This window comes from Impatiens glandulifera, chromosome 8, assembly GCF_907164915.1.
Source record: "Impatiens glandulifera chromosome 8, dImpGla2.1, whole genome shotgun sequence".
Classification (NCBI taxonomy): Eukaryota; Viridiplantae; Streptophyta; class Magnoliopsida; order Ericales; family Balsaminaceae; genus Impatiens; species Impatiens glandulifera.
The window spans coordinates 43,241,636-43,313,724 of record NC_061869.1 but is presented as its reverse complement, the minus strand read 5'-3'; the positions used below and the strand labels follow the sequence as shown (position 1 = coordinate 43,313,724).

At 34.6% G+C, this 72,089-nt stretch overlaps 5 protein-coding genes across 5 annotated transcripts; 1 reads left to right on the top strand and 4 right to left on the bottom strand.

The window, feature by feature from the left end:
• Positions 1 to 23,204: 23,204 nt before the first annotated feature.
• Positions 23,205 to 23,537, top strand: LOC124913364. The gene has a single exon (XM_047453953.1). The coding sequence runs from the start codon at positions 23,205 to 23,207 to the stop codon at positions 23,535 to 23,537; it is 333 nt and encodes a 110-aa protein (XP_047309909.1).
• Positions 23,538 to 40,519: 16,982 nt separating this feature from the next.
• On the bottom strand, positions 40,520 to 41,002 carry LOC124913363 (uncharacterized mitochondrial protein AtMg00240-like). The gene has a single exon (XM_047453952.1). The coding sequence runs from the start codon at positions 41,000 to 41,002 to the stop codon at positions 40,520 to 40,522; it is 483 nt and encodes a 160-aa protein (XP_047309908.1).
• A 2,005-nt stretch (positions 41,003 to 43,007) lies between these two features.
• LOC124913362 (uncharacterized mitochondrial protein AtMg00240-like) lies at positions 43,008 to 43,490 on the bottom strand. The gene has a single exon (XM_047453951.1). It carries the CDS (start codon positions 43,488 to 43,490, stop codon positions 43,008 to 43,010), a length of 483 nt encoding a protein of 160 aa, XP_047309907.1.
• Positions 43,491 to 45,495: 2,005 nt separating this feature from the next.
• Positions 45,496 to 45,978, bottom strand: LOC124913361 (uncharacterized mitochondrial protein AtMg00240-like). Its single transcript, XM_047453950.1, has one exon. It carries the CDS (start codon positions 45,976 to 45,978, stop codon positions 45,496 to 45,498), a length of 483 nt encoding a protein of 160 aa, XP_047309906.1.
• Positions 45,979 to 47,984: 2,006 nt separating this feature from the next.
• On the bottom strand, positions 47,985 to 48,467 carry LOC124913359 (uncharacterized mitochondrial protein AtMg00240-like). Its single transcript, XM_047453949.1, has one exon. It carries the CDS (start codon positions 48,465 to 48,467, stop codon positions 47,985 to 47,987), a length of 483 nt encoding a protein of 160 aa, XP_047309905.1.
• Positions 48,468 to 72,089: the final 23,622 nt, after the last annotated feature.

The following is a 72,089-nucleotide window of genomic DNA, read 5'->3' as shown; positions in this document are numbered from 1 at the left end:
CCCAATCATTGATGACAGACATTTCTACCTTGTTTGCTATAACTTCATACAACGGCAATTTCAAGTAATTGATAACCGGGAGTCACCTATGCAATCGCCCTTCGAAAGAAGATATAAGAATGCCCAAATCTTGGTATGACACTACAATTAACATTTAAAACAGTTCAATTTTGGAATTCTAGTAGCACTAAAATACATTACATAATGTTGTTTGTAATGATGTATCAGGATGACTACATTCAACAATATATGAACGACGTAGACCCCGTTCTTGCTAAAAAGTATGGCGGTTTGGAAAAGATATGTCTGAAATTGCCATGGCAGGATTCAAAGAATTACACTGACTGCGGCATTTTTTGCATGAGACACATGGAGACGTATGAAGGTGAGGTGAAGGGGTGGAAAACTGGCTTTGGAGTTAAAAGAAATGCAAGGAACCAAATAAAGACATTGAGGATGGAATACTGTTGGCGTGTCATTGGCTCGGAGCTAAACAAGGCCAGGAGCGAGGTCTACAATTCCTGCCGTAAATGGATAAGTCAATGAATTAGGAACTGTATACATATTGTGGAATTAAATTTTACGAAGAATTTTAGTTGACATGAGTACAATAATGTCCTCATAGACAGATGGGGTAATTAAACTATTCCTATAATTGTAATGATTTATTGTTACAATAAAGAATATGTTGTGTAATTTCAATTCTCAAAAATTGTTACTTCACATCCTCACACTAATGAACGTGTATACATGAAGTGTGTTTTTTTATGAAAGTTGATTTTCAAATACTTGTTCAATTATGTGTTAAATGAATAAATTAAGTGAAATAAACATGAGCCGCATAAATATTCGCTTCAAAGACCTTCTCTTCATAAAATATATATGTGAAGCCTCGAATTTCATGAAAGAAATATGAAGAGAATAAATATTCGCCTCTAAGACATATTTTCGATGAAGCGAATACATATTCGTCTCAAATTATTGATAATGTAAAACCACCATCTCATCCATGAGAAGCGGGATGACTTGTCATGTCACTGCAATTACCCCGACATGTACATACCAGTTTCAACATAAAGATCAATTTCATCAGACAAATATGAGGAGAATAAATATTCGACCGAGATACATGGTGAGGTTCAAGCGAACACATATTCGCCTCAGTATTATGTTTCATTTTCTCAATTTGCATCTAAAAGGATACTTAATATTAGTTGACTTGGGGCGAATAAATATTCGATTGATTTAGGTGTTTGTAATTTTTTAGAAATGAATTAGTGTGGTCATTCATTTGGTATTTCATAAAACTTCGCATGCATACATTCGACCTTATTCTTTGTTTCAAATCCAACGTACATACAATACTATATACATATCAGATTTCACATGAAACTGGAATTCGATAGTTGAGATGACAAAAGAACAGTGAACGGAGTATTGGCGTCCATGCTGAAACTTTCGTCCCATTGTTGAGGAGTTGAGAACTGAGGAGTTGTCGTTGGCATTGCACTTGATGGCTGGAAAGGAATATCAAATTTATTTAAAAGTATGTTATTATATGAATATTAATAACACAATTATTAGTAAAGAAGGGTAAGTCAGCAATTTCATACCGGAATATGTGATTCACTAGTTATTCTTGTTGATTTTCGTTTTCTTGAGTTCTTCTCCAGTCCACCTTTCCTTCTCTTACCCGACTTTGTTGGCTTCTTAGTTTTCATTCCTTTTGCTTGAACAGGGGCACCCTCGGCAGAACGTGATAAACCAGTTGGTGGAGTTTGCATATTTATACTCTCCTGCAATTTTTTATCCACAAACGTGCACTGGCTCAGCATGATTTCTTTGACATGATTGTAAGTGTCATCTCTTTCGGCTGCCTTGTTAAATAAATGCATGGACAACCCACACAAATCTTTGTATCTTATGTTATGAAGCTCACTCGGATCAACATTAGTACTGTCCACGATTGGATCAGTTCCAAATATTCCATCTTTGGCTGTTCTTGTCCACCTCTTCAATATCAACGCCGGAGGAATCTTCAACACGTCAATCGTTGTGAAAATCTTTAGGATGTGAGCACACAAAATCCCTCCAAATTCAAATTTACAGCAGCTACACTCGATATTCTTATCGTCATTCTTATGAACTGTAACTGTATGAGAGCATCTCCTAGTGTGGGGTGTTACCTTGTATTTTCTGTGTGTGTCGACATCCTCTAACATTTCAACACCACAATCATGCGACATAAACCATTGTTGTTCAAAGCACTTAAAGACCTCTGGGGTGTAAACTTTGCAGGCATCCTTTAAGATCAAAACTGGATAGTTAAGACTAGGTTGGCTGGTAATTGATTTGAAATCAGCCTTCAACACATCATATCTTCTTTCATCGAGTAGTCTTTCAAAGTGTTTGAAAAATTCTAAAAACTTGTGTTTGTAGGAGCAGTACCTTTTCAACATACTGTTCATACTCTCACTTCTCTGTGTTGTCGTCATATCAGCACAAAACATTTGTCGTCCATACACTAATGCCCACTTTCGCCTAATGCTAAACATGCGTTTCAACCAATCGTTGTTTTCAAGCCCGTAGTTTGTCAACATTTGATTCCAAGCTTCAACAAACTCTATCTCTTCTTCAAAATCATATATACACGAAGAAAAATCCTTAGAAAAATCTCTGAAATTATGGAACACCGAGCTAAGATGTATGGCTGCATTTTGAAATATGTGCCAAATACAGAGACGATGATTTGTTTCGGGCCATTGAGACGCCAAGGCCTTAGCCATGGCCGCGTCTTGATCTGTAAGAATGGTTTTTGGTTTTTTCCCATGCATAGCTTTGGTGAAAGTCTCAAACAACCAATCAAAAGTCATCGCAGTTTCATCGTATAATAGAGCTGCTCCAAAAAGAATTGATTGTTTGTGATGATTGACACCTACAAAAAGCGCAACTGGACGACCTTCATTATTCTTCTTGTATGTGGTGTCAAAACTGACCACGTCTCCGAAGTATGAATAATCGGACCGCATGTTGGAATCACACCAAAAAATATTCGTTATCAAATCGTCCGCATCAAGTTGAAAAGCATTATAAAAACCAGGATCATTGGATTGTTTGTTCTGCAAATACTCTAATACACCCCCTGTTTCCCCAAAATTACACTCTCTGGTTCTTTTCGTGCGCAGGTAATTTTTGTAATCCTCAGGAAGAAAACCTAGATTCTCCCTTCCACCGATTTGTTTAGACATTAGAGCATGTGATGACTTAGGAGGAATTCCCACGTTAGTGGCCATCTCGATATGTAAGCCTGCAACTGCAGAAATATTCCTATGGCATCTATACAGGTGAGTTTTCTTTGGACTTGCAAGAGGATGACTATGATCACTAATAAAATTTACCACTTGGAACTTTCCATTGTCTGCACGCTTTATCCTCAATTTCGCTTCACAACAGAACCGAGTCACAGAACGTCTACGTTTCACATAGACATCACGTTTGTCCTTTCCCCGTTCACCCTGTGCACTACAACAAAAAACTCTATCCAGTATTTTACCCTCCTTGTCTACATGTTTTGAACTGCGCCTTATACCAAATCCTATTAGTTTAGCGTATGCTAAGTAGAATACGTAGCCTTCTTCTTCACTCTCAAATTCTCTACCTAAAAGTGGAATTAAGTTGGATTCGATGTCCTCCAAAGGTTGGCCGTTTCCATCGAAATTCAATTGACGACGACAAGTAGCAGATTCGCTGTTCAGTTTGAACAAGTGGAAAATAAAGGTTTGTAGATTATTGGAAAATGAAAACAATATAAGCGAAGAAAGCTTCACTTCAACAGTATGAAGAGTGTAATATTAGGCGAATATAGTTTCGCTTCATAAGATATTATCTCATAATATAGTAGTGAAGAGATCTTCGCTTACATGTGCACTACAAAAATTGGAGAAGTTAAACAATGTTACCTTAAATCAATAATATCATTCTCGTCCATATCATTCTCGCTGATACGTATTCCTTCCTGATAATCAAAAAGAACAGAACATTTCATGTCGAGTATTCAAAAAACATAGAAAATGTTGGGAAGAAAAGTAGAGGTATAGATGACATTCAAAAACATACCATTTTATAATTTAGGAAGATGGATTGATATTATAATGAAGTCTCCGGCGAAGGAGAGGTCGATGGTAGACAATGTAGTATAACTCCGGCGAAGAAATGGTCGTACGGTAGAGAGAGAGAAGAGTACAAAGTTGTCTAGCTTAGCAGCATGGCTTGCTGCATGCAGCATTTAATGAAAAGGTGGCAGGTGTTAGGTGGCGGTGAGGTGACTTGTTAAAAAAATTATTTCATTTTAATAATTAAATGACAAAAATTATTATGAAATTAAATTAATAAATCAATCAATCAATCAGTAAGCGAAGATTTCTTCACATTATTATTTTGACAATTGTTTTACAAATATTATTTTGACAGTAGTTTTAAAAAATATAAATTATTTATCAAATTTATACTTCAAGTTATACAGTATTTCTTAATGTTTCAAGATTTAGTTAAATATAAGGCTGATGTTTAAAAAAAAAACAATTCGAAGAACAAAAAACATAATTCTGAAATCAAATATGACATTGAATTTTCAAGAATGCAAAATATTCAAATATTAAGTAACAAATTAAACCAACACATGTCTATTACAAAAACAAAGGCTGCAAATCACAAGCAGCAATGGATTCTAGCAAGCTTGTGTGAGGAACACCAAACACATCCAAATATGTCTTCAGAGGATTCTCTGCCTCAAATACCCAAACAAGTTCATTAACATCGTGCCGAGACTTGTCGTATACAACTATAGTTTTGTCGTCCTCGGGCTCGACAAATGGATTCTCCATTTCTTTAGTTATACCTCCTCCAGCAATTACAAATCCCATAAGATCAAGTTTGTAAGCCGGGATGAATTCCCCTGCAAATATGAAGGTGTAACTGTCGAAGAGTTTGGGCAGCTGAAAGAAAATACAATACATTATTAGTAATCATGGACAATTGAATATCATATGGAGGAGTAGGAATAAGACAAAACTTACATTGTTCAAATAACGCATTCTGCCAGCTCTTGGACCGCCCACAGTCCCATGATTATCTCGCTGCACCTCGTATGGTTCCTCGTCCACGTAACAGTTAAATCTAATTGATGATTTTATCCCTGTATAAAAGCAATAGGTGTTTTTAGTTTCATATATGTGAAAATGAATATTGAGTTAACAGTAAAGGGTTAAGAATAACAGAGTCTAACAATCAATGGTAAGGACCCAACTCCCGTTCAATATGCCCTTCAATACTTTGATGGTGCGACCGCATCCACCATTAGAATCGGTGGATGCTATGACGTGGGTAACATCGTCTCGCCACCTCATTGACACCGTGGCACCACATGTGTTAGCATATTGTTGCATCAAGTGCTGTTTAAGAACAATCATAAATATTTCAGTTAAACAGGATGAAAACTTATACAATATGGAAAAAAAAGGGAGAAATGTAACGAAGAGTACTATCTCTTCACTTGTTAATTGATTTGGGCATAAAATCCAGTCTTTGCCAAAGTTTTGGACGGATGCTGAGGCAGTTGCCTGCACGTGGATGAAAAAAAAACGGTCTTTGTGAGTATGTACTAGGGTTTCATGGAAATAATATCACAAAACACAACACTAGGTAAGTTTTCATAAATAACATTGATTTACAGTCAAGGTGACATTTTGAGAGTAGGATTTCCTAAAGATTAAAGAGACAACAACATCACATAACAGAATCTAGTGTAGTAGTTCCATAATCCTAAATAATAAAAGTTACTAGTCAGGAATACGTACCATTGTGGAGTCGTGAAGATGTGGATTCAGGTTCGGTCGACGGGGAGCCGGTTACGAATCGCCGTGAAAAGGAGGCAGGAAGAGAGAGAGATGAATCGGGCGGCAATGATAATAAAATAATCATATTAGGGGGTATATATATTCATGTAACCGGGGCGAACATGTCTTCTTTCGAAAAGCGACTATTCATTCCATGTAACATGACACAGGGACCAAGGGCGAATAAGTGTTCTCTCGAGAAGCGACTATTCAATCCATTTTACATGGAACATGGTCTAGGCGAACAAATGTTCTTTTCCAGCGAAAAAATTTAAATAAATAAAAAAAAGTAATGAATTAATTGAAGCAAATATATCTTCGCTCATGAAGGACTCCAGCCAAAAAAAATGAAATAAAAAAAAAATTGGAAAAAAAATCTAGCCGTAATTGAGGCGAAGATTTGTTCGGTTGCTGCATGTCATCTTCAATTAATTGAATTAATATTTAATAAACGGAAATATAAAATCCATGTCATTCGGGTCTTTACATAAACGGGTAAGTGTCTTTACATGGTAGGCAAGAGGTCTTTACATGGGTGGGTAGGGGGTTTTACATGAGGTTTTTATTAAAATTAATGGAAGCAAATATATCTTCGCTCCAGAGAGTCTCGGGGCAAAAAAAATGAAATAAAAAAAAAATTGGAAAAAAAAACAAGCCGGTAATTGAGGCGAAGATTTGTTCGGTCGCTGCATGTCATCTTCAATTAATTGAATTAATATTTAATAAACGGAAATATAAAATCCATGTCATTTTGGTCTTCACATAAACGGGTAAGTGTCTTTACATGGTAGGCAAGCGGTCTTCACATGGGTGGGTAGGGGGGTTTTACATGAGGTTTTTATTAAAATTAATTGAAGCATATATATCTTCGCTCCAGAGAGTCTCGAGGTAAAAAAAAAATTAAATAAAAAAAAAAATATAAAATCCTAGAAAATAAAAGATTGAATTAATTGAAGCGAATATTATATCGCTGCCTGTGTTATTTAATAAATTAAACTAATATTTAAAAAACGTAAATATAATATGACTGTCAATTCGGTCTTTACATGGACGTGTAAGTGTATTTTCATGAACGGCAGGCGTTCTTCTCATGGGTGGGTATGCGGGGTTTACATGAGGGTCATGGCAACGGGCGTGTAGATCAGAGCGAAGATATCTTATCTGGGTATTATCTGAATATTATATTATTTCCTGGCGTTAACGGGCGCTTCCGTTAACGGCGTCTTGTGTGAACCCGGGCCTAAACCCGGATTCCGGATTCTCCCTCCCTCCGTCTCCTGCCCAGATTGATTTATTATTAAATTATTAATGCTGCAATCTGATTGGTCCGCCACAGGGGAACACGGCAATCGGTAGCAGAAGATCTGAACTGGAATTCACGAGGGTCATCGTATCGCTTACTTCGTCTCGGACTGTGGCTTCTGCTTTTGCTTTGCCTCGGGCTGTGGATTCTTCTTCTGTGCCTTCCCATTTCTCTCTCTCTATCAAACACTTTCTTAGGACAAATAATCGATGCATAAGGTTTGGTAATAATAATAGAAAGATGATCATAAATATAAATAGTGTTTGTGATGTAACTTTCGACGACGGAAACTAACGTCACCAATTTGGTAGATATATTTGTCAAAAAATTTGAAACAAATCAAGAATAAAAATAGAATAAAAATCCGTCGGAAAGTATATAAAATGGCACTAGGAAAAGTTCCGTATATTTTGTGACATAAGTTTACTTTCTATATTAGCTATGAAAATGGAACATGCTAAATTTGCTTAATTTTTTTCTTTGTTTTTTCTTTGTTTTATTAATTATTTTTGACGTTTTTTAATTCCGTCTAAAACTTTATGGGTAAAATCGTCGGGAAAATTCTGACATCAAGTAAGTATCGGTAAACTTTCGTCAGAAACACCTTCTTTTTTTGTAGTGGATATATATACAGATTTAATTATGTGAGAAAATTATATCGGTGTAGATATAAATGCAGATTTAATTATGTGAGAAAATTATATAGTGTAGATATATATATGCAGATTTATATGCATGCAATTGATAATAAAAACATGTTATTAGGAATATATATATATATATATATATATATATATATATATATATATATATATATATATATATATATATATATATATATATATATATATATATATTAGTTTGTGATAGTTTCAAATAAATTTGGTGCAAAATATAAAGATTTTTTATTAAAATATTTTAGGATAGACGAATTTTTTGTATTTGATTGATAAAATTTAGGGATATTTAAATATTCTCTCCTAAGTCTCGTTAAAAAAGAATTATCTATTTGAATGTTATTATTAAAGATTCATAGATTTAAGGAGATTTAGATTCTCGTTAATGATTGATATAATATATATTATATATTTAAGAGAGAATTGAGAAGTATATGTTTATATAGAATTTATTTTGTATAATTTTATTTTATTTCACAATAAAATTAAATTAAATTAAACTAAATGTCATTTATCAAAACAAAATTACACGTTTATTCATATATATATATTATTGATTTGGGTTATATACAATAATATGACATTTAAATTCAAAATTAATGATATTATAATTCTTTAATTGAATTATATTTATTGATACAAATAATCACCAAAGTGACAATGTTTATTAAAATTGATTCAATAAAATATTGAATGTTAGTATTGTGTAATTCATGTGATTATATTATTTGATCCAAAGATTGATAATTAATTAACTAAATTACATAAATACTTGTGACGGTAAACATGTAATAATTATAAAGTCATATTTATGTGAATAATTAATCTATCCGAAGATAGATTTAATTATTTGACATGTCTTATTATTAATGTTTGATCAGTACACAAAATACTAATTAGTATTACTATCAAAAAATTTGATATTAATGTTGTGTTAAGTATTTTGAGATGAGATAAATCATAATTTGAATTTAATTGTGTTAGGATCGGGGACGCCCTTGGAGGACCGGGGTGTTTTTCCGGTTTAAGGAAGGGTGACCACTTACACAACACACAACTCTTTTGGTGATAGTCCGGTTAGAGACTAAAACCTTTCTCAGCACTGCACAACCTGTCACAGACTTTTGAACCGGGTTCAAGGGCGGAAATGTCTGTTTCAGGTTAAAGCAACAAATGCGACTTTAGATGATGTTTAAGAAGGAGTCGGTTTAATGAAGGTGAGTGACCGGTTTTAGGAGTATGATTGTTTTTGAGGTTAAGGTTAAGTAGGCGAGAAATGAAAGCAAAAGAAAGAACACGAGACAAGAAATTTGTTTATGCATGTTCGGAGCAAACCCTCCTACGTCACCCCTTCTTCTCAGGTTATGAGAAGGATCTCCACTAACTCTTTAGAGTTACAATTACACTTCCGGTCGAGCCCAACTTCGCTACTCGCCGGTTACACCAAACTCACACTTTGATGTAATACGACAACTCAACACAAACACACACAGAAAGCTTCCGGTTTTAAGCACACCGGTTTTAGAATACAGGACTTTATCTCTATATAATTTAATGCTTTATGACTTTCAGAATTTATGATGCTCACAACTACAAGTACCGAACTGCATTGAATGAAGACGATCCGTCTTCCTTTTATAGCTGAAAGTAGCCAACGGTTACTTTCTTCTCTCTCTTGCGGATTGGTTGATCATTAGCACGCCTGTTTGCAGAAAGGTTGCTTGCACGCTTCAACTTCCTCAACACCTGGCATTCATGCAGGTGACTCTGAGCATATGATGACATAGCCGGTTTTCAGATTGATACACGTGTTGAGCATCCGCTTCCGGCTGTCAGCATCGGATCAGCAAAGCATCATTGCTTTCCTCGCATGCTTCTGATCGGATCTGATCTTCTTTTATTCTTTCAAGACACGTTTCTTCTGTCATGGTACGTCACTCTTGAGATTTGAATCTTCTGGCTTTTGATCTGTACTGTCCGGTTTCTGTGTCTTGTGCATTATGATCCGGTTGGAATGTAATCTTTTGTTCTTTGTTAACCGGTCACTTTGAGAAAGTGAAACCGGTTCCTGTGATCTTTTAACTCGATCACTTGAGGCTGGTTTCTTTGAAGTAGTAGCAACCGGTTTTTGATGCCTCAACCGGTTCCGGTTTGTTAAGTACCTGCACGTGAAGATTAGTCTCTGTTTAGTTTATTTGGCCGGTTCAAAAATTAATCTACTTAATTTTTCTATCAATTTCTCCCTTTTTGATTATTTAGAATAAATATTCAAAAATTGTAATGTGTGGCCGGTTTTAAGAAAATGAACTTACTTAATTTTCCATCAATTTCTCCCTTTTTGATTATTTAGAATAAATATTCAAAAAGTGTAATGTGTGGCCGGTTAACAGTATAAGTTCAATTGCTTTGAGAGAAACGTGTTTGAAAAACATGAATTTGATTTTTTTGATAAATGTATGTTTTGAAGAAGAATAAGTAGGATTTTTAAGAAAAATATGTTTGAAAACCATGAAAAACATATGAGATAGCAAAGTAACTAAGTTCTGAAACACAGTAAAACATAATTGTTCAAAAATAATTATAGAAATAGAGTTTAGGGCTTGGATGGTCCCCCCTTGTGTTGCTCTTTTTCCAGCTCTTTTTCCAACCGTCTTCTTTCTTCTTCTTGCCTTGCTCTGTGTTCTCTAGCACGTCTGTCGGCATCGATCAGCACACCGGCCCATACACTTGAATGACCGGTGCCCTTATTCTTAAGGTTGAAGTTGGCGCAAACTGGCTTTGGCGGTGGAGGAGGTGGAACAGTCGAAGGTCTGAAGCTTGGAGTTGCTGTGGATTCTCCGGTTGTCCTTCTCTTCCGTCTGTTAAGTTCCTCCGGATCTTCTTCTTCTTCCTCATCAAGCGGTTCCGCATTTATCGCAACTGGTGCGGATGTTTTCTGTTCTGCCCGCTTCATCACGTTTTTAACGGCACTTCGTTTCTTCTTGTTCTTGTTCCTTGTACTCATGGAGTGGGACGATTGACCCAGTATCGGTTCCTGGACGTTAGCCTGCTCCTCTTCATTGCATTGTTGGGCAAGCTCATGGTCTTTATCTTCAAGTTCCTTCTGTAGCCGTTCTCTTTCAATCTCTTCTTCTTGCAATTTCTGTGCGGTTTCAGCATCCTTTTCGATTTGTGTTTGGGTTGAGCTGATTTGAACCTTGGACATTTCCCCGATTTGAATTGCCATTGCTTGCAACATGTCCAAAAGTGGAGCGGTTGCGGCTTTGACGGACTCGGTAATCATGGCTTTAACTGTTGTTTGCATGGTCGTGTCCATCATGGTTTGTAGAGAGTTTGACATTTTATCTTCAGCCACTGAAATTCTTTCGTCGGTTACTGCTTTAAAGTTCCCAAGGCATGAATCAGCTGTTTCCACCATTGCTTGCTTGATTTGATCTATGTCCAGAGCTTTGACCGGTTGAGAGGCTTCTTGTTCCAGGTTTTCAGAGGTGCCGGATGTTTCACCACTTATAAAGAAAGGCTTACTTTGATATAACTCAGGATTGTTGAATTGACGTTGGCAACTTTTCCACCATTGCATGTCAAGACGATCGAAATTTCGCACAAGCTGTTCTCGTACCCCAAGAAATCGTTCGGCCATCTTCATTTCAATCGGTTCTAGTGTCTTTCCTTTCATTTCTTGAAAGGCATTCTCAACTGCCTGTAACCGAACGTTTTCAAGGATTACCGGAGCTTTGTTAAACGCCGGTTGGATTAGATTGGTGTTAGCTAGCTCAAGTGCCCTTTCTTCTAGCTTGACGAGCTTGTCCCACTGTCTGTTTCCACTAAAACCTGGAAGCATGTCGGATAATTTGGTTTCGCATCGGAGCTTCACCCACCGGATGTATGGAGCTAGCGCATCACTTGCACCTTTGTTCATGTCTTGAATAAATTCCTCAAATAGCTCATTTTCTTGCTCTATGGTGTATGGAAACTCGTCTCCGGTTGTGGCTTCAGTTTGAGGGTCGATTTGCAACGTGCCCGTTCCGGTTTCCGTTGTTTCTTCAAAAAGAATGCCTTTGCCTTTGTTTATCGGAGTAGGTCCTTCTAGAGCTGTCTTGCCTCCTGCGGAAACGGAGGGTTCCTGTTCTTCAATATTTCCCTCCTGAGCCGGAGATGCAATTTCTGTTGATTAGGTCGTCTCATCGATCGGTTGAACTTCTGTTTGATCAGGTATTTCAACCTGATTGTCTGGCTTCCGACGACTTGAGACATCGTCCTCTTCGGTTTCTCTTGTGATCTCCTGGACCACATTCTGAATTGCTTCTGAGGTATTCAAGCCCACATCGGCTAATACCTCTTCGGCTTGCTTACTAGGTGACTTGGAGGTTGCAGAGTGAACATTTCCCTCTGCCTCCTCCTTTGACTTGTTCTCCTTGCTCCCCGAAGATTCGGTTTGCCTTGGAGAATTGGATGGGATGGGAGTTGGGATAACGGTGTTGATTGGGATGGGCTGAAATATATCTGCGGTTCTTTCCGGTGGATTGTCCGAGGAAAGCGTTTTCTCGGAGTCCGCCGGTTTCTTTGAGCTTTTCTTTGCTGATACCTTCTTCCTCCTTTTCGGTTCTGGTAGAGCTTCTGCCTCAACCGCTTTTCTTGACGGTTTCTTCTGTCTTGTTTCTTCTTCAACTGGAACCGATGAGCTAGCTCCCTTAGATGATTTAGTCTTTGAGGATTTAGGTTTGATCGTCTTCTCCGGTTTTTCTATCATTGACTCAGAGTCAAGAATGTTGGAGATCGGAAGCGGTACGCCTTCACCTAGTTCCACATTAAGGAACTCAAGAATTTTGACGATTTGCATAGCGTAGGCCTGCACCCGGCCATCTTTCTTTATCACCATTTGACAAAACTCTTCGTATATAACGTATCCCCAGTCCACCTTGTCGCCGCGGACAATGGCTAACAACATTCTGAGCTTAAGTTTTGTGAGGTTATCGAAATTACCTCCCCTTCCTTGAAGCGATTTGGCGATGACGGTCACTAACCATCTGTATTCCGGTTTTAGCTTGATCTTCCGGCTGGAATGGATCACCAGATCCTGACCTGAGAAAGATACAACCAACCGGGCAGCATTTGATTCTGCTTCGGTTAAGTCGAACTTTAGGTCTGAACCTGTGTTGGGCAGACCAAGTGCTTCCGCAAAAATTTCTTCGGTGATGAGGACGGCCTTCCCGTTGACAGTCGCCGAGATCTTCCTCTTCGACAGCGTCGCCGTTGCCAAGAACTCCGTCACCGTCGCCGGATGAATGGTGAACGGACCAGAAAGAAACTTCTCCAACCCAGATTCTCGTAAAAGTTGAAGAACAGCCTTGTTCTTGTCGTCAGCATGCTCGTCAATATCTGCGAAATCTACCTGCAACATCCATTGAAATGGAGCTTTGCCTAGATCCATGATAGTGTTTGAGAAAGGAAAATGAAGAGTGATGATGATTGGAGAGAAGAAAGCTTTGAAGTTCTGGAAAATTTTTTAGAGAGAGAAAGCACATGTGTTGAATGGGCTGATTTGAGTTTATATAGATGGCGGTTCCAAGCGGTTTTGAAGATGAACCGTCAATTTGATGTTTTGGCGCCAACTTTTCCCTCCAAAAAGTTACTGCCGTAACTTTCGGCGGTAAAAGCGGGAATTCGATGGGCGGTAAATTTTGAGATGTAAAACCATAAGCGGTTAAGATTTTTCAATTTTTTTTTTTTTTTTATCTTTGCTCGAAGTTCCGGTTTTTCTTGAAGTCTTGTTAACCGGAGATAGTTAAGTTAATTTTAAGTTTTTGTATAAGTTTGAAGAACCGGAAGGGAATAATGAAAATGAAAAGCCGGAGACTTTTTAAGAGTTGAAATATTTCATTAATAAGAGAAAGAACATGATTAACATTGGAGCGGTTCTGGTCGTACAGCGAAATGACCAGAAACCGGAAAGAAAACGAAGAGAAAAAGATTTATTCAGTAAACCATCCTCCTTCCAACCTCCTTTCATACCACTTCTCCATGGTGTTTTGAGGAGATCGTTCCTGAATTCTTAACACACATTTATAGACCATATCTATAGTGATGGTGTTGAAGAATCCAACCGGAACACCTTTTCCAAGGTTGCGACGCTTGGACATCAGAAACCGGGTGATCTGAGGAGCGTAGCTGATCCTTCCTCTTTTACCGGTCATAAGCTGCTTCAGCTTATTGAAGAGATAGGACGCCCAGTTGATGGCGGTTTCGCGGATGATGGCTATCATAATATCGAATGCCTCCCGGCTGTAGTTCTGATTGGGCATTCGGCCTATGATAGACCTTTGGACCAAATCGTGAAAGACTTGGTAGTGAGGAGCGAGATCTTCTTTCTTCCCAAAGTCCTTAACAGGAGTGTATGAGGAAGAGAAGATCTTGAAAAAGGTTTCCTTAGCCGGTAAATACGGCGTTGGAAAATCAGAGAAACCTTCCGTTGGAAGGTGAAAGAAGGTGGCAAATTCCTCCTCAGAAAACTGGAGGAACTGACCGTCGATGATGGTGCGAATGCTGCCATCATCCAAAACATGACCGTTGTTGAAGAATTCGCATACCTCCTCCACGAGGATGAGGTCCGAACCCTTGAGAAAGCCTTTCAGGCCAGACTCTATGACATGCTGATAAATGCATTCATAGTCGTAGCTATGCTTGATGTCTTCAAAATCAATGATCAGAGTGTTTCTTATCTCGGCAGACATGATGATGAAGAATGAAGAAGGTTTGAGAGAGTTCTTGAGCTTTCGAGTTTTTAGAGAGAAGGAAGCTTTGAAGGCGTGTTTTGAAAAAATGGAACTTGAGCCCCTTTTATAGCCTGGAGTGAATGAGAGCATTTAATGCGAGGATTTGAAAATCTAGCCGTTTATACTCAGTCATTAATGTTTTTGTGATTTTCCAAGAGAATAAAGGTAAGTCTTGTCAAATCAAGTCAGGCATGCTCTTTGATAATGAAAGTTTATGTTCCCAAGAGTGAAATGATTTATTCTTGATACGATGCATTGAATATTGTAGATTTTGACTTGAAAGGAAATAAATCTGATTTGATTCATTGATTGAAGTACGAAACCGGTAGTACAGCAAAAGTACCGGTTTTGTAAAGAGAAGATAAAAGAAAAGAGGAAAGACAGGTTTAGACATTTGATGACTCAGCCGCTTGAGTATTTGAAGCCTCAGCCGCTTGAATTCTTCTGGTTTTAACCGCTTCCCATCGGTCGATCATCTCTTGTACTCGTTCTTTGGTGAGCACGTGCCTTGGGTGAAGAGTGACAAAGGGTCTGGAGTGGATGTCCAGACTTGCACAGAAACCGCTCAGCTGAGGAGCGTAGCCGGTTTTGTTGGAGAGAATCATCTTCTTCAGGTTACTGAAGATGATCCAGGACCAGTTGACCGGTGTCCCAACCGTTACGGCGATCATCATCTCGAATACCCTTTGAGTGTAATAGTAACTTTTCTCTCTGCACAAGACAGATTTTCCCAGAATCTCGCAGAGAATCTGGTACTTGTGAGAAAGTTGACTCTTAGCACCCCAGAGTTTAACCGGGACGTCAGATCCTGAGAACCGGCGACATATTTCTTCCATTGTCACCGGAGAGTATGTTAGGTCGGTTACCCCTTCATTGGGTAGACCGCAGTATACAGCGAAATCCGTCTCGCTGAATAGGAATTTTTGACCGTAAACCTGTGTAACGAGTATATCTCGATGCACCTCTTTCACGGTTACAAACAGTTCTTCGTCTACAAGGTAGTCGATGATGAACCTGTTTTCAAGAAAACTTCTTAGCCCACTCCTTTCTATGGCTAAGAACATTTCCTTTACTTCATGATCCTCATATTGGTAGATTGATTCAAAATCTGCCAATAGGATCTTCTTGACTAGGGAGTTGGTATTCATGTTTTTGAGAGAGAGAGGATTTTATCTCAAGAATGATACTTGTGAATAGTGAACTTGTGATGTTTTGAAAAGGATTAAGGATGGTTTATATAGCCCGGGGATTCGGCTTGGTCTTTAATGAGGCTAAGCATGCCTGATGATGTCATCAGCTATTTAATAGACTTAACTTGTTGAAGTAACTAATGGTTATTTCCAAGGTAAATCTAATAATTACTAAGATAGCAATGATGAAAAATATCTATTGACAAGATGTAAGTCTCCCTCTCTTTGATGATGGACACATGTCGTCATCTCGATTGTGGTAGACTTGTTTTTAATTAATCACAGGCTTCATTTTTCAAAATATGCATGAAAACTAGGTCGGTCATTTCAGGTTAACCGGAAAAATTCATTTCATCAGACCAGAGTGCATATGTACTAAGCGGTTTTCCATAGCCGGTTTTAGTAGGATATTTCCGTTTATGAAGAAGAGTTGATTAATATCAACAGTTGTTCAACTTTGGATTTGTTTTATCCATTTCAACCTGGTTATTTCAACCGTATAGTAAACATACATTTGATTTGAAATAATGAGGTAATCGGGCATAACCGGAGACTTCCTCCCAGTTAGCATATTTGATTTATTAATGGCTTATTTGAATATGGTTTGAAAAGTTTTAGCTTCTCCTTGAACGCATATCCCGGTTTTATGTACACGCATGCATTATGATTATATCAATTGATTAAGATTAGTAAGACCCAAGATATTTCGAAAATGTGAAAACTTAGCTTCCTGTAGCGGTTTCGTGAAGATGTCCGCTACTTGTTGCTCGGTCGACACATATTCCAGCCGGATGTGTTTCTCCTGAACATGCTCCCGGATGAAATGATGTCGGATGTCGATATGCTTTGTTCTTGAGTGCAGCACCGGATTATATGTGATCGCTATGGCGCTGGTGTTGTCACAGAATATTGGAGACTCCTTTGCTTCTATTCCGAAGTCCCTGAGTTGCTGTTGAATCCAGAGGAGTTGTGCACAGCAGCTTCCAGCCGCTAAGTACTCCGCCTCTGCGGTTGACGTTGCAACGGATGTTTGTTTCTTGCTGCTCCAAGTGACTAACCGGTCACCCAGAAACTGACAGGTTCCACTTGTACTCTTTCTGTCGATTTTGCATCCCGCGTAATCGGCATCTGAGTAGCTTATTAGATTGAAGCTCGAGTCTTTTGGATACCAGAGTCCCACTTCTTGAGTTCCCTTCAGATATTTCAAGATTCTTTTAGCCGCCGTATAATGAGTTTGCTTTGGGTTTGCTTGGAACCTTCCGCACACTCCAACCGCAAATAGGATATCGGGTCGACTAGCTGTGAGATACAGCAGCGATCCGATCATTCCTCGATATGCTGTGATGTCAACGGCTTGACCATCTTCATCTTTGTCCAGCTTCACGGAAGGACTCATTGGCGTAGCCGCTTCGGCACATGTATCCATCCCAAATCTCTTCAGCAGTTCGGCTGTATACTTCGGTTGGCTTATAAAGATTCCGGCTTCCATCTGCTTAACCTGAAGTCCTAGAAAGAAACTCATTTCCCCCGTCATACTCATTTGAAATCTGTCAGTCATCATTTTCGAAAATTTGTCACATAACTTTGGATCGGTTGACCCGAATATGATATCATCAACATAAATTTGAACAAGTAAAATTTGCTCCTTTCTTTCAAATTTAAAGAGGGTTTTGTCTACTGAACCTATTGTAAATTTGTGATCAAATAGAAATTGAGTCAAAGTATCATACCAAGCTCTTGGAGCTTGTTTCAAACCGTAAAGAGCTTTATTCAGCCGGTAAACGTGATTTTCATGTTCTGGATTTTTAAAACCTGGAGGTTGATTAACATACACCTCTTCGTTTACTTTACCGTTTAGAAAAGCGCTTTTAACATCCATTTGATAAACTTTGAACTTTTTGAAAGCTGCATATGCTAAAAATATTCTAATGGCCTCAAGTCTAGCTACAGGGGCGAATGATTCTTCAAAATCAATGCCTTCTTCCTGCTTATAGCCTTGAGCCACTAACCGGGCTTTATTCCTCGTAACTAAACCGTCTTCATTGAGTTTATTTCTGAATACCCATCGTGTGCCTATGACCGGTTTGTTTTTCGGTCTAGGAACTAGGTACCAGACTTTATTTCTCTCAAACTCGTTTAATTTCTCTTGCATTGCCAAGATCCAATCTGGATCTGACAGTGCTTCATCCACCTTTTTCGGCTCAATTTGTGATATGAAAGCAGAGTTTCCATAGTGATCCAAATTTTGTTGCCTAGTTCGGACAGGTGAGGATATGTTACCTATTACTAGTTCAAGAGGATGATTTTTGTTCCTTCTGAGGTTAATCCGAGACGTGTCTACCAAGCTTTCGGCTGGCTGATCAAGGTTAGACTGATCGGTAGGTTGAACAGAGTTAGACCGACCGATTTCTTCAGTAGAAACTGAAGCGTCAACTTTCTGCGGTAAGGCAGCTTGATCAGGCTGAATTTCAACATCAACCGCTTGGTCCTTGACAAAGCGTCTAAAAACCGGAACCTCGTCTTCATCATCAGAATAGATATTGAAATTTTCCATTCTGTTGTGAAGGTCGAAGGGTAATGCAGTGTTTCGCTCAACCGATTCATCGAAAACAACGTGTGCGGTTTCTTCAACTGTTAAAGTCCTAGTATTGTATACTCTGTAGGCTTTACTCACAATTGAATATCCCAACATTATTCCCTTATCGGATTTAGCATCAAAGACGGTCAAGTACTTCTTGCCGTTATTGTGAACAAAGCATTTACTGCCAAAAATTCGAAAATACCGTACACTTGGAATTTGATCAAAATAAATTTCAAAAGGAGTTTTCGAAAACCGTTTAGTCACTAGAGATCGATTTTGTGTATAGCAAGCGGTGTTGATAGCTTCAGCCCAAAACTTTTGAGCGATACCCGAATCGGCTATCATTGACCTTGCGGCTTCCTTGAGAGTTCGGTTTCTTCTCTCAGCCATGCCATTTTGTTGAGGAGTTCTGGCACTAGACAACTCGTGCCTAATACCGGAATCATCAAGAAAAGTAGTTAAATTACTGTTAATAAACTCAGTTCCTCTATCACTTCTAATTTTGTTTACTCGGATAGATTTTTCATTTTGTATTCTCAAAATCAGTTTAATCAAGTTTGAAGTTGCTTGATTCTTAGAAGCTAGGAAAGTAACCCAAGTAAATTTGGAGTAATCATCAACAACTACCATAGTATAATGCATGCCTCCTAAACTAGTTACTTTAACCGGACCGAACAAGTCCATATGCAACAGTTCTAAACATCTTTCAGATTGATAATTTCCTTTACTTTTAAAGGATGATTTCACTTGTTTTCCCATTTGACATGCAGCACATACTTTATCTTTTGAAAATTTAACATTTGGAAAGCCGTGAACCAGTTCCTTGGAACAAATAAAGTTAATCGTTTTGAAATTCAAGTGATTTAACCGTTTGTGCCAAAGCCAATTTGGATCATTTCCGGCTATCATACACACAGGTTTTTCGAAATCAGTTTTCCAGTTTACTTTGTAAATGTTTCCTATCCGGTTACCGGTTAACAAAGTGTCATCATTTTGATTTTTGACTAAACATGAGTTTTTATGAAATTCAACTTTGTAGCCCACATCACACATTTGGCTTATGCTTAGTAAATTAAAGCTTAGTTTTTCTACTAATAGCACATTATTTATAAATAATTCACCATGGACAATCTTACCCTTGCCCACGGTTTTACCTTTTGAATTATCCCCGAATGTGATGAATGCTCCGGTTTCGTACTTGATGTCGGTCAGTAGCTCCTTGTTTCCGGTCATGTGCCTTGAGCATCCACTGTCCAAGTACCATTCAGAATTCTTCAACCGGTTGCTCCTCCTAACCTGCAACAAACAATTATTTACACCTTTTTGGTACCCACATTTAGTTGGGTCCATGGTTGATTAGTCCCTTTGGGATCCAGACTTGAATAAGTCGGATCACTTTCCCGGTTATTGTTTTGATAATATTTGGCTTAACTTCTTGGCCGTTGCTCAAGAATGCCTTATGTGGTGATGGGCTTCTTTGATGTCGGTTTTTATTATTTTTATTTGGTTTCCGGTTGGCTTTCCTTCTCTCAGGATGAAGCCATTTTTCAGATTCGTTAGGACCTACATACTTAAGCGTTTCTTCCGGTTTTAGGTCATTTTCGGTTTGTGAACTTTTGACAAATTTTATAAATGGAAGATTGTTTTTCGTTAGTTTCATCCCGTTAGATTGTTTCGTTTCATTTTGTTTACTTGGATCATAACCGATACCATATCTACACTTAGGATGTCGTTTATAGTTACACATTTGTTTCACTACTTGACGTGATCTCTCCCACGCAACCGTGACGTACATTGCTCGTTCATCGGTTTCGGTTGCCGGTTGAGCTGTCTTCTCATTATCGGAGAATAGTTCGTCCGGTTCATACGTTTCAATTTCACATGTTTTGTCGTTTTCATAATTTATTTGTTCGGTTTTAGGTTCTACAGGTGTTGGTATATACGCCGACATATTTCTGAACTCAGCAACCATTTGGTTGAGTGCAGAAACTAGATCTTCTTTAGTAAACTCATCAGAAGAGAAATCAAATACCTCTTCGTCGTTTGCCATGAAGCAGGTTACTTTCTCTTCACCGTCTTCATTGTCGGAATATGCCCACTCGCTTCCACCGTCGGATGCAATGAGAGCTTTTTGAATCTCCTTTCCTTCATCAGTATGTTGATTATCATTTCTTCGGTAGTCGTTTCGTTGGTTGTTGTTGTTTCCCCGATAATTATTTCCTTGATAATTATTTCCCTGATACCGGTTGCCTTGATAATTATTCCCTTGATAATTATTTCCTTGATAATTTCCTTCCGGTTTTCTATCGTCTCTTCTTGGTTTTCTACATTCTGACCTGAAATGTCCAAAACCATCACAGTTATAACATCTCTTGTTTGATTTATCTACATAGTTATAATTAAAATCATTATTAGATGGTGGCTGGCTCTTCTTCATGAATTTCCCGAATTTCTGGGCTAGCATCGCCATCACATCGTCGGTTATTTGATCAGTGTTTTTGACTGGAGCCGGTGCGGTTGATACTGGAGCCGCCGGTTCCACTAATGTGACCAAAGCTCTTGTTGCGGTTGATGTGGATGCTTCATCTTCGATCCGAGATCTCGAATTCGTAGGCTTTCAAGTCCTCAAACACATCATGCAACTTCATCTGCCCAAGGGTGCTAGATTCCCTCATCACCATGGTCTTGATATCCCACGTGCTTGGCAGTGATCTTAGAGCTTTGATGATCACTTCTCGGTTGTCATACTTCTTTCCGAGTGTCTGAAGCTCGTTTACTACGCTGGTGAACCGGTTGCTGAATTCCTTCATATTTTCTCCCGGTTTCATCCTTATGTTTTCATACTTCTGCGTAGCCACCAAGATTTTGTTCTCCTTGGTTCTTTCGTTTCCCTCATGGATCTGGATAATCGCTTCCCAGGCTTCCTTTGCATTTTCGCACTCTGATATTTTGTTCAAAGTGTTGTTATCTATAGCTTTATAGATATGCCTCATGCAATGGTTGTCCAGGTTGCTTCTTCTCCGATCTTCACTCGTCCACTGGCTTTCCTCCTTGTTGATCTTGATCGGTCCTTCTTTCAGGACTCGGCTCATCTCATCATCTAATGTTATCAGATGTAGATACATCTGTTTCTTCCAACTGTTAAATGCTTCGCTGTTTAGCATTGGCGGCTTGTCGCTGTGGGTCATGCTTCCCACCATCTTTGGTTGCTTGAGTGCTAAGAACCTTGCTCTGATACCACTTGTTAGGATCGGGGACGCCCTTGGAGGACCGGGGTGTTTTTCCGGTTTAAGGAAGGGTGGCCGCTTAAACAGCACACAACTCTTTTGGTGATAGTCCGGTTAGAGACTAAAACCTTTCTCAGCACTGCACAACCTGTCACAGACTCTTGAACCGGGTTCAAGGGCGGAAATGTCTGTTTCAGGTTGAAGCAACAAATGCGACTTTATATGATGTTTAAGAAGGAGTCGGTTTAATGAAGGTGAGTGACCGGTTTTAGGAGTATGATTGTTTTTGAGGTTAAGGTTAAGTAGGCGAGAAATGAAAGCAAAAGAAAGAACACGAGACAAGAAATTTGTTTATGGATGTTCGGAGCAAACCCTCCTACGTCACCCCTTCTTCTCAGGTTATGAGAAGGATCTCCACTAACTCTTTAGAGTTACAATTACACTTCCGGTCGAGCCCAACTTCGCTACTCGCCGGTTACACCAAACTCACACTTTGATGTAATACGACAACTCAACACAAACACACACAGAAAGCTTCCGGTTTTAAGCACACCGGTTTTAGAATACAGGACTTTATCTCTCTATAATTTAATGTTTTATGACTTTCAGAATTTATGATGCTCACAACTACAAGTACCGAACTGCATTAAATGAAGACGATCCGTCTTCCTTTTATAGCTGAAAGTAGCCAACGGTTACTTTCTTCTCTCTCTTGCGGATTGGTTGATCATTAGCACGCCTGTTTGCAGAAAGGTTGCTTGCACGCTTCAACTTCCTCAACACCTGGCATTCATGCAGGTGACTCTGAGCATATGATGACATAGCCGGTTTTCAGATTGATACACGTGTTGAGCATCCGCTTCCAGCTGTCAGCATCGGATCAGCAAAGCATCATTGCTTTCCTCGCATGCTTCTGATCGGATCTGATCTTCTTTTATTATTTCAAGACACGTTTCTTCCGTCATGGTACGTCACTCTTGAGATTTGAATCTTCTGGCTTTTGATCTGTACTGTCCGGTTTCTGTGTCTTGTGCATTATGATCCGGTTGGAATGTAATCTTTTGTTCTTCGTTAACCGGTCGCTTTGAGAAAGTGAAACCGGTTCCTGTGATCTTTTAACTCGATCACTTGAGGCTGGTTTCTTTGAAGTAGTAGCAACCGGTTTTTGATGCCTCAACCGGTTCCGGTTTGTTAAGTACCTGCACGTGAAGATTAGTCTCTGTTTAGTTTATTTGGCCGGTTCAAAAATTAATCTACTTAATTTTTCTATCAAATTGTTACTTAATATTATAGTCATGAGCATGTTATTAATGTAATTTATTATTTTTGTTTTTGTTTATGATTACAGTTTTTGCTACTGTATCTGATAATGCTAATTCGTTTCAATCCTTAATGGAAGCAATTATAAGGATTGGAAAGAGATCATTCTTATTGTTCTCGGATGCATGGATATTGTCTTTTTGTTTAGAATGGATGAGCCCACTTCTACTACATATGATAATAACTCTCATGATAAGAGAATATATGAGAAGTGAGAACGTTCTAATCGTTTGAGTCTTATGATCATAAAGCGTGGCATATTTGAGGCTTTTAAGGGTGCAATATCTGATGAGATAACAATTGACAAAGATTTCCTTGCCAAAATCAAAAAGTACTTTGAGAAAAGTGATAAAGTAAAAACTAGCACTCTTGTAAAGAGACTAATTTCAATGAATTTTAAAGGTAAGGAAAACATAAGGGAGTGCATTATGGAAATATCTAATGTTGCTTCTATATTGAAAGCACTGAAACTCGAGATGTTTGAAGACTTATTCGTGCACTATGTGTTTATATATCTTCCTGTTCAATTCAATCAATTTAAGGTCAGTTATAACTGTCAAAGGGAGAAATGATCTCTTAATAAACTCATTTCATTTTGTGTACAAGAAGAAGAGAGATTAAAACAAAACAAGACTGAAAGTGCTCATTTGGGAAGAACCTCTAAAGAAAGAGGTATGAAGAGGAAAAATGAGGCTTTTAAAGATAAATTTTCAGCACAAAAGAAACGAACTTAAGCTCAACTTCAATTTAAAATTGATAAAAATTGTATCTTTTGTAAGAAGGACGAACATTAAAAGAAAGAATGTCCTAAGTACCGTATTTGGCGTGCTAAGAAAGGTACATTTCATAATTTAGTTTGTTCTGAAGTTCATTTAGCTTCAGTACCGAGAAACACTTAGTGGTTAGACTTTGGTACTACTACTAATATAAGTGTTTCATTGTAAGGTTTCTCGAAGACCAATTGACACTAAAATACACATTTATGTGGGAGATGAGAAATCGGTAGAAGTGGAAGCAATAAGGCATTATATACTGTTATCTCGTCTCTACTCTACACAAGCCGTCACAAACACTACACAAGCCGTCACAAACTCTTGACAAAGTCAAGTGCGGAACTGTTTGTTTGGACTTGAAGCAACAGATTATCAATAGGAATGATGAGATAATGAAGAACACACAACACAAGACACATATTTTATGGATGTTCGGAGATAAAGCTCCTACGTCACCCCTTATCCTCAAACCTTTGAGAAGGATATTCACTATAATATTCAGTCTGTTTACAACACGTATATAAACTCAGTCGAACAACCAGGGCTTAGTTATATCATGTTTTCGACCTTCCAATATACTCACCCTGTTGAACAGAAACGAATATGTCAACTTAAAATGCTTACCACTCACACAGAATAGGTAGTATTGTAATACACTTTTAGAACTTTAACTCACTTGAACGCTTATCGAACTTTGAAAGCTTGAAAGATTTGATAGCAAAGGGATTGTTCTCAAAAGCCAGTTGTTCGAAGATTAAAGGTTCATAGCAGGTAAAAGGTAACAGGTGCTAAAGCAGATTGACATCGGTCTTCTTAAGTAGGAAGATGCCGAGCATATATATTAACTTATTAACTGTTCAACGGCTAAATCTTCTTCATAAGACCACTATCTTGATTTTGATTGGTTGAAGTCTAGAATAGTACTTCGTAAGAGATATTCTTTGATCTGTATGTACTTAGATAATGATAAGCCAAATTCTCATTAATGCGATTTCAATCTCCAAGGAATGTATGATTCAGACTATTTGACATGTCTTTGATTCAGGTTATACTAGTGTAAGAAGATCTTCATTAGTCTTTACACTTAAATGAAAATGCTCAACTGGGAAGTGTAAAACTGACGTTTGACTTTTCCGGAAATACCCATATATAAATTCCCTAGGTTGACTATGTATGGGAATTGTGAAGTGTCGGATGCGCTTCATAGAATGCCGAAATGTAGAATGCCAGATATGCTTGCAGAAAGCCGATCTGTAATATACCGGAAACACCTTTGCATAAAGTCGATCTTCAAAATACCGATATGTTTAGAATGTCGATTTGTTCCAAATGCCGATATGTTTCAAAGTGCCGATATGCTTCAAAAGCCAATTTGTACCAAATGCCGATATGGTTCAAATCCTGATATGCTTCAAAAGCCGATTTGGTCCAAATGCCAATTTGCACCAAAAGCCGATATGGTTCAAATGCCGATATGCTTGAAAAGTCGATTTGCTTGAAAAGCCGATTTGTTTAAAAAGCCGATTGGACCAAAAGCCGATTTGGTCAGAAAGTCAATTTGTTAATAAAGCCGACTTTAATTTTAATACCGACCTAGTTTAATCTGCACATGATTATTTTCACATATTTAGGTTCTTATTTAAATATTTAATTAATACTATTACTTAATTAACTATTTTTACTTATTAATTTCTCCTTTTTTGATTATTTAAACTAAATATTCAAAACCTAGTAGTTTTATAATTGTTGACTAATTTTATTAAGTTTATTAGCTAATTTAATTTAACAATTTCTCCTTATTTGATTGTTTAGAATAAATTATCAAAGCCTATTGTCTATCTCTTAACAATTTCTCCATTTTTGTTTGTTTTATCCTAAAACTATCAAAACCAGCCAATGTGAACAAAAGTATTTTTACTATTGTAATAGTTGGTAACCCTGTCTAATAACCGAGATAATAGAAAAAGGTTAGTAAAAAGGAGTTCAAACATTCAACCAAAATGATGAAATATGTTCACGATGCAAAAGTAAATAGTGAAAAATAATAATGAAAAAGAGGAGTTTAGCATCTCCCTTTTGGTGTCTTCTTTCCCAAATCTTCTAAGAATCCTATCATGAAACCCTGACTTAGCTGAACCAGAACATTAATTACATGACCCCTTCCCCCTGATGGAACATGATCTTCTTTAGTGGCAGAGCCATCACCCGGCGCAATCGTCGATTGGACCGGGCGCTACGTGGAACATCCTATTGATATGCTTTAGGTTGACACCGAGAATTCACAACTTGAGTAGTATATTAGGATAACGTCATTCCATCTTCCACAACCCCAGTTTTCTTAGCCTTCTTTCATTTAACAGTCTTAGCCATTTTAGCAACTTCAATCTGTTTAACAGCTTCAACATTAACGTTTTCCTCACCTTGAATTCGTTGAACTGCTTCTTCAAGTTCTCTCAATTTCTTAACATCAGCAGCATTATGAGATTTGTCCATCTCCATTATTTGTGATGTGATAATTTCAACGACGGATTTAGTTTCATTCTGAACGGTGAGCATTTTGTTAAGTATGTGTTGCATCTTCCCCAACTCTTGAAGCATCTCTTGCCTCATTTTTGCCAATTCTTGGTTGTGCGCACCTGAAGAGGATGCATGCATTGCCTCCATTCGATCCAGTCGATTCTGAATTGATTCTTGCCGAGGAGCTAACGACTCCATGACAATTTATCGGATGTACTGCCTTGGTGTTTCTTCGGAATCAAATCGCGTTGAGAAAATTGAACAGTGATGGATAGATTGTATTAGTACAGCACTACGACCACTTATTTGAAGGGACGTTTCCGGAACGACCAGTTCTTTTAAGGCTCTTTTCCCTGTTCTGATTACTACAATCTGATACTCCTTTAGATTTAGAAGACTTACTCGATATAGATGATGTAGATTGAGCAGGAGTTGGCTGCTTTGAATGTGGAGCTTCAATTTTCTCTTCAATAACTGGTTGTTCTGGAGGAGGAACTTCAACACCGATTGGTTCGGGATTCTCAACCTGATGAGAGGAGATAGGATCCTTGTCCGCTTCGGATGATGGAAACGAGTGGGCTTCATCTCACCCATCCTCGTTCTCATTACCTTTAGATGAAGAACCGAGAAGACCTGATTATGTTACGTCGGCAGAAGTAGGTTCTATTCGCTCATGAAAACGCACCCAATCATATCTTGACATACCACCATACTTTTTTTGACACAATGTCCTCCTACCTCGTATCCATCAAATAACTCACGTTCTTCAGAAGGGGTCTGAATTTGCTTTGATGTCCAAGCCTTTTCAATAAGAATTTGTTCGGTTCTGATAGATTGAATTTCGCCTTGAGGAGGAGGCATGTCTTCAATGAAGTCTAGGGGATCGTTCTCATCGTCATGGTTAAGTTGGTTTGCTAAGGAGGAAATCCAGAGTCTTTTGATGTTTCACCCCATCCATATACCGAAGAGTAGTAGAGACATACTTCTCTAGTAGCCCAGTTAGGTGATTGATCACATCTATTTTTGGTGTGTAGGAGGTAGAATTAAAGTTTGACTGGCATTCTTTGATGGAAGGGAAGATCGCACAGCCCCTTGCATAAGCTTCCACGAATTCACCTCTTCTGAGAGCTGCAACGACAGTCTTTGTTTTAGTAATGGAGAAGACTGATTCCTCCAATTCCAACATGATAGGATTGGTTCTACCAATATAGACTAGGGTCTGACTATTGATAACAACTTATAATAAACGATTCAAAAATAATTCAATGAGGGATTAATATATGTTTTTAATTTTCTCAAATCCTTCGACCTCTTGAAATGGATTCAAGTGCGGAAGTGTTCGTCGGATTTTAAGCTTTGAACGACTGATGGTAAATGGTAGAAAGTAAAGAACACATGGAGTTTTATGGATGTTTGGAGATAAAACTCCTACGTCACCCCTTCTTCCACAATCGGAAGGATTTCCACTAAATACTTGGAATCGAATACAACTTACTGAGCTAGCTAACTATTTGTTGAACAGAACAACCTCTGTTCAACTTACAATATTTTCAACAATATTTTCACAGCTACACAGTAATAAAATCTCTCTCTTAAGCTTTAATGATGATAGAAAGCAGTAAAAACAAGAGCAAGTAATTTCGTGTGTTCAATTGATTCTATGATAAAGCAAGTCTGCAAGTTAGTGAGCAAGTGATTCGGTGATTCTTCCATTGTCCTTGAGCATCTATTTGTAGTAGAAGGACACCAACGATCGAATCTTCTTCATGGACACGTGGCAAGTGTCCGTTGGAAGGCCGCCCATAATACCAAAATACAGAAGACTCTGAGCAAATGGATCATAACCGTACCGAACTGGTAGTGCACCGAATATCCTCTAATATGGTCTTGTACTAGACAGGATGTTTGAAGGATATTTTAGTACGTGGCATTCATCCATTTGATACAATTATCTAGTTGATCGTGGTTAGACGTATGCTTTCTTCAGACGGCTTCTAAAGCAAGGCATTAAACGTGCTCCGCTAGACATCGTCTAAAGGAGTTAGACGTCCTCGTCTAAAGGAGTTAGACATCATCGTCTAATTATGCATCCCTTTAGACCTTGACTAAAGGAGTTAGACATCCTCGTCTAACTACATTTCCTTTTAGACTTCATCTAAAGGAGTTGGACTACCACGTCTAACTACGTTTCCCTTTAGACCTCGTCTAAAGGAGTTAGACTACCACGTCTAACTTTGTTTCCCTTTAGACTTCGTCTAAAGGAATTAGACTACCATGTCTAACTACGTTTCCCTTTAGACTCATCTAAAGGAGTTAGACTCCACGTCTAATAATGTTTCCCTTTAGACTTCGTCTAAAGGAGTTAAACTTCCACGTCTAATTATATTTCCCTTTAGACTTCGTCTAAAGGAGTTAGACTACCACGTCTAACTTCGTTTGTCTTTAGAATTTGTCTAAAGGAGTTAGACTACCACGTCTAACTACGTTTCCATTTAGACTTCGTCTAAAGGAGTTAGACTACTACGTCTAACTACGTTTCCCTTTAGACTTCGTCTAAAGAATTTAGAGTACCACGTCTAACTTCGTTTTCCTTTAGACTTCATCTAAAGGAGTTAGACTACCATTTTTAACTAAGTTTCACGTCTATTTAGCCTGCTTAGACCACATCTAAATTAGCATAGTCTTATATATATGCACCTGCACAAAAGCAAATAGACAATTTAGGTTTATATACAACTAAGTTTTAAACACAAATCATCAAAATAAGGTCGGCCTAGAATAAGCTTATTATTTAGTATATTTTAGTCAAAACAATTTTACCCAACAATTTCCCCTTTTTTGATGATGTTAAAACTTAGTAAAAAGATTAAGACAAATAGACCCAATAGATAAACAGTAGAACAAAAATAAACAGCAAGACAACAAAAGATCATATATTTATATTTTTAAGGGATCTGGGAGGGTTAAACAACTTAAACAAAAATTTCCCAAAAACTTCAAAAAGAATGGGTCTTTTCTTATCCCTTTTTACCCTCAATTTTCCATGGGCCTAAGGCCACTTCTTTTCCTCCATTTTAACATCACCTGAAGAGATAGATTCCTAATATGCTCTTTCAGCCAAATAGCACGCCCAATCTCTTCTTTTCAACCTTAGTCTTCCTACCCGAAGAACGTAGTCAAGAACTCTTTGGTTGTTCAGGACTCTAGAGGGTTTGGAGTGGAAACCATGTCCAACATCTGAGAGAAGACAACATAGGAACAAGCTGAGAGGAACAACACACCCATATAATTTCTTTGGAGAAGAGATCATCTTCGCCAAGTTATTGAAAAGAATCTTCGACCAGTTGATGTCTACACCTCTGGTAATAGCCACCACCATTTCAAAGACTTTGTTGCAGTAGGAGTAAGAGGATTCCTTGGCAAGAAGAGACTTGGAGATTATATCGTTGAGAAGGGAAAACTCAACAATTAAGCATGAGCTCTTCCCATTAGAATCAACGGGAAAGAGATGCCCTTCGAAGGATTGGTCTGAGAAGACGAGTTTCATCTCAGACAAAATTTCATCGGTGGAGGAAGGGAACTCAAATATCCCTTCCAATGGAAGCTTGAATAAAATAGTGAATGTTTCCTCGCCTAGACAAAAACTTTTACGGATGTACTTGTTGTTAAGGAAATTTGTAGGTGCGAAGAAGTCACGAACCACCTGTTCATGAAAGATACAATGAATGCCCATAAACTTCTTCAGCCAAAAGTTTCAATAGATTTAAACATAGTAACCATTTATGGAATCACTAAAGAAGAGAACGAAGAAAAATCTATTTGGAGAGATTTTTCAGCGAGAGAATCCATTTTGATGAATTGTTTGAGAACTGGAGATTTAGAGTACTAAGAGACACAAGAGGATTTATTAGAAAGAGAATGCGAAGATTCACAAGAAAGATATTAAATCCTTTTGAATATCACCGTTACATTTATAGAGAGACTAACTTATGACTTGTTAAATAAATTAGATAATTAATTAGTAAGTAATTAATTATCTAAAGAACTTAACCAAGTTAATTTTTGTGCAGAATAAAGAAAACCGGAAAGTAAAGCAGTTCAATTTTTCCTTAAAAGACAGATGCAAAAATTCGGTAAACTACAACCGATATTATATCTTCGGTTTTATGAAATAGGCGCAACCATTAAGTATTACTAGCTATCCACTCGTTTATTTACTCAAAGAACCGCAACCGGTATTATCTCGTCGGCTTTATAAAGACGACGCAAATCGGTAATTTGATCGGTTTTATGTTTGGTCATTCATAAGAAGCGGAAGCAGTATCCGGTAGTATCTTTGGTTTAACCAACCTAGAAGCACAGACTACTTAAACAAATACATGTCTAAGTACTTATTTTCTTTAGACGACTGATCTATTAGACCGATTGAGACCTCCATCTATACAAATCTGTCTAGTTACTTTTAAAAAACAAGTTCCCCCTCAATTTGTGCATGATCGTTCAAATAAATTAGTCAAGATCAATAAACCTAAAATATTTCTAAAATGAAAAAACTTAGTCTCGGTTATAGGCTTCGTGAAGATGTCTGCTACTTATTGATCTGTTAGGACACATTCAAGACGAATATGCTTTTGACTGACATGCTCCCAGATGAAATGATGTCTTATTTCGATATGTTTTGTCCGAGAGTGCAGTATTGGGTTGTAGGTGATTGTAATTGCACTTGTGTTGTCGCAGAAAATTGGATATTCTTCTGCCTCAATTCCATAATCCCTCAACTGTTGCTAAACCCACAAAAGTTGAGAGCATAAACTTCCTACTGGAAGATATTCTGCTTTAGCTGTAAACGTGGCAACTGACGTCTACTTCTTGCTGAACCATGAGATCAGACGATCACCAAGGAACTGACAAATTTCACTAGTGCTCTTCCTATCAATCTTGCACCCTACATAATCTACATCTGAGAAACTCGTTAGATTGAAACTGGAATCCTTCGGATACCATAGTCCCACATTTTGAGTTCTCTTTAAATATTTCAAAATTCTCTTAACAGAAACATAGTGAGATTGTTTAGGATTAGCCTAGAATCTTCCACAAATGTCGACAGCAAACTGGATGTCTAGATGGCTGGTAGTAAGATAGAGCAAAGAGTCAATGAGTCCTCTATAGGAAGTGATGTCTATACTTTGTCCATATTCATCTTTGTCTAGCTTGCTGGAAGAACTCATTGGAGTGGCTGCAGCTGAGAAACTCTCCATTCCAAACTTCATTAACAACTCCTTGGTGTATTTGGATTGGTTGATGAAAGTTCATTTTTCAAGTTGAAGAACTTGAAGGCCGAGGAAGAAGGTTAATTCTCCCATCATACTCATCTCGAATTTGTCCTTAACTTGGAAAATTTCTCACATAATTTAGGGTTAGTTGACCCAAATTTGATATCATCTACATAGACTTGAACAAGTAGAATGTGAGAATCTTTAACAAATCTAAATAGTGTTTTGTTAACTGAGCCAATAATAAAGTCATGATCAAATATAAATTTAGTCAAAGTATCATACCAAGCTCTTGGAGCTTGTTTCAAGCCATATAAACCTTTGTTAAGTTTAAAAACATGATTTGGTAAAGTATGATCTAGAAAACCGGGGTGTTGTTCAACATAATCGTCTTCATTTAAAGTACCATTTAGAAATGAATTTTTTACATCCATTTGAAAAACTTTAAAATTCTTAAAAGATGCATAAGCTAGGAAGATTCTGATTGCCTCAAGTATAGCTACAGGTATAAATGACTCCTCAAAATCAATTCCTTTCTCTCGTCTATATCCTTGAGCAACCAACCGGGCTATATTTCTCACAACTAAGCCATCTTCATTAAGCTTGTTTCGAAAAACTCATATTGTTCTAATGATCGATTGATCAGTCGACCTTGGATTTAGATGCAACACTTTAATTCTCACAAATTGGTTTAACTCCTCTTGCATAACATTGATCCAATCTAGTTCAAGTACTACTTCGCCAATTTTCTTAGGCTCAATTTGAGAAATAAAGGCGGAGTTAGCCATTTCATCCAATAATTGACGTCTTGTCCTACGAGGAGAGTTAGGATTGCCAATTATCAATTCTGGTGGATGATTTATGTTCCATTTGAAGTTTGATCCTAAAGGGTTAGACGTCTGATTATATGGCCCCTCGACGTTTGAATTGTCAATAGCCTGTTGAACGGAACTTTGGACATCTGGTTGATTCGCAATCGGATCAGCCACTTGATTAGACGAATAATTCCTTTTGACTAGAGCTTCATCTTCACTATCAGATTCAAGTCTTGCCTCTTCTAATCTGTTAGTAAGGTCGATGGGATCGATAGAGTTGTTTTCAACAGATTCATCACAAACAACATGGAAGGATTCCTCAACAGTTTGTGTTCGATTATTGTACACTCTAAATGCCTTACTAATTGAGGAGTAACTTAACATGATTCCAGCATCTACTTTAACATCAAAAGCGGTCAAATAATCTTTTCCATTATTATGAATGAAACTCTTACACCCGAATACACGAAAGTAAGAGACTGTAAGAATTCTTCCATAGAACAGTTCATAAGGTGTTTTTTCAAAGAGTTTATTAATTATTGACCGATTTTGTGTATAACATGCTGTGTTTATGGCTTCTGCCCAGAACTTCTGAGGAACACCTAAGTCGGTAATCATAGATCTCACTACTTCTTTCAGTGTCCCGACTCTTCTTTCAGCAATACCATTTTGTTATGGACTTATGGTACTAGACAACTCGTGTCTAATACTAGACTCCTCGAGATAGGAATTTTGGCGTCTGTTGGTGAACTCAGTTCCCCGATCACTTCCAATCTTAATAATACTTAAAGATTTTTGTTTTGAAATCTTCTAAGGATCTTTATCAAATTTTCAGTTGTCTTATCCTTAGATTGTAAAAACATAACCCATGTAAATCTTAAAAAATCATCAATAATGACTAGGGTGAATCTCATTCCCCCCGAACTCTTTACAAGAATTGGACCGAAGAGATCCATATGTAAAAGTTCCAAGCAATGGTTGGATTGAGATTTACCTTTACTTTTGAACGATGATTTTCTCTACTTGCCTAACTAGTAAGCATGACAAATTTTGTCCTTTAAAAACTTCAAATTAGGTAAACCGAAAACCAAATTAGGCGAACAAATGTTGTTAATATTTTAAAATTTAGATGATTTAATCTCTTATGCCATAGTCAGTTCTGATCATTTTCGGCAATCATGCATATGGGATTAGATATCTTATTTTTCCAGTTCATTTTGTAAGAGTTTCCTACCCTGTTTCTAGTTAACAGAGTGTTACCCTAATGGTCCTTAACCAGACATGCATGAGTTTGAAAATCAACAGAAAATCCATTTTCACATAATTGACTAATGCTGATTAGGTTATAACATAGGTTTTCAACAAGTAGTATGTTGTTGATTATTAGATTACCATGGATAATCTTACCCTTACCCATGGTCTTACCCTTTCTATTATCTCCAAAAGTGATCTTAAGACCTGAGCAGTCCGTTATTTCAGTTAGAAACCGTCTATCTACAGTCACGTGTCTGGAACATCCACTATCCAAATACCAAACTGAATCCTATAGGCAATTAATTTGATGTACCTACACAAAAACATATTTACAATCTTTTGGTACCCACATGCACTTGGGTCCTCGGTTAATCAGTCCCTTAAGGATCCATATTTGAGTTATTTTGATGAATTTCCCTTTTTGTGTTGTGATAAGTGTGTATGATTTAGGCTTAGAAGACGTCTTCCTACTAGAAGCTGAACTCTTAACTTTACATGATGATTTTTGTTTAAACTCCTTGAATTCTTGTTAGGTTTTATTTTTCCAGACTTGCTGGCTGTTTCTTCCTATGTTTCAGCCAGCTTATAGTTGGTGGAACATAAATAATCTCATCTTTTAAAGTTAGATCCTCACAACTTGGATCAGTTCCTTTATCGGGTAAACTCCCTATGACAAATTTTATAGGCTTAAACTTGTATGTAGCTGAGTTTAACTTCTTAAAGGACTTGTCTGAGTTAGCACTGTCAAATCCTAAACCGAATTTGCATTCGGCAGACCTCAGTATATAAATTTGTTTTCTTATAGCGTCTCCAGACTTTATCCATGAACTGAGTATATATGTTAAATGTTGGTTTTCAGATGAAAGAGTTTTAATCTTTTCCTTGAGCGTCTTATTCTTAGATGAGAGTTAATCCACTTTGTTTTCAGAAACATTTGGTTCAAAAACTTGAGATGAAACAAAGTTATTGGTTTCATATTTTGTTTTCATTTCATTAATGAGTCTGATAACTTCTTGTACTCAATGGCCTTGTCATTGTGTGCAGTAGCTAAATCATCTTTAGTAAAATATTTCGAGGAGAAGTCGAATACCTTGAATTGGTCGTCTGCTATCAAGCATGTGACAACTTCGTTCTTTCTATTTCCAGGTGAGTCATCTGTGTCTCTATCGACCCAATTTGACTTGCGTTCAATGCTCATAAGAACCTTATGCTCTTTTTGGTTCTCCTTTATTTGATCATTACAGCCATATTTTTGAATCAGCTTCACCCAAATTTCTTTAGTGGAGGAGCATGACTTGATCTTACTGAATATGTTCATGTCGATCGACTTGTACAAGATATCTTTGACGACATTGACCAGGTTGTTCATCATCTTATCTACAGTCTTCCAATTACATCTTGGCTTCTCAATCTTTATAGGACCATTAGTGATGACATACCACATGTCGCAATTGAGGGCTACCAAATACGCTTGCATTCTCATCATCCAATAATCGTAGTTTTCTTTTGAGAGCAAAGGAATGTGGTTGACGAAAGACATGTTTCAGATTGTTATTGGTGTTGAGAATAGTAAATGAGGCTCTAATATCACTTTATAGGATTGATGCTACCAATAGAGACTAGGTTCTGACTATTGATAACAACTTATGATAAACGATTCGATAATAATCCTATGAGGGATTAATATTTGTTTCTATTCTTCACAAATCCTTCGAACTCTTGAAATGGATTCAAGTGAGGAAATGTTCATCGGATTTTAAGCTTTGAACGACTGAAGGTAAATGGAAGAAAGTAAAGAACATAGGGATTTTTATAGATGTTCGGAGATAAAACTCCTATGTCACCCCTTGGAAGGATATCCACTAAATACTTAGAATCGAATACAACTTACTAAGCTATCTAACTATCTGTTGAACAGAACACCGTCTGTTAAACTTACAATATTCTCAATAATATTCTCATAGATAGACAATAATTGAATCTCTCTCTTGAGCTTGAATGATGATAGAAATCAGTAAGAGCAAGTAATTTCGTGTGTTCAATTGATTTGATGATAAAGCAAGTGTGCAAGTCCGTGAGCAAGTGATTCGGTGATTCGTCCATTGTCCTTGAGCATCTATTTGTAGTAAAAGGACATCAACGATCGAATCTTCTTTGTAGACACGTGGTAAATGTCCGTTGGAAGGCCTCCCATAGTACTAGAATACAGCAGACTCTGAGCAAATGGATCGTGGTAGTACCGAACTGGTAATGCGCCGAATATCCTCTGATATTGTCTTGTACTAGACAGGCAGTTGGAAGGATATTTGAGTACGTGGCGTTCTTTCATTTTATACAATTAACTGGCTTGTCAAACTACACATAAGTGATTGGAGTGGGAGTAGTAGAGAAATAGTTGATCATGGTTAGACGTATACTTTCTTCAGATGACTGCTAAAGTAATGCATTAGGTTTGCTCTATTAGACTTCGTATAAAGGAGTTAGACGTCCTCGTCTAACTATGCCTCCCTTTAGACATCGTCTAAAGGAGTTAGATGTCCTCGTCTAACTACATTTCCCTTTAGACTTTGTCTAAAGGAGTTAGACTACCACGTCTAACTACGTTTCCCGTTAGACTTCGTCTAAAGGAGTTAAACTACCACGTCTAACTACGTTTCCCTTTAGACTTTGTCTAAAGGAATTAGACTACCACGTTTAACTTCATTTCCCTTTAGACTTCGTGTAAAGGAGTTAGAATACCACGTCTACCTACATTTCCATTTAGACTTTGTCTAAAGGGGTTAGACTATCATGTCTAACTACGTTTCCCTTTAGACTTCATCTAAAGAAGTTAGACTTCTACGTCTAACTATATTTCCCTTTAGACTTTGTTTAAAGTAGTTAGACTACCACGTCTAACTTTGTTTTACTTTAGACTTTGTCTAAAGGAGTTAGACTACCAAGTCTAACTATGTTTCCCCTTAGACTTCATCTAAAGGAGTTAGACTACCATGTCTAACTTCGTTTCTTTTTATACTCTGTCTAAAGGAGTTAAACTACCACATCTAACTACATTTTCCTTAAGACTTCGTCTAAAGGAGTTAAACTACCACGTCTAACTTCATTTGCCTTTAGACTTTGTCTAAAGGAGTTAGACTACCACGTCTAACTACGTTTCTCATTAGACTTTGTCTAAAGGAGTTAAACTACCACGTCTAACTTCATTTCCCTTTATATTTCATCTAAAGGAGTTAGACTACCATGTCTAACTATGTTTCACGTCTATTTAGCTTGCTTAGACCACATCTAAATTGGCATAGTCTTATATATATGCACTTGTACAAAAGCAAATTGACAACTTAGTTTTATTCACAACTAAGTTTTAATCACAGATCATTAAAATAAGGTCAGCATAGAATAAACTTATTCTTTAGCTTATTTTAGTCAAAATAATTTGACCCAACACAATAGTTTTGCCCATTTCTGACATTCTACTAAGTTTGGGCACACTTCACTAAAATTATTCTCTAATCTGAGGTTCGCCCAAGAGTTGAAAACGTAAATTTTCATCATGGCCTCACCTTTAACCTGTTCAAGAATTAGCTAAATGGACGTATGTGCCTCTAAGGTGACATCAATGGGCGATTTGGGGGAAGGAGGAGCGATGCATTTGTCTGGCTTTCCTTTGTTTGTCTTGCCTGTGTTTGGCTCACCTGTGTTTGGCTCGCCTGAGTTTGACTCAGCGACTTTCGCTTGTTCAGATTTTGGAGCCGATTCTCTAATCTCAAGTTGCCTTGTTGTAAATGTGGAGAAAGATTCAACTGGTTCTCTTCTTAGTGCATGTTCATTTGAAGAAGTCCTACTGAATAAGATTCCTCGAGGGAATGTTGGAGTGGGAATGAAGTCTTTATTAGCGGTTACTGTATGCATTTGATCAGCAACATTTAAGAAAGCAATTACCGGAGTTGAGATCTCTTTCTAAATGGCTTGATCAAGGCCGGACCGATCGGTTTCAGTAACATTTAATCGATCGATTTGAACAACATTATCTAAACGATCGGTTGCATCAGGTTTTGACTGGTTGGTTTGTTGTGCCTCATGCCGATCGATTTGCAAAACTTCCAGTTGGTTGGCTTGGGGACCTTCATCTTACCGGTCGGTTTGCAAAACCTCCAATTGCTCGGTTTCAGGACCATTTATCTGATCTATATTAATATTAACTACCAATTGATCTTTTAAATCTGCAGGTTCAATCATAGTAGTTTGACGAGTTGCACTTTCCACCGGGACTAATGAAGCATTAAATAAAGGGGGAGTTGAAATATTTACCTCAAGTCGGACTTTCTTTCGAGATGAAGTAACTTTGCCGGTCTCTTCAGCTTCGGTTTTGGAAACGTTGTTGGTGCTTGCATCGGACTAAATCCCAGATTTGAGTCCCTTACTTGATGCTGCGCGAGTATCTTCGTGTACTCGTTTCAGACTGCTTATTGACTTTCTTTCTGCCCATTTCTCCACGATAGATCTACTTCCGCTAATTTGTTTTCCGATAGCCTTGGAGTTAGACTCCTTTTCTTTATTCGTCCTAGATATTTAATAACCAATAGTAGTAGCAATTAAGATTTTCTTAGAGCTTAAAGTAGTACCTAGACCGGTGGGAACATATAGGTGTTTCATAATCCATCTGATCTGTATTGAATAGCCTATGATTCTTTTGGTATGGGAGGACACCATTTCACTGAGAGTGTTTAACAAAATACGTCCCCAGTTGATACTATTACCCTTAACGATGGCACTCATCATTTCAAATTTTGATTAGGTTATTGTGTCGAAGTTTCCGCCTCTTCTTTGAAGAGATTTGGCCACGATGTCACAAAGAAGATGATATTCGCATTTGAGATCATTTTACTTTCCGCTACAGCTGACATGAACATCACTGTCCGAAAGGAAGGTTTACATATGCGCCATCACATCAGAAGACATAGGTTCAGAGAAATCTCGTCCATGAGTTAGAAGCTTCATGATTTGTGCGAACTTTTCGTCAGTATGGTGAACTCAGCCTAGATATCTTTTCCGTCTATCTTTTCCGAAACGAAGAATAACTGTACTGCTTCGTTATAGCTAATGAACTCTCCTCCTAGGAAGTGCTTGAGACCGAAATCTTCAATAGATCCAAAAAACGACTTCCTCTCCTCTATTCTAGATTCGTAAATTGATTTGAAATTAACCTGCATGATATTGTTTATGAACAATTAATCCTTAGCATATTAGAGGATTGAGAAAGGAAGAAGATGAAGAGAAATGTTTTAGAGAGAAGGCGGAGCAAAAGAGTATATTAGGGTTTGTAGAAAATATTATAATCCCAAATTTTCGGCATGCACTTCATTTTATAAAGAATATGACAAACGTGTTTCAAACTGCCATAAATTTGAACCGTCACTTTTAATAGCGCGTATTCCCAAACGTGGTTAAAAGAGGAAAAATGGCGCCAATTTGAAAAGGGCATGTTTTCAAGATAAAAATCATTATTCTTTTTAATCATAAATGTCTTAATGCCCGTTAAAAATAATGACTTTTTAATTATGCAATTTAATTAATACACTTAATTTCAAATAAGCCATAACATCATTAAGTAAAGATAATAAAAGGAAATACAACTAACTGATGACGTCAAAAACTTAGAATTAAATAACTAGTTTAGAACACAAAATAATCGGTTTCCATTTTTCAAAATTCGAACATAGTGATGATGGAAGATTAACACATGATCTAATAAGGATCTAATGACTTGAAGACCATAGGATTGATTCTTTCCTAGCATATGCTGTTTCTACCCTATCAATCCATCTCATTACTTTGTCTTTGGTCAGAATGTGGGATGATCTTAGATGGGTTCTAGGTCCAAGGTGGACGTTGATATTGGTCAAGAGAAACTAACCGTTACAAGTGTGTTATGTTGGTCATAAATGTGAACATTGAGAGACATAGGTCTTCACATTACTTGAGGTTTGACCTTTTTAATATTGTAGAGGAAGTAAAAGCAGATGAAATTAATTAATACAACTTTCTCATTTAGTTTTTAAAGATGATACGACCGAAATATTCACATAAATAACCGAATAGCTTTCTGCATGTCCTTTACTCAAGGGACCAGTCATTTATTTTGAAGAAAAACCGAGCTGAACAGTATTTGTTCAAACTTAAAGTGATTGGTCGATTTAAGTTCCAAATTGCTTGAACTGTCTGATTTATTTTACATGTATCTCGGTTGAATGATCTTTATTTTACCGTCCGATTTTATCTTCTTAAGATTGTTTTTCCTCTATACTTATGCAAGTGAGAGATTTTAAAACTTTAAAATTTTATGTAATTGAGACATTTTGAGAAGCAATGGCTTCTCCTTGAAAATATGCCCGGTTTTTCATGAAAACAAATGCAATGAAGGTGTTTTTTTAGAAGCATGAGCTTCTCCATTAAAACATGTCCAATTTTTCATGAAAAAAATGTTGTATGAATTCTTTTTTAAAACGAGAGAGGTTCTCCCTAAATTCATGTTGCACTTTTAGAAACGTTTTGTTAATATGTGCAAGACCAAAAATATTTCTAAAGTAAGAAAAAACTTATTTTTTTGGAGTGGCTTGGTAAAGATATCAGCCACTTGTTGATCGGTTGGGGCATATTCCAGCCGAATATGTTTTTGCATCACATGATCTCGAATGAAATGGTGTCTGATGTCGATGTGCTTGGTCGTTGAGTGCAACACCAGATTATAGGTTATGGCAATAGCGCTGGTGTTGTCACAAAAGATTGGGGACTCCACAACATCAATACCGAAGTCTTTCAACTATTGTTTAATCTATTGCAGTTGAGCACATCAGCTTCCTCCGGCGAGGTATTCTGTTTCAGCTATGGAGGTAGTTATTAAGGTTTGCTTCTTTCTGTGCCATTAAACAAGTGTATCACCAAGGAATTGACAAGTTCCACTTGTACGTTTTCTGTCCACTTTGCAACTTGCATAATTTGCATTAGCATAACTAATCAAATTAAAACTGGAATCATTTGGATACCACAGTCCCACATTTTGAGTGCCCTTAAGATACTTTAAGATTCTTTTAGCAGCTACATAATGAGATTGTTTAGGATTAGTCTGGAATCTTTCACAAACTCTAACAGTGAATAAGATGTGTGGCCTGTTTTCTATTAGGTAGAGTAGAGATCCAATTTTCCCACGATAGGCAGTTATATCAACGATTTGACCAACTTCATCCTTGTCAAGCTTGACTGTTGTATTCATTGGAGTTGAAGCAACATAGTAGTTTTCCATGCTAAACTTTTTGAGCAGCTCCTTTGTGTACTTTGCCTGGTTGATGAATGTGTCTCCTTCAAGTTGACAAACTTGAAGGCCTAAGAAGAAACCCAGCTCCCCCATCATGCTCATCTCAAACTTATATGTCAATAACTTAGAGAATTTCTCACACAGTTTGGAGTTAGTTGACCCAAATATAATATCATCCACATAAATTTGTACAAGTAAAATATGATCGCTTTTCTCAAATTTAAATAATGTCATATCTACAAATCCTATAGTAAAATCATGATCAAATAAGAACTTTATAGCATACCATGCTCTTGGAGCTTGTTTAAGACCATAAAGTACTTTATCCAATCTATAAACATATCTAATCAATGTAGGATTCTTAAAGTCGGGGGGTTGTTCAACATAAACTTCTTCAATGATTATACCGTTAAAGAAGCACTCTTAACATTCATTTAAAAAACTTTGAAATTTTTGAAAGTAACAAACGCTAGAAATATTCTAATAGTCTCAAGTCTGGCAACATGAGCAAATAAATCCTCAAAGTCATGCACTTCATTTTATAAAGAATATGACAAACGTGTTTCAAACTGCCATAAATTTGAACCGTCACTTTTAATAGCGCGTATTCCCAAACGTGGTTAAAAGAGGAAAAATGGCGCCAATTTGAAAAGGGCATGTTTTCAAGATAAAAATCATTATTCTTTTTAATCATAAATGTCTTAATGCCCGTTAAAAATAATGACTTTTTAATTATGCAATTTAATTAATACACTTAATTTCAAATAAGCCATAACATCATTAAGTAAAGATAATAAAAGGAAATACAACTAACTGATGACGTCAAAAACTTAGAATTAAATAACTAGTTTAGAACACAAAATAATCGGTTTCCATTTTTCAAAATTCGAACATAGTGATGATGGAAGATTAACACATGATCTAATAAGGATCTAATGACTTGAAGACCATAGGATTGATTCTTTCCTAGCATATGCTGTTTCTACCCTATCAATCCATCTCATTACTTTGTCTTTGGTCAGAATGTGGGATGATCTTAGATGGGTTCTAGGTCCAAGGTGGACGTTGATATTGGTCAAGAGAAACTAACCGTTACAAGTGTGTTATGTTGGTCATAAATGTGAACATTGAGAGACATAGGTCTTCACATTACTCGAGGTTTGACCTTTTTAATATTGTAGAGGAAGTAAAAGCAGATGAAATTAATTAATACAACTTTCTCATTTAGTTTTTAAAGATGATACGACCGAAATATTCACATAAATAACCGAATAGCTTTCTGCATGTCCTTTACTCAAGGGACCAGTCATTTATTTTGAAGAAAAACCGAGCTGAACAGTATTTGTTCAAACTTAAAGTGATTGGTCGATTTAAGTTCCAAATTGCTTGAACTGTCTGATTTATTTTACATGTATCTCGGTTGAATGATCTTTATTTTACCGTCCGATTTTATCTTCTTAAGATTGTTTTTCCTCTATACTTATGCAAGTGAGAGATTTTAAAACTTTAAAATTTTATGTAATTGAGACATTTTGAGAAGCAATGGCTTCTCCTTGAAAATATGCCCGGTTTTTCATGAAAACAAATGCAATGAAGGTGTTTTTTTAGAAGCATGAGCTTCTCCATTAAAACATGTCCAATTTTTCATGAAAAAAATGTTGTATGAATTCTTTTTTAAAACGAGAGAGGTTCTCCCTAAATTCATGTTGCACTTTTAGAAACGTTTTGTTAATATGTGCAAGACCAAAAATATTTCTAAAGTAAGAAAAAACTTATTTTTTTGGAGTGGCTTGGTAAAGATATCAGCCACTTGTTGATCGGTTGGGACATATTCCAGCCGAATATGTTTTTGCATCACATGATCTCGAATGAAATGGTGTCTGATGTCGATGTGCTTGGTCGTTGAGTGCAACACCAGATTATAGGTTATGGCAATAGCGCTGGTGTTGTCACAAAAGATTGGGGACTCCACAACATCAATACCGAAGTCTTTCAACTATTGTTTAATCTATTGCAGTTGAGCACATCAGCTTCCTCCGGCGAGGTATTCTGTTTCAGCTATGGAGGTAGTTATTAAGGTTTGCTTCTTTCTGTGCCATTAAACAAGTGTATCACCAAGGAATTGACAAGTTCCACTTGTACGTTTTCTGTCCACTTTGCAACTTGCATAATTTGCATTAGCATAACTAATCAAATTAAAACTGGAATCATTTGGATACCACAGTCCCACATTTTGAGTGCCCTTAAGATACTTTAAGATTCTTTTAGCAGCTACATAATGAGATTGTTTAGGATTAGTCTGGAATCTTTCACAAACTCTAACAGTGAATAAGATGTGTGGCCTGTTTTCTATTAGGTAGAGTAGAGATCCAATTTTCCCACGATAGGCAGTTATATCAACGATTTGACCAACTTCATCCTTGTCAAGCTTGACTGTTGTACTCATTGGAGTTGAAGCAACATAGTAGTTTTCCATGCTAAACTTTTTGAGCAGCTCCTTTGTGTACTTTGCCTGGTTGATGAATGTGTCTCCTTCAAATTGACAAACTTGAAGGCCTAAGAAGAAACCCAGCTCCCCCATCATGCTCATCTCAAACTTATATGTCAATAACTTAGAGAATTTCTCACACAGTTTGGAGTTAGTTGACCCAAATATAATATCATCCACATAAATTTGTACAAGTAAAATATGATCGCTTTTCTCAAATTTAAATAATGTCATATCTACAAATCCTATAGTAAAATCATGATCAAATAAGAACTTTATAGCATACCATGCTCTTGGAGCTTGTTTAAGACCATAAAGTACTTTATCCAATCTATAAACATATCTAATCAATGTAGGATTCTTAAAGTCGGGGGGTTGTTCAACATAAACTTCTTCAATGATTATACCGTTAAAGAAGCACTCTTAACATTCATTTAAAAAACTTTGAAATTTTTGAAAGTAACAAACGCTAGAAATATTCTAATAGTCTCAAGTCTGGCAACATGAGCAAATAAATCCTCAAAGTCATGCACTTCATTTTATAAAGAATATGACAAACGTGTTTCAAACTGCCATAAATTTGAACCGTCACTTTTAATAGCGCGTATTCCCAAACGTGGTTAAAAGAGGAAAAATGGCGCCAATTTGAAAAGGGCATGTTTTCAAGATAAAAATCATTATTCTTTTTAATCATAAATGTCTTAATGCCCGTTAAAAATAATGACTTTTTAATTATGCAATTTAATTAATACACTTAATTTCAAATAAGCCATAACATCATTAAGTAAAGATAATAAAAGGAAATACAACTAACTGATGACGTCAAAAACTTAGAATTAAATAACTAGTTTAGAACACAAAATAATCGGTTTCCATTTTTCAAAATTCGAACATAGTGATGATGGAAGATTAACACATGATCTAATAAGGATCTAATGACTTGAAGACCATAGGATTGATTCTTTCCTAGCATATGCTGTTTCTACCCTATCAATCCATCTCATTACTTTGTCTTTGGTCAGAATGTGGGATGATCTTAGATGGGTTCTAGGTCCAAGGTGGACGTTGATATTGGTCAAGAGAAACTAACCGTTACAAGTGTGTTATGTTGGTCATAAATGTGAACATTGAGAGACATAGGTCTTCACATTACTCGAGGTTTGACCTTTTTAATATTGTAGAGGAAGTAAAAGCAGATGAAATTAATTAATACAACTTTCTCATTTAGTTTTTAAAGATGATACGACCGAAATATTCACATAAATAACCGAATAGCTTTCTGCATGTCCTTTACTCAAGGGACCAGTCATTTATTTTGAAGAAAAACCGAGCTGAACAGTATTTGTTCAAACTTAAAGTGATTGGTCGATTTAAGTTCCAAATTGCTTGAACTGTCTGATTTATTTTACATGTATCTCGGTTGAATGATCTTTATTTTACCGTCCGATTTTATCTTCTTAAGATTGTTTTTCCTCTATACTTATGCAAGTGAGAGATTTTAAAACTTTAAAATTTTATGTAATTGAGACATTTTGAGAAGCAATGGCTTCTCCTTGAAAATATGCCCGGTTTTTCATGAAAACAAATGCAATGAAGGTGTTTTTTTAGAAGCATGAGCTTCTCCATTAAAACATGTCCAATTTTTCATGAAAAAAATGTTGTATGAATTCTTTTTTAAAACGAGAGAGGTTCTCCCTAAATTCATGTTGCACTTTTAGAAACGTTTTGTTAATATGTGCAAGACCAAAAATATTTCTAAAGTAAGAAAAAACTTATTTTCTTGGAGTGGCTTGGTAAAGATATCAGCCACTTGTTGATCGGTTGGGACATATTCCAGCCGAATATGTTTTTGCATCACATGATCTCGAATGAAATGGTGTCTGATGTCGATGTGCTTGGTCGTTGAGTGCAACACCAGATTATAGGTTATGGCAATAGCGCTGGTGTTGTCACAAAAGATTGGGGACTCCACAACATCAATACCGAAGTCTTTCAACTATTGTTTAATCTAGTGCAGTTGAGCACATCAGCTTCCTCCAGCGAGGTATTTTGTTTCAGCTATGGAGGTAGTTATTAAGGTTTGCTTCTTTCTGTGCCATTAAACAAGTGTATCACCAAGGAATTGACAAGTTCCACTTGTACGTTTTCTGTCCACTTTGCAACTTGCATAATTTGCATTAGCATAACTAATCAAATTAAAACTGGAATCATTTGGATACCACAGTCCCACATTTTGAGTGCCCTTAAGATACTTTAAGATTCTTTTAGCAGCTACATAATGAGATTGTTTAGGATTAGTTTGGAATCTTTCACAAACTCTAACAGTGAATAAGATGTGTGGCCTGTTTTCTATTAGGTAGAGTAGAGATCCAATTTTCCCACGATAGGCAGTTATATCAACGATTTGACCAACTTCATCCTTGTCAAGCTTGACTGATGTACTCATTGGAGTTGAAGCAACATAGTAGTTTTCCATGCTAAACTTTTTGAGCAGCTCCTTTGTGTACTTTGCCTGGTTGATGAATGTGTCTCCTTCAAGTTGACAAACTTGAAGGCCTAAGAAGAAACCCAGCTCCCCCATCATGCTCATCTCAAACTTATATGTCAATAACTTAGAGAATTTCTCACACAGTTTGGAGTTAGTTGACCCAAATATAATATCATCCACATAAATTTGTACAAGTAAAATATGATCGCTTTTCTCAAATTTAAATAATGTCATATCTACAAATCCTATAGTAAAATCATGATCAAATAAGAACTTTATAGCATACCATGCTCTTGGAGCTTGTTTAAGACCATAAAGTACTTTATCCAATCTATAAACATATCTAATCAATGTAGGATTCTTAAAGTCGGGGGGTTGTTCAACATAAACTTCTTCAATGATTATACCGTTAAAGAAAGCACTCTTAACATTCATTTAAAAAACTTTGAAATTTTTGAAAGTAACAAACGCTAGAAATATTCTAATAGTCTCAAGTCTGGCAACATGAGCAAATAAATCCTCAAAGTCATGCACTTCATTTTATAAAGAATATGACAAACGTGTTTCAAACTGCCATAAATTTGAACCGTCACTTTTAATAGCGCGTATTCCCAAACGTGGTTAAAAGAGGAAAAATGGCGCCAATTTGAAAAGGGCATGTTTTCAAGATAAAAATCATTATTCTTTTTAATCATAAATGTCTTAATGCCCGTTAAAAATAATGACTTTTTAATTATGCAATTTAATTAATACACTTAATTTCAAATAAGCCATAACATCATTAAGTAAAGATAATAAAAGGAAATACAACTAACTGATGACGTCAAAAACTTAGAATTAAATAACTAGTTTAGAACACAAAATAATCGGTTTCCATTTTTCAAAATTCGAACATAGTGATGATGGAAGATTAACACATGATCTAATAAGGATCTAATGACTTGAAGACCATAGGATTGATTCTTTCCTAGCATATGCCGTTTCTACCCTATCAATCCATCTCATTACTTTGTCTTTGGTCAGAATGTGGGATGATCTTAGATGGGTTCTAGGTCCAAGGTGGACGTTGATATTGGTCAAGAGAAACTAACCGTTACAAGTGTGTTATGTTGGTCATAAATGTGAACATTGAGAGACATAGGTCTTCACATTACTCGAGGTTTGACCTTTTTAATATTGTAGAGGAAGTAAAAGCAGATGAAATTAATTAATACAACTTTCTCATTTAGTTTTTAAAGATGATACGACCGAAATATTCACATAAATAACCGAATAGCTTTCTGCATGTCCTTTACTCAAGGGACCAGTCATTTATTTTGAAGAAAAACCGAGTTGAACAGTATTTGTTCAAACTTAAAGTGATTGGTCGATTTAAGTTCCAAATTGCTTGAACTGTCTGATTTATTTTACATGTATCTCGGTTGAATGATCTTTATTTTACCGTCCGATTTTATCTTCTTAAGATTGTTTTTCCTCTATACTTATGCAAGTGAGAGATTTTAAAACTTTAAAATTTTATGTAATTGAGACATTTTGAGAAGCAATGGCTTCTCCTTGAAAATATGCCCGATTTTTCATGAAAACAAATGCAATGAAGGTGTTTTTTTAGAAGCATGAGCTTCTCCATTAAAACATGTCCAATTTTTCATGAAAAAAATGTTGTATGAATTCTTTTTTAAAACGAGAGAGGTTCTCCCTAAATTCATGTTGCACTTTTAGAAACGTTTTGTTAATATGTGCAAGACCAAAAATATTTCTAAAGTAAGAAAAAACTTATTTTCTTGGAGTGGCTTGGTAAAGATATCAGCCACTTGTTGATCGGTTGGGACATATTCCAGCCGAATATGTTTTTGCATCACATGATCTCGAATGAAATGGTGTCTGATGTCGATGTGCTTTGTCGTTGAGTGCAACACCAGATTATAGGTTATGGCAATAGCGCTGGTGTTGTCACAAAAGATTGGGGACTCCACAACATCAATACCGAAGTCTTTCAACTTTTGTTTAATCTAGTGCAGTTGAGCACATCAGCTTCCTCCGGCGAGGTATTGTGTTTCAGCTATGGAGGTAGTTATTAAGGTTTGCTTCTTTCTGTGCCATTAAACAAGTGTATCACCAAGGAATTGACAAGTTCCACTTGTACGTTTTCTGTCCACTTTGCAACTTGCATAATTTGCATTAGCATAACTAATCAAATTAAAACTGGAATCATTTGGATACCACAGTCCCACATTTTGAGTGCCCTTAAGATACTTTAAGATTCTTTTAGCAGCTACATAATGAGATTGTTTAGGATTAGTCTGGAATCTTTCACAAACTCTAACAGTGAATAAGATGTGTGGCCTGTTTTCTATTAGGTAGAGTAGAGATCCAATTTTCCCACGATAGGCAGTTATATCAACGATTTGACCAACTTCATCCTTGTCAAGCTTGACTGATGTACTCATTGGAGTTGAAGCAACATAGTAGTTTTCCATGCTAAACTTTTTGAGCAGCTCCTTTGTGTACTTTGCCTGGTTGATGAATGTGTCTCCTTCAAGTTGACAAACTTGAAGGCCTAAGAAGAAACCCAGCTCCCCCATCATGCTCATCTCAAACTTATATGTCAATAACTTAGAGAATTTCTCACACAGTTTGGAGTTAGTTGACCCAAATATAATATCATCCACATAAATTTGTACAAGTAAAATATGATCGCTTTTCTCAAATTTAAATAATGTCATATCTACAAATCCTATAGTAAAATCATGATCAAATAAGAACTTTATAGCATACCATGCTCTTGGAGCTTGTTTAAGACCATAAAGTACTTTATCCAATCTATAAACATATCTAATCAATGTAGGATTCTTAAAGTCGGGGGGTTGTTCAACATAAACTTCTTCAATGATTATACCGTTAAAGAAAGCACTCTTAACATTCATTTAAAAAACTTTGAAATTTTTGAAAGTAACAAACGCTAGAAATATTCTAATAGTCTCAAGTCTGGCAACATGAGCAAATAAATCCTCAAAGTCAATTCATTCCTCATGTTTATAGCTTTGGGTCACTAGTCTAAACTTGTTCCTCGTGACTAAACCATCTTCATTTAGTTTGTTTTGAAAAACCCATCTAATTCAATTGATAGATTGATTAGTTGGTCTTGGCACTAGATATCATACTTTATTCCTTTCGAATTGGTTTAGTTCCTCTTGTATTTCTAGAATCCTATCTGGATCAAGTAATGCATCGTTAACCTTCTTAGGTTCAATCTGTGAGATTAAAGCATAATTTGCATATTCTTCTAACAATTGATTTTTGGTTTTAATAGGAGTAGAAGGGTCACCCATTACTAGCTCTAGAGGATGATTTCTGTTCCATTTGAACTTTGGTTCCAAACACTTTCTGACCGATCGGTTATTTGGTCAAGATTTGGTTGATCGGTTAATTGATCAACATCTGACCGGCTCATTGTCCACTAGACTATTATCCATCTATTGAGTTGTGGTCTGATTTTGTTGAGCTTCAACATTTTCAGCCATTTGGTCATGAGCAATATTTCGGTTGGCCACTATAACTTCATCAATCAGATTGGAGATTGACATCCTCCATTCTGTTAGACAAGTCAATGGATGTAGGAGTATTAATTTCAACAGATTCATCAAACACAACATGGGATGATTCTTCAACAGTTAGAGTTTGTTTATTGTATACTCTATATGCTTTGTTGATAGAAGAATATACTAACATAATGCCTACATCAGATTTGGCTTCAAAAGCGGTCAAATGATTTTTACCATTATTATGAATGTAGGATTTGCATCCAAAAATCCTAAAGTATTTTAATGTTTGGAGCTTTATCATAATAAATTTCATAAGGCGTTTTATTAAATCTTTTGTTTATCATTGACCAATTTTAAGTATGACATGCTATGTTGATAGCCTCTTCCAAAAACCTTTGAGTTGCACCGGAGTCAACTATCATAGATCTAGCCGCCTCCTTTAGAGTTATGTTTCTCCTTTCTGCCAAACCGTTTTGTTGTGGAGTTCTGACACTAGACAACTCGTGTATAATTTTAGATTCCTAAAGGTAGACAGACAAAGTCCTATTAGTGAACTCAATACCCCTATCACTTCTAATTTTATTAACTTTTATTGATTTTTTGTTTTGTACTCTTTTAAGCATTTTAATCAAAATAGGAGTGGCTTGATCTTTTGATGGTAAAAAAATAACCCATGTAAACCTATAATAGTCATTAGTAATTACTAAGGTGTCCTTAATTCCTCTTAAGCTTAATATCTTAATTGGGCCAAAAAGATCTATAAATAAGAACTATAAACATCTTCCAGATTGAATTTTTCCTTTACTTTTGAAAGTTGATTTAATTTGTTTACCCATTTGACATGCAGAACATACTTTATCTTTTGAAAAAGTTAGTTTAGTATGTCTTCAACTAGTTCTTTAGAGAAGATAGTGTTAATAGTTTTAAAGTTTAAATGATATAGTCTCTTATGCCAAAGCCATTTTGATCATGTTTATCTATCATGCAAATAGAGTTAGTTGGCTTATTTTTCTAGTTAACCTTGTAGATATTCCCTATCCTATGCCCTATCAAGAAGATACTTCCTTGTTGATCCTTGACTATGCATTATTGTCTACGAAATTCAACAGTATATATACTATATCACACAATTGGTTAATGCTAAGCAGATTGAAACACAGATTTTCAATAAGTAGCACATTGTTTATGGTTGGATTACCATGAACAATCTTACCGTTGGTGTTGTCATCGAATGTGACTGTTGATCCAAATTTCCTTTTAATGTTGGTTAGAAGTTTGCTATTTCTGGTCATGTGCCTTGAACATCCACTGTCCAAGTAACATTCTGATTTCTCTAAGTAGTTAAACTGTTTTCTCAATAGATAAAACTATTTACACCTTTGGTACCCATATTTAATTAGGTCCACGGTTAATTAGTCCTTTAAGGATCCATACATGTATTATTCTTATGGATCTCCCGGTGTTAGTCTTGATAAACCTACTCGCATTAGGCTTGACATCTCTATGTGTGCCTTTAAATGATTCATCGTGTTTTGAAGGTGGGTTTTGATGTTACCTCTTTGGCCTTTTGTCATGTTCACATCCAGCCGACTTACTGACTTTTCTTCTCTCAAGACTAAGCCACCATGACATATCAGTTTGCTCCACATATGTCAGCTCCTTTTTAATTGCTAATTTATTTAGGTCATGAATTGATTCATTGTTGGTTGATGTACCCTTGACAAAGCTTACGAAAGGAAGTTTGCCTTTATTGGGTTTCAACTCTATGCATGACGTACATGGATTGCTGTTATCATAGCCTAGACCGAATTTGTAGTTGGCAGGGCTTCGATGACTCGTCATCTTACTGACAGCATCTCGAGATCTCGTCCATGTAGCAATCAGATACTTGGTTCTTTCGTTTTCCTCCGTCAACAATTGAATTATCTCCTTGAGCTTCTCATTCTCAAAGGGTAGTTCAGTTGTGCTACCACTCATTTGGTAGGTTGGTTTGAGACGAGATCGGACAGATTCTTGTACTCAATGACCATGTTATTAAGTACAGTAATTAAATTGTCTCGAGTATACTCTTTAGAGAAAAAATCAAATACCTCTTCTACGTTGGCCATGAAGCATTTGACTTTATTATCGTCACTGTCGCTTACCTCTGAATCACTTTGAGCCCATTTGTCTTTGCTTTCCTCTGCCACCATTTCCTTTTGATCCTTATTGGATGATTTTTTATCTTCTTTATTATTTTAATCGACTGACTTTCTATCATCTCTTATTGGCTTTCGACATTCTGACTTGTAGTGACCAAGAGAATCGTAGTTGAAGCAGCGTACCTTAGCCTTGTAATCATTGTTGTTGTTGTAGGATGAGTGTGACTGACTCTTCTTCATGAATCTTTCAAATTTCTTTTCGAGCATAGCCATTGCATCTTCGCTGAACTGTTCAGCTGACTTGATAGCTACAGGAACTACTAGTTCCAAAGAGGACATCAAAGCTTTGGCACATTTGAAGTTGAAGTATCATCTTCATTTCTTGAGTTCATCTCGAACTCATAAGCTTTCATATCTTCAAATACATCGTGCAACTGCATCTTATGAAGTCTCCTTGATTCCCTCGTCACCATTTTCTTGACATCCCAAGCGCTGGGAAGAGCTCTTAGCGCTTTGATGATTGTCTCCTTTTTGTCGTAATTTTTTCCCAGAAGTGAAAGTTCATTCACAATACTTGTGAAGCGATCACCGAATTCTTTCATGGTTTCTTCACGCACATCTTGACATTGTCAAATTTCTGAGTGGCCCCATGATTTGGTTCGCTCGTTTCCCTCATTAAGCTGGATGATTTTCTCCCATACTTCCTTGGAAGTAGTGCATGCTCTGATTTTTGCGAACGTGTTTTTATCCAGGATGTTGTAGATGGCATTTTTTTGGCTAGATTGTTCTTCATCTTATCATCATTTTATTTTTCCTTATCAATCTTTATTGGACCATCAGAGATAACGTACATCATGTCATCGTCTAGTGAAGCTAAGTACACTTGCATGCGTAGCTTCCAATAGATGAAGTCTTTACTTTCAAACATTGGAGCCTTGTTGACGATAGACATGCTGAAATCTGTTTGCTTGAGAATAGAGACAACATGCTCTAATACCACTTGATGGGATCGGGATCGCCAAAGGAGACGGGGTCTCACAACGTTGAACACTTACACACATACTGTTCGATAATAACCCTGTTAGAGGTTGATTATCTTGTCTCTACTCTACACAAGCCGTCACAAACTCTTGACAAAGTCAAGTGCAAAACTGTTTGTTTGGGCTTAAAGCAACAAATGATCAATCGAAATTATGAGATAATGAATAACACACAACAAAAGACACAAATTTTATGGATATTCGGAAATAAAGCTTCTACGTCACCCCTTCTTCTCAAACCTTTGAGAAGAATATTCACTATAATATTCAGTCTGTTTACAATACATATATAAACTCAGTCGAACAACCAGGGCTTAGTTACTGCCTATTTTTGACCTTCCAATATACTCACTCTTTTGAACAAAAACGAATTCTGTCGATTTACAATGCTCACCACTCACATAGAATAGGTAGTATTGTAATACACTTTAAGAACTTTAACTCACTTGAACGCTTATCGAACTTTGAAAGTTTAAAAGATTTGATAGCAAAAATATTGTTCTCAAAATTCAATTGTTCAAAGATTAAAGGTTCACAACAGGTAAAGGTAAAAGGTGTTGAAGCAGATTGACTTCTATCTTCTTAAGTAGGCAGATGCCAAATATTAGCTGTTCAACAACTATATCTGCTTCATAAGACCACTGTCTTGATTTTGATTGGTTGCAAGTCTAGAATAGTACTTCGTATGAGATATTCTTTGATATTGTTAATACTTGAATAATAGTAAGCCAAATTCTCATTAATTCGATTTCAATCTCTAAGGAATGTATGATTCAGATTGTTTGACCTGTCTCTGATTCTGGTTCTACTATACACTAGTAAAAAATATGTTATTAGTGGCAAAATTTAACGGCGGTATATAAAGCCGTATTAATACCTTACATGTAACTGTGGTATATAAAACCGTAATTAATAATATCTTACTTTTAACTGCGGTATATAAAACCGTAGTTAATAGTCTTATATTTAACTACGGTATATAAAAACCGTAGTTAAAAGTCTTAACTTTAACTGCGGTATATAAAACTGCAGTTAAAAATCTTACCTTTAACTGCAATATATAAAACTGCAGTTAAAAGTCTTACATTTAACTGCGATATATAAAACCGCAGTTAATAGTCTTATTTTTAAATACGGTATATAAAAACCGCACTTAAAAATATTAAATTTAACTACGGTATATAAAACTGCAGTTAAAAGTCTTACTTTTAACTGCGTTATTATATACCGCAATTAAAAGTTTTACCTTTAACTGCGTTATTATATATAAAATCACAGTTAAACGTTTTATTAAGATTATCAAACATAAATTTTTTTATTAATAAATCTTGTATTATTTTAGAAATTAATTGGAATACAAGATAGACTTCTTAATTTTTATTATTTTAAAAATTATTTATGATATAAGTATGTAAAATTTGTGTAGATAAAATTATAAAAGTTAAATAATAAAGTATTTATCAACAATCAAATAATGTATAATAAATATTATTATTATATATATATATATATATATATATATATATATATATATGGATATTTTTATTAAGTTATTAGAAATATATATATTACTAATATTATTTATAAATACGTTATATTATTAAAAATGTATATAAGTCATTTATTAGTGTGATTAAATTATTTTAATGATTATATAAATATAAAACTAATATAATTGAGTTAAATCTTGAATAAAGAATTTGTTATAGAGTCGTTCAATTTTTTATATATAATTGTAATGGTAAGTTTTAATTTTTTAGAATATGTATTATATATAAATATGAATTAAGTAAATTTATTAAAATTTTAAAATTTCGAGATACTTTATGTATATATAATTTATTTACTAATAATTATTCTAAAATCATACTTTAAAATAACCTTTCAAATAAAATATATTTATAATATATATATATATAAACATATTATTTGTGCGTTCAATATTCATATAAAACACACATTATTTTGACTATTATATATAAAACCGTAATTAAAAGTACTTTCGTACGTGGTACAAATTATATAAAGTATAAGGTGTATAAAAATATAAATTATAATTAAGTATAATTGATAAGTTGTACAAATTATATAAAGCATAAGGTGTATAAAAATATAAATTATAATTAAGTATAAATAATATAGGGTACTATAAGTTATATAGGTTAATGATTTTTGTAAGTTCGGGCAATTACATCGGCCCACATTCTTCATTGCTCCAAATTTTTAATTTTTAGTATATAATATTATTAATTATATATTATTATCTATTTTAACGTAAAATAATATATTCTTTTATATTTATTTTTTATAATACGGTTAACTTTTTCTCTCTATATTATATATAATAATAATATACGTTTTTTTCTCTCTCCATATATATTATATAATAATATTTTATTATTTCTCTCTTTATATTATATATAATATAATAATATATTAATTTTTTTTCCTCTCCATATTATATCTAATATAATACTCCCCTTGTCCCTTTCTTAGCTACTCAGGTGCCCAAATGGAACAAGAATTAAGAAAACTGAACATAAGCTAATAAATGAACACTGCAGTACAAACTTAAATTGATTTGATGACATCTAGTGGAGCAAACAGTTCGCTACAGTACATAATTTAGCAACTAACATCAGTTTTAATTAACATTTTAGTCTGAAACTACAAATTTCCCTCCAAATGTCCAAAACATTTCCCTCTAAATGTCCAAAACATTTCCCTCCAATACATAAATTACAGATCATTGAAATTTCCCACCTAAATTACATTTATACAAACAAATGTCTACATTCAACATTCATTACAAAAGGCAAAAACACATTTTGGAGTTTCAGATTACATATTACAACATTCAATTCTCTTCACTATCTTTCTTTGCATTCAATTTCTCATCATTAACTCCAAGTTCCTGCACAAATATGACAAACAAAAAACCAAATTTAAGTGATTGTGTAAGGAACAATATTGTTCAGTTTATTTTAAGCCACTACAAGGAAGGCTCTTTGAAGTTGGGTACACTTACATAGGCAGCAACACAATTTGGAGTTCATAGAAGAACCATCACCACAATTTGGACTCAAGCTAAAGAACAAATGGAGATGGGGTTGCCAGTTTACCTCACTAATCAAAAGCAAGGTTTAGTAAGGCAAAAACACAAACTGTTTGACCCTGAGTTGTTCAAAACAATCATGTTGAAAAGAAGATCAACCATTAGAAGGGATGCACAAGCCCTAGGTGTTGGGAAAACAACATTTTGGAAGTGGAAACAGGCAAAACAGATTAGAACACACAGTAATGCAATTAAAATCTCACTTACCAGTGCACAGAAGTTATTGAGACTACAATTCTGCCTGCAGTCTATAGCAGTTGACACAACAATCAATAAGTTCAGATTTAAATCCATGGCACACATTGTCCACATAGATGAGAAGTGGTTTTATCTTACAAAGACTGCCCATAATTTCTACTTATCACCTGATGAACCAGACCCTTACAGGTCATGTCAAAACAAGAATTATATCATAAAGGTTTATTTGAGTTTGGGTAATGAAAATATGTTAGGGTTTATTTTGGTTTGGGTAATGAAAATATGTTAGGGTTTATTTTGTTGGTTAGGTCTTGAATGATTATGAATCAAACAAACCATGTGAACTGAAAGACTGGCACAAGATGAATGTCTATTGATAATGTAAACCACTGTGATGTTAAGGAATGTTTAATAGTGGAGTTTAGATGTGGATTCATATTTATCTTTGTTTAACAGTTCATAATAAACACGGATCTAGGAATAGAAAAATGAAAACACAACATGAAATTACTTACACGACGTAATACCTGTGGATCGGGCGATTTAGGAAGGCAACTGCGTTGGAGGAAAGATTCTAGGCGTGCTTGCCACTGTTCTTTCTCTTCCTGAGTTTCTAATGGCTTACGCTTCCTCACGTAGTTCCTCCTTTTGGGATTCCCAACGTTCATGGAGTAATCCTTGTCTTCGTCAAGTGGTGGTGACTGGATAAGTTTTCCGTCGCCTATTTGGACTTTTTTTCCGTCCAATTCACCACTGACACACAGATCGAGTGGTGGAGGAAGCAACGACGTTGTTTTGGTGTATGATTTAGGTGGAGGAGATGGCGGATCGGTCGCCATTTTAGAGAAACAATAATGGGGGCGAGTTTGAGAGAGAGAGAGAGACGGAGTATTGTTTTGGAGGCTGATGAATGAAGATAGTTTAGGAATGCTCGAGATTAGGTTAAAACGTTAGGGATTTTTTTCACATTTTGTTTGGTTTTTTTTTATGTTTGGATTTTGGGTTTGTAAATTTTTGGGTTGGGTTTAGTTAATTAGGTTTGGGTTTGGTTAGTATTTTGGGTTTAGTTTTGGGTTGGGTTTTTATTGGGTTGTTTTTTTTTTTAATTAATTTGTTAATTTTGTTAATTAATTTGGTAATTTTGTTAATTAATTTGTTAATTTTCTTAATATTGTGTTAAAGTTTAAAATTTTGAAGTGTAAAGTTAGTAATGATTGGAAAGTTAAAAATGTGTAAGAAAAGTAGAATAAAGTGAAAGGTAATGATTGAGTGAGTAGCTTGTAACGGGACTAAAATTAGAGTGAGTTGAATAGCTTTGAGTGGCACGGACGGAGGGAGTAATATCTTAATTTTTTCCCTCTTTAATTTGTAAAATCGATATTACTTAATATTAATAGGCCCATTTTCTATCTACTTCGGGATCTTTATTGTATTTAATGTAGCTCTTTTATATCATTAACCCTAACAATATTGTTTATATTGTAGTTGTTTTTCATATCTAATATTTTTTATTTTATTTTATCATAAATCCAACTATAACCTAAAATTGAGGTTACATTTTAATACTCTTAAATTTATTTATTTATTCTTATTCTTATGTTTATCTTTATAAGCTCTTCTCATTTTAAAATATTTATTAAAACTTTTGATTATAGAAATAACATACATAATATTATTAAATGAGATTTTAAAATCACCCAAAGCACCTCAATACTTACTACCATAATTTTTTTTTTCATGTTTTGAAATCAATGATATAGTTATATATTTTTTTTTGTATATTTAATATATTTTTAATAAAATACATAACTATTATATTTATTTTAATTTTGGAGCCACAACAAAATTTGAATTTTCATTATTATTATAATTATATATTTATTTATATTATAAATAATATTATTTATTATTATAAATTATTGTACCGTTATTATTTAATTTTAATTAAAATCTAAAATTTTAATTATAATATAAATGGTAAATAATATTTATTTAATTGAAATATTATTAATAATTGTAATAAAATAAACGTAAAAATAAAATTTATATATAAAATGAAAAAAATATTCTTTATAATATAAGTAAATATAGAAAATAATAATTAATAAAATTATCGTTATAAAATAAATAAACATTTTCTAATTAAAATTTTAAATTATTATATATAATAATAACAGTAAAACTAAATAAAATATATTTTATATATTATATAATAATAATTAATATATAAAAGTAGTTGAAAATAAATTTTAACTTATAATATACAAGATTTTATAATATACATGATTTTAGAATTTTAATAGGATTTAAATTCTTAATTTTAATTATTTTATAATTTAATTGAAATATAAGTTGAAAATGTAATAGTGTATACAAAATGATGTTTTATAATTATTTACACAAAAATGATAAAGAGATTATTTTCAATTAAAATATATGAATATTAAAATATATGAATATTGTTATTAATATTATATTATATATATATATATATATTAAGTGAATAAATTATTTTCAATTTTAAAAATGTAATTTTAAATAATAATAATATAAAATATTTGTAAAGTTGTTATTAATGTAACAAATCACATAGTTTATATGATATGTGTTATATATAAATATTAACTTATAAATAAGATTTTTATTATTAATTAAATTCTTATTTTATAAATTAATTAGTGATGAATTAGTCTTTTAATTATTATGAGTTAAAAACTATTTTTGTATTTAATTATTAGAGAAAGTTATGATAAAAAACAATTATTTATTTTTATTATTGATAATTGTATATCTAATAAATGAATATAAAATAGTAATATAATAAAACTTATATATTAATGAGGTGATTTTTTTGTATGCTTTTGAAAATAAATTCACTTTTGAAGTATAAAATATAAATAATTTTATAAAAGTAAGTTAAAAATAAATTTTATCCTCTATCAATTAACTATATAAATGTAAATTTTTGTATGAATTTATTTTTATAAATTAATTAGTTATTCATTAAACTACTATTTTATTATTTTTATTATTGACATATTTATTTAGTATGAATTTTTATTTTAAATAATATATTTTTAGTATTATTTATAAACTTATTTATTAAAATATGAGAAATGATTAAGAGAGAAAATTTGAGGGAGGAAATGATGTGGCGCAATTTGATTAGACAAAAAAACTAACAAAATTTCTCTATCTTCCCTCTCTTCTCTCTCCTCACATTTTATCCTTTTTTCAACTGGTAATGTAGTGACACATCATTCCCTGCCCATTCCCTTCTTCAAATTCCCTCTCCTTATCACTCCTCTTAAAATATATCAAACTAACTCAACTTAATATTTGATACACTCATATAAAGAGTCTATCTAAATCTAACAAATATAATAAGTTCATACTTAAATATAATACATGATCATTCCTAAATTGGACAAATATTAATATTTTATATTTTATAAAAATAAGATTATGAATTTAATAATTTAAAGTTAACTAGATTTACAAAATTTTATATTTATAATTCTTTTATTTTTTATGATTTATAAAAACAATTAAAAGTCATAATCTAAAAGTTAGAAATTTATTGATAGATTTGTAAATGTACATAAAATTTGTAACTATATATCAAATTTAATATTATATATTATTTTATAAAAATTATAGTCTTACATGGATAAAATAAAATTATATATCTAAATTTTAATATTAAATTAAAAAAAAAATATAGTACAATTTAAGAATTGATTAAAAGTAATAAAAAAACTAATTATTATCGTAATAAATATATTAATCTAATTTAATATTAATATATATATATATATATATTTATATATATATATATATATATATATATATTTATATATATATATATATTTATATATATATATTTATATATATATATTTATATATATATATATATATATTTATATAGAGAGATGAGTGATAGGGGATTGAATTTAAGAGAGGGAACGAGGGAGAGAATGATGTGTCACTACATCAGGAAAAATGATAAAAGGTGAGGAGAGAGAAGAGAGAGAAATTTTGTTATTTTTTTGGCTAAACAAATTGCGCCACATTATTCCCTTTTCCATTCCCTCCCTCGAATTTTCTCTCTCATTCATTTCTCATATATATATATATATATATATATATATATAATTTTATAAAAGTCAAATATCAATTTTAATTTCATAATATACCTGATTTTAAGAATATAATTAATATATAAATAATGACATTTTAATTTGCATGATATAAATTAAAACTAAGTTTAAACAAAATGATAAAGACTTTGATAAGTAATAAAGAATTTAAAAATTAATCATGATCATTTTTAAGAAATGTGTTATATATAAATATGACCTAGAAAATGTAATATTTTAATATTGGTAATGAATTAGTGTATTCATTAATCTTTTAATATTAATTAATTTTTTAAATTAATTATTAAATGAATTAGTCTACTCATTAAAAGATATAATTAATTTATTTAAAGTTAAATAATATGTATAATAAAATAAAATATATTTGTATATATAAGTTATATATAATGAAGTGTGAGTTAAAGAAATAATATATTAAAAAAGTGTTAATGATTATTAATAAATTTAACTAACACATCAAAAAAAAATTATATATATATATATATATATATATATATATATATATATATATATAATGAATTATTAGATAATTATTTAAAAAATTTGTAAAATAAAATTAAAATAATTGAGATGTCTTTAAATGATATATATATATATATATATATATATATATATATATATATATATATATATATATATATATATATATATAATCAAAATTTTAATTATATATTTAAAATGTATAGTTATATGTGATAAAATTAAATTATATAAACTAATTTTTAATATTTAGTCCAAAAAAAAGTTAAATATATTTTTTTATTAGTTTAATTAAAACAAATTTAAAAATATAAAATTTATAATTATTTATTTTTATTGTTAAATCTAGATAAAGATAAAGAGGTTTCCTCCCTCTCTACTTCTACATTCTCCATTACTTATTCATCTTACCTCCCTCACCTTCAATTACATCGGCATCTTACCTCCTCATTCCATTACTTCTTCACCGGAACTTCCTCACCTCCTCTCACATCCTTCTACTAGGCTTATTCTCAACCTCTCAACCTCTCATACCTGCATATTTTTAAAGATTATATTAAATGATTATATATAATCAATTTGACAATGTTGATTCAAATTGGGATTATATATACTCAATTTGAAATATGTGAGATGAAAAAGATGTTGAATCAAATTGTCAAGTCCAAGAACTCCAAATCAATAAGGTATGATTTCTTTTATGATAATTCGTTAATTTTTTTATTAATATAATAATTTAAGTAAAATAAATGAATGTTCTTTTATCATGGATATATTGAGATTTTAGGTATAAAATGATAATTTATTTCAAGTTTAAAATGATGTTTATTTTATGATGTAATATTTTTAATATTTATAATGTGTATAAACTTAAAAATTTATGCTCATTATTAGAAATTTTATATTATTTGGTTGTGAAATTATAATAATTTGATATTATTTAGTTGTAAACTTTTTTTATATCGATTATGTTTATGAAATGATTAAATTTATTAAAAAATTATGTTTATATAGAGATTGAATGGTTGTAAAGATTTGAAAAGGTTGATTTTGAAGAGTTAAAGATTTGAGAAGGTTGATTTTAAAGAGTTCAACAGTTGTTCAACCCAACCCAAAAAGAAGGAAGATAAATTGTTATAAAGTTTGGGAATAAGAATTTATTTGATTAGTTACATTAATAAACATCTTTTATTATTTTATATTTAAATATAATCAAATTTTATCTAGTCATATAAATTATTTTGTGTTATTTATATAGTATAAATATTTTGTAGAATGGTTTTATTTGTTTTTCAAAATTATAAGTTTTAATGTTTATTTTCTAGATTATTGCACTAATTACGGCAATTAAAAGTTTTTTTGTTAAAATCATTAATTAATCAAGACGTTAAAAATACTACAGTTAATAGTTTTTAACTGCGGTTTTATAAACCGCAGTTAAAGACTATTTACTACGATAATTTTACCGTTGTCAACCGTAGTTAAAAATTCCGTCGTTAAAAAAATGTCACTCAATAAGGGCGGTAAAGTTACCGCAGTTGGAGACTATTAACTACTATAAGTTTACCGCCCTTATTGACAAATATATCTTTAACTACGGTTTTTAAAACTGCAGTTAGAGGCTATTAACTGCGGTTTATTAAACCGCCATTGTAAATTATTAACTGCGGTATTTTTCCCGCCCTTATTGATTATTATGTTTTTAACGGCGAAACTTTTAACGGCGGTTGACTACGGTATTTAAACCACAATTAATAGGCTTTAACTACGGGAAATTATCTTTTAACGGCGGTTAAAACCGCCTTTAAATATTACTTTTTTACTAGTGATAGTAAGAAAATCTTCAGCAGTCTTTGCACTTAAATGGAAATGCTCATCTGGAAAGTGTAAAGCTGACGTCTGACTTTTCCAGAAATATCCATACATATATTCTCCAGGTTAACTAAGTATGGGAATTGCGAAATGTCAGATGTGCTTCATAGGATGAAGAAATGTAAAATGTCGGATATGCTTGCAGAAAGACGATCCACAAAATACCGGAAACACCTATGCAAAAAGCCGATCTGCAAATAATCAATATGTCTAGAATGTCAATTTTTTCCAAATGCTGATTTGGTCCAAATGTCGATTTGGTCCAAATGCCGATTTGGTCCAAATGCCGATTTGGTCCAAATGCCGAAATAGTTCAAAGTGTCGATATGCTTCAAAAGACGATTTGTACCAAATGTCGATATGGTTCAAATGTTGATATGCTTCAAAAGCCGATTTGGTCCAAATGTCGATTTGCACCAAAAGCCGATATGTTTCAAAAGTCAATTTGGTTAAAATGCTAATTTGCACCAAAGCAAATATGGTCCAAATGTTGATATGCTTCTAAAGCCGATTTGCTTCAATAACTAATTTGGATCAAAAGCTGATTTGGTCGGAAAACCGATTTGTTGACAAAGCCGACTTTAATTTGAATACCGATTTGTACATGATTATTTTGACACAGTTAGGTTCTTATTTAAATAGTTAATTAATACTACTACTTAATTAAATATTTTTAATTATCAAATAAAAAAAATATTCTACATCTCAAACCATTTATAGATTCAATGTCATTAAGAAGGCTACTACAAGAAGTGTGTAGTCGGACGTCGTCCGACTTCATTAGACGTCTAAAGAAGTGTCTGATTATCTACTTAGCTCATCTACAACTCTCATTTTCAATAGTCTGACAAGTCAGCTAAAGCAACGAATGAACAACTGAATTGTACACTATTATTATTCAAATTTCCCTAGTTCCCTAGTTGTACCTTTCTAATACAACATGAACTCAAAGAATATTCGGTGCACTATCAGTCTTGTATGGCCACGATCCCAATGATAATATCTCTATTGTACAGTCTCGTACTATTGGCGGCCGTCCAACGAAAAGAGGACACATGTCCAAGTAGAAGATTAGACCGTTGGTGTACTTCATATATAAATAGCTACCCAAGGACAATGGACGAATCTCTATCTCTCGTTTTAATTCATGCTCAATCACTCTTAGTTATTCTTGCTTTCTTTCTATTTGTATCTCTCTCACTCAAAAGCTCAAGTGTGAATTACCTATTGTCTGTGTGTTAATTCTGTAATTCATATACTGTCCTTTCTGTGTGAGTAGACATCGTCTAATTACTTTAGACGTGGTCGAAGTAATGCGCGAGTAGATGTCGTCTAATTGCTTTAGGTGTGGTCTATGTAATGCGCGTGTAGACGTCTTCTAATAACATTAGACGTGGTCTATTGAAAGCACGAGCAAACGTTGTCTAATTAGTTTTGACGTGGTCTAAGTAATGCATGAGAAGACGTCGTTTAATTCCGTTAGAAATTGTCTAAGTAATGCGCGAGTAGACGTCATCTAATTACTTTAGACACGGTCTAAGTAATGCAAGAGTAGACGTTGTCTAATTACTTTAGACGTGGTCCAAGTAGTGCACGAGCAGACGTCGTCTAATTACTTTAGATGTGGTCTAAGTAATGACGAGTAGACGTCGTCTAATTACTTTAGACGTGGTCTAAGTAATGTGTGAGCAGACATCGTCTAATTACTTTAGACGTGGTCTAAGTAATGCGCGAGCAGACGTCGTCTAATTACTTTAGATATGGTCTAAGTAATGCGCTAGAAGACGTTGTCTAATTACTTTAGACGTCGTCTAATTACTTTAGACGTGGTTTAAGTAATGCGAGAGCAGACGTCGTCTAATTACTTTAGATGTGGTATAAGTAATACGCGAGAAGAAATTGTCTAATTACTTTAGATGTGGTCTAAGTAATGCGTGAGCAGACGTCGTCTAATTACATTAGATGTGGTTTAAGTACTGCGTGAGCAGACGTCATCTAATTACTTTAGATGTAGTCTAAGTAATGCGCGAGAATATGTCATCTAACTTCATTAGACGTGGACTAAAGAAGTGTGTAGTCGGATGTCGTCCGACTTAATTAGACGTCTGAAGAAGTGTCTAATTATCTACTTAGCTCATCTGTAGTTCTCATTTTCAACAGTCTTACAAGTCAGCTAAAGCAACGAATGAACATCTGAATTGTACACTATTATTATTCAAATTTCCCTAGTTGTACCTTTCTAATACAACATGAACTCAAATAATATTCGGTGCACTATCAGTCTTGTATGGCCACGATCCCAATGATAATATCTCTGTTTTATAATCTCGTACTATTGGAGGCCGTCCAACAAAAAGAAGACACATGTCCAAGTAGATGATTAGACCGTTGGTGTACTGCATGTATAAATAGCTACCCAAGGACAACGGACGAATCTCTATCTCTCGTTCTAAGTCATGCTCAATCACTCTTAGTTATTCTTGTTTTCTTTCTATATGTATCTCTCTCACTCAAAAGCTCAAGTGTGAATTACCTATTGTCTGTGTGTTAATTATGTAATTCATATATTGTCCTTTCTGTGTGAGCAGACATCGTCTAATTACTTTAGACGTGGTCGAAGTAATGCGCGAGTAGATGTCATCTAATTGCTTTAGGTGTGGTCTATGTAATGCGCGAGTAGACGTCGTCTAATAACATTAGACGTGGTCTATTGAAAGCGCGAGCAAACGTTGTCTAATTAGTTTTGACGTGGTCTAAGTAATGAGTGAGAAGACGTCGTTTAATTCCGTTAGACATTGTCTAAGTAATGCGAGAGTAGACGTCGTCTAACTACTTTAGACACGGTCTAAGTAATGCGCGAGTAGACGTCGTCTAATTATTTTAGACGTGGTCTAAGTAATGCACGAGCAGACGTCGTCTAATTACTTTAGATGTGGTTTAAGTAATGCATGAGTAGACGTCGTCTAATTACTTTAGACATGGTCTAAGTAATGCGTGAGCGGACATCGTCTAATTACTTTAGACGTGGTCTAAGTAATGCGCGAGCAGACGTCGTCTAATTACTTTAGATATGGTCTAAGTAATGCGCTAGAAGACGTTGTCTAATTATTTAAACGTCGTTTAATTACTTTAGACGTAGTTTAAGTAATGCGTGAGCAGACGTCATCTAATTACTTTAGACGTGGTCTAGGTAATACGCGAGAATATGTCGTCTAACTTCATTAGACGTGGTCTAAAGAAGTGCATAGTCGGACGTCGTCCGACTTCATTAGACGTCTGAAGAAGTGTCTGATTATCTACTCAGCTCATATGCAGTTCTTGTTTTCAACATTCTGACAATTCAGCTCAAGCAACGAACGAACAACTGCATTGTACAGTATTATCATTCAAATTGCCCTCATTGTACCTTTCTAGCAGAACATGAACTCAAAGAATATTCGGTGCACTATCAGTCTTGTATGACCACGATCCCAATGATAATATCTTTGTTGTACCATCTCGTACTATTGGTGGCCGTCCAACAAAAAGAGGACACATGTCCACGTAGAAGATTCGACCGTTCGTGTACTTCATGTATAAATAGCTACCCAAGGACAACAGACGAATCTCTATCTCTCACTCTAAGTCATGCTTGATCACTCTTAGTTATTTCTTCTTGTTTTCTATCTGAATCTCTCTCACTCAAAAGCTCAAGTGCGAATTACCTATTGTCTATGTGATAATTCTATAATTCATATACTGTCCTTTCTTTGTGAGTAGACGTCGTCTAATTACTTTAGACGTGGTCTAAGTAATGCGCGAGTAGATGTCGTCTAATTTCTTTGTGTGGTCTATGTAATGCACGAGCAGACGTCGTCTAATAACTTTAGACACAATCTAAGTAATGCGCGAGTAGACGTGGTCTAATTAAAGCGCGAACATACGTCGTCTAATTACTTTAGACGTGGTTTAAGTAATGCGCGAGAAGACGTCGTCTAATTACTTTAAACATGGTGTAAGTACTGCGTGAGTAGACGTCGTCTAATAACTTTAGACGTGTTCTAAGTAATGCGCGAGAAGAGATCGTCTAATAACATTATACACGGTCTAAGTAATGCGCGAGTAGACGTCGTCTAATTACTTTAGACGTGGTCTAAGTAATGCATGAGAAGACGTCGTCTAATTACTTTAGATGTGGTCTAAGTAATGCACGAGCAGACGTCATCTAATTACTTTAGACGTGGTCTAAGTAATGCCCGAGCAGACATCGTCTAGTTACTTTAGACACGGTTTAAGTAATGTGCGAGTAGACGTCGTCTAATTACTTTAGACGTAGTCTAAGTAATGCATGAGAAGACATCATCTAATTACTTTAGATGTGGTCTAAGTAATACACGAGCAGACATCGTTTAATTACTTTAGACGTGGTCTAAGTAATGCGCGAGTAAATGTCGTCTAATTACTTTAGACGTGGTATATGTAATGCGCAACCAGACGTCGTCTAATTACTTTAGATGTGGTCTAATTAATGCGCTAGAAGACGTTGTCTAATTACTTTAGACGTGGTCTAAGTAATGCTTGAGCAGACGTCGTCTAATTACTTTAGACGTGGTTTAAGTAATGCGTGAGCAGACGTCGTCCAATTACTTTAGACGTGGTCTAAGTAATGCGCGAGAATATGTCGTCTAACTTAAAGAGACGTGGTTTAAAGAAGTGCATAGTCGGACGTCGTCCGACTTCATTAGACGTCTAAAGAAGTGTCTGATTATCTACTCAACTCATCTGCAATTCTTATTTTCAACAGTCTGACAAGTCAGCTCAAGCAACGAATGAACACCTGCATTGTACACTACTATCATCCAAATTTCCCTCGTTTTACCTTTATAGTACAACATGAACTCAAAGAATATTCGGTGCACTGTCTGTCTTGTATGGCCACGATCCCAATGATAATATCTCTGTTGTACCATATCGTACTATTGGCGGCCATCCAACGAAAAGAGGACACATGTCCAAGTATAAGATTCGACCGTTGGTGTACTTCATGTATAAATAGTTACCCAAGGACAACGAACGAATCTCTATCTCTCGCTCTAAGTCATGCTTGATCACTCTTAGTTATTCTTGCTTGCTTGCTATCTGAATCTCTCTCACTCATTAGCTCAAGTGCGAATTACCTATTTTTTATGTGATAATTCTATAATCTATATACTATCTTTTTTGTGTGAAATCTTAGTATTATAAGTTGAACATAGGTTATTCTATTAATAGAGAGTTAGCTAGAAGTTTAGAAGTAGGCGGTTGTTAAATCTTGCGTTTTCTTACTAGGTTTGTGCTGTTGTTGTACTAAATCAAAGTCTTTTAGTGAATATCCTTCCTATTGAGGAAGAAGGGGTGATGTAGGAGTTTTATCTCCGAACATCCATAAAAATCATTGTGTTCTTTACTTTCCGTCCATTGCATTCGCTTGTCTGACACTTCAAATCTAGCTAGTTATTTCCGCACTTGAACTTGTTCAACAGCTCGCGAAGATTTGTGAAGAATAGAAACAAATATTAATCCCTCACAAGATTAACATCGAATTGAAAGTTAAAAGTTGCCAATTATAGTCAGACCCCCGTCTTTATAGTCGATACTGATTCTAACAAACCCATGGTACTTAACAAGTAAAAGGGGAAAATCTGAAACTCTATCATGCTTATTTAACTAAACACATAAACAAATTCGATCAAGTATCATTTATTCATGTTTTAAGACGTTAGATCCTCTTTACAGACGCGTAGTCCAACCTTGCAGCCATGACTTAAATTCTTGAGGAAATCAAACTCAAGCCACTCAAAATTTATTAAATGCAAAAAAACCCGCTTTTGGAAAAGGAACAGTGGAATCCTGTGAAACAATTACCAAACCTTGATATGATACTCTCCAAAAATACATAGAGTACGTAGAATACCCATCACATTTTCTTAGAGAGGAAACGACAAGCATTACACCAATATTCTACTAATTATGCTTGGATAATAAACAAACTATGTAGACAATCCTTCGATGGTCAAATCATGCTTGATGTAGATGGTCCTAAATTGAAAAGAATCATAGAAGTACACACAGGAGTATGTGGTCCATGCAAGAATAGGATGACTTTAGCTAAGTAAATTCTCTGATTGGGATATTACTTACAAAATCTAGAACAAGAATGTGTGAATTATGTGAAGAGTTGTTGTCAATGTCAAATCTATGCTAATATTAAGCATACCCCGATATTGATGCTCTACAACATGACATCTTCCTAACCTTTCTCTACCTAGGATATTGATGTCATTGATAAAATCTATCACAATGCTTCTAATGGAACCGTGTTTATACTTAGAATTATTTTAAGATTTTTGAAAATAGTCAAAACCGAAGGTTTTTTGAAAAACTTTTGCAATTACCCCCTTCCCAACACTTAGAATTATTTTCAGTTTTTATGGGAAAAAGTCAAAACCGAGAGTTTTTTGAAAAACTTTCGCAATTACCAATTACCCAGAACTTAGAACTATTTTTAGTTTTTATAAGGAAAAAGAAAAACCCGAGGGTTTTTTGAAAACCTTTGCAATTACAGTCTTCCCAACACTTATAATTATTTTCAGTTTTTATGGGGAAAAAGTCAAAACCGAGGGTTTTTTGAAAAACTTTCTTGATTACCCCCTCCGAATACTTAGAATTATTTTAAGATTTTTTGGAAAGTGTCAAAACCGAGGGTTTTTTGAAAAACTTTTGAAATTATCCCTTTCCCAACACTTAGAAATATTTTTATTTTTTATAGGGAAAAAGTCAAAACCGAGAGTTTTTTTGAAAAACTTTCGCAATTACCAATTTCCCAACAATTAAGATTATTTTCAGTTTTTTTGGAAGAGTCAAAACCGAGGGTTTTTTTGAAAAACCATCGCAATTACCCTTCCCAATACTCAGAATTATTTTAAGATTTTTTGGAAAGAGTTAAAACCAAGGGTTTTTGGAAAACTTCCGCAATTACCCCCTTCCCAACACTTAAAATTATTTTCAGTTTTTATGGAAAAAAGTCAAAACCGAGGGTTTTTTGAAAAACTTTCGCAATTACCAATTTCCCAGCACTTAGAACTATTTTCAGTTTTTATAAGGAAAAAGTCAAAACCGAGGGTTTTTTTGAAAAACCTTCGCAATTACCCTTTTCCCAACACTTATAATTATTTTCAGTTTTTATGGGAAAAAAAGTCAAAACCGATGATTTTTTGAAAAACTCTCAATTACCCCCTTCCCAATACTTAGAATTATTTTAAGATTTTTTGGAAAAAGTCAAAACTGAGGGTTTTTTGAAAAAACTTTCGCAATTACCCCCTTCCCAACACTTAGAATTATTTTCAGTTTTTTTGGAAGAGTCAAACCAAGGATTTTTTGAAAAACTTTAGCAATTACCCATTTCCTAAAACTTAGAATTATTTTCAGTTTTTATGTTGAAAAAGTAAAAAACGATGTTTTTTCTGAAAAACCTTCGCAAATACCCACTTTCGAACACATAGATATATTTTTAGTTTTTTTGGAAGGTTCAAAACCGATGTGTTTTTTTTGAAAAACCATCGCAATTACCCTTCCCAATACCTAGAATTATTTTTAGATTTTTTGGAAAGAGTTAAAATCGAGGGTTTTTTGACAACTTTCGCAATTACCCCTTCTAAACACTTAGAATTATTTTCAGTTTTTATGAGGAAAAAGTCAAAACCGATGGTTTTTTGAAAAACTTTCTCAATTACCCCATTTCCAACACTTAGAATTATTTTAAGATTTTTTGGAAAGAGTCAAAACCAGAGGTTTTTTAAAAAACTTTCGCAATTACCTCCTTCCCAAAACTTAGAATTAATTTCAGTTTTTATGGGGAAAAAGTTAAAAACGAGGGTTTTTTGAAAAACTTTCGCAATTAACCTTCCCAATACTTAAAAAAAAAAGTCAAAACCGATGGTTTTTTGAAAAACTTTATCAAATACACCTTCCCAATACTTAGAATTATTTTAAGATTTTTTGGAAAGAGTCAAAACCGAGGGTTTTTTGAAAAACTTTCGCAATTACCCCCTTCCCAATACTTAGAATTATTTTCAGTTTTTTCGGTGAAAAAGTCAAAAACGAGGGTTTTTTTTGAAAACCCATCGCAATTACACTCTTCCCAACACTTAGGATTATTTTCAGTTTTTATAGGGGAAAAAGTCAAAACCGAGGTTTTTGAAAAACTTTCGCAAATACCAATTCCCAATACTTAGATTTATTTTAAGATTTTTTGGAAAGAGTCAAAACTGAGGGTTTTTTGAAAAACCTTTGCAATTACCCCCTTCCCTACACTTAGAATTATTTTCAGTTTTTATGGAGAAAAAGTCAAAACCGAGGATTTTTTGGATAACTTTTGCAATTACTCCCTTCCCGATACTTAGAATTATTTTAAGATTTTTTGGAAAGAGTCAAAACCGAGGGCTTTTTTGAAAAAACATCGCAATTACCCCTTCCCAATACATAGATTTATTTTAAAATTTTTTGGACAGAGTTAAAATCGAGGGTTTTTTTGAAAACTTTCGCAATTATCCCCTTCCCAACACTTAGAATTATTTTTAGATTTTTGGGGAAAAAGTCAAAACCGAGGGTTTTTTTGAAAACCTTCGCAATTACCCTTTTCTCAACACTTATAATTATTTTCAGTTTTTATGGGTAAAAAGTCAAAACCGAGGGTTTTTTGAAAAATTTTCGCAATGACCCCCTTCCCAATACTTAGAATTATTTTAAGATATTTGGAATGAGTCAAAACCGAGGGTTTTTTAAAAAACTTTTGCAATTACCCTCTTTCCAACACCTAGAATTATTTTCAGTTTTTATGGGAAAAAATTTAGAACGAGGGTTTTTTTGAAAAACCTTCGCAATTACCCTCTTCTTAACACTTAGAATTATTTTTAATTTTTTTGGAATAGTCAAAACCAAGTGTTTTTTATAAAAACCATCGCAATTAACCATTCCAAATAATTAGAATTATTTTCAGTTTTTATGGAGGAAAAAGTCAAAACCGAGGTTTTTAAAATTTTTTCGCAATTACCCTTTTCACAACACTTAGAATTATTTTCAGTTTTTATGGAGAAAAAGTCAAAACCGAGGGTTTTTTTAAAAAACTTTTGTAATTACCCATTTCTCAACACTTAAAATTATTCACTTTTTATTTGAATAAGTCAAAACAGAGGGTTTTTTTGAAAAAACTTCGCAGTTACTCTCTTCCCAACATTTATAATTATTTTCAATTTTTATGAGGAAAAAGTCAAAATCGAGGGTTTTTTAAAAAATTTCATAATAACCCACTTCCCAACACTTAGAATTAATTTTACTTTTTATGGGGAAAAATTTAAAACCGAAGGTTTTTTTGAAAAACCTTCGAAATTATCCCTTTCTTAACACTCAGAATTATTTTCAGTTTTTTTGGAAGAGTCAAAACCAAGGATTTTTTTGAAAAACCATCGCAATTAACCATTCCCAATAATTAGAATTATTTTCAGTTTTTATGAAGGAAAAAGTCAAAACCGAGATTTTTAAAAAAAATTTGCAATTACCCTTTTCACAACACTTAGAATTATTTTCAGTTTTTATGGAGAAAAAGTCAAAACCGAGGGTTTTTTGAAAAAACATTTATA

Coding starts and splice junctions, on each gene's coding strand:
- LOC124913359 (XM_047453949.1), bottom strand. CDS start 48,467: ATGGGGGAGCTGGGTTTCTTCTTAGGCCTTCAAGTTTGTCAACTTGAA.
- LOC124913362 (XM_047453951.1), bottom strand. CDS start 43,490: ATGGGGGAGCTGGGTTTCTTCTTAGGCCTTCAAGTTTGTCAATTTGAA.
- LOC124913363 (XM_047453952.1), bottom strand. CDS start 41,002: ATGGGGGAGCTGGGTTTCTTCTTAGGCCTTCAAGTTTGTCAACTTGAA.
- LOC124913364 (XM_047453953.1), top strand. CDS start 23,205: ATGATCATAAAGCGTGGCATATTTGAGGCTTTTAAGGGTGCAATATCT.
- LOC124913361 (XM_047453950.1), bottom strand. CDS start 45,978: ATGGGGGAGCTGGGTTTCTTCTTAGGCCTTCAAGTTTGTCAACTTGAA.